We start from the raw sequence: 61,672 nt of genomic DNA on the forward strand, positions 1-61,672 counted from the left end.
AACCTGAGGTTAGCCACTCATAGCCATCTTGGTAATGGTTAAGACAAACTTCCAACTTCTTTTTAATAAGCCTACTTTTGTATCTCTTCTCTTTTATGAACTTCTCCACAATTCTTTTCATGTTTGTTATGTTCGATATCGCGTTATTCGTAGCTACCACGATCAAGTCAATCTTATTTCTCACTTTCTTGGTCTCTGGATTCTCTTTAAGAGATCTGATGCAAATCTTAAGGAATTCTTCTGAATCCATCGGGCTTGGAATATCTGACAAACGCTTGCAATTTTTTTGAATCAGAAAATCTGCCTCTTTGTTGGCTGTGAAACCACTGAAGAGAAGTACGAATACAACGAGGTAAGTCAATAACATTGTGTATTTGTTTGAACAACTATATCTGGTATTTGTGATCAATTTATAAGCAAACAAAAAGTTGACAACATGAGTATTTTAGAAATGGACATTCTTTTTATAGATGGCTCAGGTCATGCGTTGCCACTCCGCTTGCTTCGTTAGCCATTTTTCCTGGGTCAATTTCAGTTTGTGCGCCTATTTATTTCTTCATTTGAATATGCTAATATCTTTGAGTACACATATGTTGCTTTTCCAGTGTCAAATACATTTTGTAATAACTTTTAGGATACCTCTAAAACTGATTTGTAATTGGTCTTATGAGAAAAAAAAAGGTGAGATGTAAAATATTTTCATGTAAAAAAAATTAACAAATATATGGATTCTGATTATGGAATATTACTACAATTTTCCTTTTATTATTTTAATTAATAAATAAATTACAAAAAGTACAAAGAAATACACACATTTTAAACGATAAAACAGTAACTTCTGCATTGAATCTTATCACGTTTTAATTAGCAGTGTCTTTAGACATCCTCTTAGACATTAATTTTTTTTATAAAGTAATTGTTGTAAATTTAACAGTTACTAGATTTTGACCCGCGCTTTTTAAGAGCGGGATTTTTACGTTGTAAAAAACCAAAGAAATGTCTATGTCACTTAGTCACAAATGTTAATATAGATAAATTTTTCATCATGAGTTAACATAGAAAAATCTTTCATATTTACGCTCGTTTCACTTTTGACCGATTTTTAAAAAATTTCAAACCCGTTTAGATCCTTTTTAATAGGATTAAGCATTTAGTTATGTATAAAAATATGTTTTTACTGAAAACTTACGTAGAGAAATGCTAGTACACAAAGATTGTTTATTTATCAAACATAATATTAAAAAATAAAAATAGGTATATAGATTATAATAATTTAAACATTGTTAATAATAATTTTGAATGCAAATAAATATATTATTAAAATATTAAGGTTTAAAATAATTTATATAATAGAAAAGTATAAAAACGATATGACTAAATTGGTTAGAAATAGATTTCTCATTATTATCATAAATGAAATTCTAAATAGATATTTTTGGAATGACATATTTTGTTGATTACATGATAAAAAATATAATATAATATTTATGTTTCAATAAGAAAGATGGATTTTAAAAAAAATCCAGAAAGTTTATAATAATTCTTTTAATAAATAATATTTATATAGATAAATCTGTTATGTTTAAACCCGTATCTTTTTTAACTGATACCTTTTGAACCACAGAATATTTTATGCTGTGAGAATTCAGGAAATAATGTCTAGGGCTGGGTTAAAATCTGAACCCGGAGAACCGAACTGAATCCGATTCGAGAAAATAGTACTGAACGTGAACCCAAATTTTCTAGATATCCGAACGGGTTTAAAATTTTGGTATCTAAAAAACCAAAACCGAACTAAAAAAATTTGAATATCTCAATATATCCGAATTAGATTTATATACTTGAATATATTAGCCATTTTATATTTAATATCCAAAAAATATCCAAATTGTATTGGATATTTTGAAGTTGTTCAAAATATTTGAAAAATATATAGAAAAAGTCAAATATAAATATCTAAAGTAGCTAAACTGTACTTAAAAGACCAAAATATTTAAAATATATTCATTGATTCTCTAACAAATATTCAATTCAAACCAATTTTTACGTTAGGTTTAGTTATCCTGGCAAACATTACTCAAAATTGTATGTTATATATAATTTTAATTTTTAAATTTGGAGAAATTTAAAGTCTATATAATTTTAAAAATTTTAAATAATTTAAACAGTTATCCGAGATCGTGAAGATCCGAATCGAATCCGAACAAAAATTTATAAAATCTGAATGGGGCTGAAATCTTTTACCCCAAAAATCCGAAATCCGAAGAGACCCGAATCGAACCCGAATGGGCATCCGAACACCCACCCCTAAAATGTATATATCACTTTGTCACACATTTTAAAATCATGTTTAAACCCGTCTCTTTTTGAACTTTTAAATTTCAAACTCATTTAGATCCATATTTTCTAATAAGATTATCATTTAGTTCTATATAAAAAATATTTTTTACTGAATGCTTACATAAAAAAAATGTTAGTACACAAGGATTAATAATTTTGTTTATTTTTCAAACATAATATTATAAAATAAAAATAAGTATACATATCATAATAATTTTAATATTGTTAATAATAATTTCGAATTAAAATAAAATACATTGTTTAATATTTTTATAATAGGCAAAACATATATTATTGAAAAACATATTCAAATGCTATGACTAAATTTGTCAGAAATAGATGTCAAATTATTATCATAAATGAAATTCTTAAGAAAAATATTTGTAATGACATATTTCTTAGATTACATGATAAAACAATTTTTTTGTAGAATATTTATGTTTCAATACGAAAGATGAATTGTTTAAAAAATATAGAATGCTTATAATTAATTTTTCAAAAAAAAGATATTTAAAAATACATAAATCTGTCATGTATTTAAACCCGTTTCTTTTTTAACTGATCCTTTTTAAATCTCAAACCCGTATAATTTCATTTATTCTTCTAATAAGATTAATCATTTAGTTCAAGTATAATTTTTTTTGCTGACGAATTAATTATTTAGTTATGAAGATCTTCCTGATTTTATTTTAAGAAAGAAAGTTGTTAGCATTCCGAAACTGATGCATTTAATTGATTGCTATGAAAATATGATTATTATAAATATCTTATCTACCGTTTAATTAGGAAAATGTTAATTGTTGTTAATGAATATTCCCGCACCTATTTCGCTCGTATATTTCATATTTATTGTTTATATATTTGTTTCTTTACGTGTGATATATTGGATGATGTTATTCATACCAACATCGGTTTAGTTTTCTATAGAACATTTGAATTGGTATCCTATAGGAATTGAAATGCTGTAAATTGTTTGTGAATACTTTTTCAAAAAAGTAAATTGTTTGTTTATAAACTTGATATCAAGTTAAAGATGTGTATTTATTATGTTGGTTTCGGCATTTAAATATACAGAATCATGTACTTTATAATTTATACTTCGATGGATTGAACCAGCACACCATTTTATTATATTGTTAAGTATGTAGATGGTTTACGTTAGTTGGGTAAGTTGATCATTATAGGGTTTTCTGTTGTATAAATAAAAGGAAAGTAAGAAAATTCAGAATTTAATTAAAATCATAGGTTTTAAATATTTCAATGGTAGAGATCTGTAAATATAGGTGAAACAGAAAGGCATCTCAAAAAACAATATTCTGTTTTAATAGTATTGATGATTGCATTGATTTTATAATATTTTTATGTAATAATATATGATTATTTATCTATCTAAAAAAGAGTTTTTTTTTTATCTAGTGCTGCCACGTCATCTGCTAGCTAGATAAGTTGATTGATTTCACACCGACACGTGTCCAGCCTTCCCGAAACGCACAGCTTCATTTATTCTAAATCTGACGGGCTTTAATCGTTTGCTCAGAGCATCTGCATTGAAGGTTCAATGCAGAAGTTCACACATTTCCCCAAAAAAAAAAAATTAAAATATTCTATTTTTGGTGAACTCAGCTCTTGCAGGTTCAGTGGGATGAACCTGGTTCATCACTGTATCGCGGGCCCCACGCCACGTGGTGGCCCGTGATTAGTCCGCTTAATTTTTTTTTTTTTTTTTTTAAAAAAAAATCAAACAGAAAAGTTTTAAAAAAATAATAATAAAAAATTGAAGTTATGAACCTCCCTCAAGGTTCATTGATGCTGATGCCCTCACTGCGCCCCAAACAAACAAAGTTCGTCCCTAACCCTAATTCTAATGACTCAGATTCTTCTCTCCTCTTCTTCAACGTGCACCTTCATTTTTTCGTAAACCGACCATGGAATTTGTTGAAGGTAATGGGAGACGAGATTTTACGGCTGATCTAAGTGGTGTTAATCTGTTCGTGTCCTTTAGAATGAATTTCTTTATGCCAGATAAGAGAAATTCGAACCGTTACGGGATGCAATCAATCGTCGTCATTAGTGATCATCTTAACTGCTTAATCCCACTTTTACCACGATTCCTCATCCAATGTATCTGCCCTCCCTTTCAGTCGGTGAATCTCCATGTATAAAAAGGTACGCCTTAATCCCGTAAACATCATCCTTTGATTCTTTTCATTCCTCACGACAGTAAAAACTTTTTTTAAGCAGAGTGGCTAACTTATCTCTCCTCCTTGATGACTTCAACGGGTCTCTGTAGCACCACCACCATCTGCGGCGAGCTTACGTAGGTCGAAATGCTTCTTCTTAACGCTCAGATACCTCTGGTGATGTTGAGAAACAAACGCCTCCCTTTTCCTTAAAGATCTACATATGACGTTAGGAATAGAGTTCATGGTGTTCTGGAGTTTCTGGTTTCATAACTAGAACATGGAGTTTTGGGAAGGTGATGGGAGACGACTATTTACTGTTTGTTCTCGCTTTCTTCTCGCTGGCAAATAGAAACCAGAATTATGGGTTTTTAGTGTTTAATCTATCCTTGCAGTCCCGGATTGCAAACTTTCTACGGGTCATAGGATTATAAACTGAACCTGATCAACATGAGCAAAGCTAAATACATGAGATCTTTGAGTGAGAGTCAATACCTATGGCAAGACAACTGATTTTGCTTATAATTATATCATCATATAATTGAAACTCTAAAAGCTTACGTTGGAGACAAATTACAATTATAAAAATGAGATTCCTGTTGTTTTATCTATCCTTGCAGGCCCAGATTGTAGACTTTCAAAAGAGAGTTGTTGAAGTAGATGTTACAGAAGTTTTCTGACATATGGAGTTGTGTTGGAAGCATGCTGGTAGCTCACGATTTGTCTGTCACTTTTAAGGGCAATTCTTTTGTCCTAGCTAAAACGTTGCCAATCTAAATATTTAACTTTTGTGTTTCATGGTCAAGGCTAGCAGATTAACTTAGGTTTCTGGAATAAATAAAACACTGCAGAAAAATAAATACAGATTCGAATGGGAATGTTCTGCTTATACGGGTTTGACGATCTTTGGAATCTATCATGGTTTTGATCACGACATTGATAGCTGTCTATGGTTTTAAACTAGAGTAGCTTCCTTCAATTTAAATTAATCTCAGAAAAATGTAGTGTTACGAAATAAATGGTGAAGATATATAATGGGCATATGTCTATTTTTATTGTTCAGATTAAAAGAGAAGTGTCGAATATTATTGTGAGAGTGGTAGTTCGTAAACTTTTGCTGTCACGAAAGATAAGAATATAGAGCTCTCACATGTAAGACGCCAACATAAACTATAACGTGAGTTTCTTCTTTTCTTTTATTGTTCTTTCCACATCTCTAAATATTCTATGTTTTCTATGTTCTTACTAATGCAACTCTTGGATAAGAACCATACAACAGGAAAGACTAGATGTTTTATGTTTTCCTCTGTTCTTATCAGAAAATGTATTTTTCTTTCTATTTTGGTTAATTTAGAATGGAAGGTTAGTTTGTTTAGATCACTGAGGAAGCTATAGAGCTTGAAAAGCAACTCAGACAGACCACTTAGGAGAAGAATGAAGCTGTGCGAGGCCAAGACTTTGGGAAGGTGTTGTCTTCGAGTTTGTCTTACTGTCTATAAACCCAAGAAAAGTGTTGTCGGATAAATCTAGCTGTCTTTTCCAATATTGAGCAGAGCCTCCACGCCGGTTATCGGCCAACACGAAGCTGTCAAAGCCATTAACCAGCAGTGCACTGCGAAGAGTTTTAAGGGCCTAAGACAAATTTTAAAAATAAACTTATTTATAACTATAATGAAAACAATTTTGCAATATGATATATCGCTTTCACCAAATGCACAAATCTAACGCTCTAAAAGAATAAGTTTATGCTATATTAGTCTAGTATGTGGAAAAAGTTTTTAAAAAATAAGTCTAAACCATTAAACCTGGAGACCTAAGGCGAATGTCTTTTTCAATACACTACAGACACGTTTCTGTTAACCAGGAGATTCAACGTGCATGTGTTGGGCTCAAGAATCCGAACCGCCCAATCACAAGTTTCATTTTCAATGTTAAACGATTTTTGTAAAGTGTTCTATGTACATTATATTTTATGTAATTCTTTCATGCTGCTTGATCGTAGATTTAAAACATCACACTGGATTGTGTTTCACTGCAAACAGATTTGTAAACTATGCATTTAAAAAATGTACTTATCATTTCTCATACTTTTTCTTCTTTTTGGTGACAGTTAAAAGTAGTTCGCCGTAATGGAATTACATCATTCGGATTGGGTTTTATGAAAAAGGATTAGGATGTCTAAGTAAATAACTAAATAAAAGTAATATCTTCAAAAGTTAAAATGACAATATTAATACAGCACAAGACGTTGGTAAATGTTTGTTCTCTTTCTTTTTCTAAAACTGTTTTAATCATTTAAGAAAGAAGGTTTGGAGTAGTTCAAAAAAAAAAAAAGAAGGTTTGATTTACAAACTATTTCCTGAAAACTATAAGCCTCTGGCCAAGATAAAGTAAAAACATAATAGAAGCAATAACATACAAACAGCTTATAAACATATCTGGTTTTCTTTATCGAAGCCAAAGGTCCAGTATCTTCCTAAAATTCTTCATGTGGATAGTGACGAGATGATGTTGTGGACGTCTCGATCTATTTTTTTAAGCAAAGCTTCATGGGTGATGTAGTGCTGGTTGTGGAGTACATTATTATACAGTTTCCAAAGATGAAAAATAGGTCCTTGAGCTCTTATATTCCTGAGAATAGGTGGTAAGTGTTCCACACTACTTAAACCTTATCGTGAGTACTCACAAACTTATCTTTCAGAGTCAAAACTATAACAAAGCAATAATAACCCACCAATTATGGTTTTAAAATTAAAGAAAACAAACAACGTTACATAGACTCACCATGCATGTCTTCAAGTTTTTTGTGAAAAGATACAGCTTGAGAGTCGAATACACTCAAAAAGAGAGTCCAGTTTTTATTATATAAGATGGTCGTTACAAAAGTTGCCTTTGAACAAATATCAATTTTAATATATTGGTGTACTTATATAAGAAACTAGTATCGTTAAAATATACAGTTTGTTTTCATAAAGACAACAAAAATATTAATTTCATATAAATATTAACATGGTAACTCTATAATAGATAACAAACCCATTTCAATAAAAAAACAAAAAAAAACATTATACATTAATATCTATCAAAAAGGTGACGATATTTAACCCAAAACCTCAGCTATCTAAGTACACTAATACATCAAAATACAACACAAAAAGTACATTCCTTCCATTCAAATCACCATGAAAACAGAACTACTTTACAAGCTATCCTTCACCTTCACAAAGGTATCTAACCATCAATATAAAGAGGTTTAATACAAATCAAAGAGATATATCAAAAAAAAAAGAAAAAAAAGAGATAATCCATTAATATCAACTGCTCTAAAACTGCTTTTGGTTATATAACCGAACACAGACTTTATTAAATCATTTTTCGATGACAGAAAACATAAAAATTGATGATGATGATGATGATGATGATGATGATGATGATGATGATGATAATGATGATGATGATGGTGTGGAGAGAGGAAAGCTCTATCTACCAAATGACTTCTCACGGATTTCTAGAGCCTTTATTGCTAATTCCTCATAACAGTCAGGTTGAGAAGGAGTGACTGCAATGGGAAGGTTATGGACTGATCTTCTGAAGCAACTTACTTCTCCATGATGTCAAAACATGTTCTCAGAAATCACACGGCCTCCACATAGTTTTTGCACTTTAATAAGATGTTGCAAGGTGTATAAGATGTGTAGCTATGCTTGATGGTTTTTAAGATGTTGGTGAGAAAAAATCAACAAAAACACTACTATCATATTCATAAACAACCCTATACTTAAGACCCCAATAACAACACAAAATACAAATTTCCATAACACATATATCGTAGCACGGACCGACTCTAGTATAAAATATTATTGTGTGTTTTAATATTCTAAAGTCAAATTAAAGTTTTATATAAATATTATAGAAATTGCCACATATGCCACATTCATAGTACCACTTTTCATGTTTACACTAACCATTTTTACCCTCACTTTTAATGATGGGTAAAAAATATTTATACTCCTAAAGTTAATTAATTTAGACTTAGGGTTCAGAGCTGAGGGGTGGATAGGTTTTTGAAATGTGAAATTACGGATTCTAATAAATATATAAATAAATACTTAAAAAAAATAAAAAAAAAATAGTTTCAAACATAATTTTTGATTTTCACAAAAAAAATTATGAAAAAAAATAAAAAAAAATCGGAAAAGATTGAATTTAAAAAAGTATAATTCGAAAACATAAAATATATATTTTATTATTTATTTAAGTAATTATTTATCATATATATATATAACAAGGGTACAAGAGTCTTTTGCCACTTAATGAAAAAAATATTTTTGAACATGTCCCTAAAATGGTGGTAAAAATGAATAATGGTATCATGAAAGTGATTAAGATGAAATTTTCCCATTTTTTTATTGCTGAATTTTTTGTACCTAAAAGTTTATAATTAACTTAACTGATTTTTAAATTTTAATAGGTTGGACGATTAATAGGTGGAAACAAAACTTTGAAAATAGAAAGACAATGATCTAGTTGTTGTTTTGAGAATTTGGATACTTTTGTTGATGCATGTTGACATACATTTTAAGTGAATATCAAATCACTTTTTCTGCAACTATATGTATATTATCTGATCTTGAGCTATTTATAACATCAATATAAATATTTTAAATAAAATGAAGGAAGTAAACTAGGAATATAGGGTTAATTATACATATGTTCGTTTATTTTCAGATATTATATGTTTGGATTCAGATATCCAATCTCTTCTAATTCAATACCATCTGGATATTTTACTACTTCGCTTCGGATTTTGGTTTGAGTTTATTTGGCTCAGATTTAGGTGGCGTCGGATTTCTTTTGACAGGTAGGGAAGGGATGAGAATAAGTTAAAACCAAGCTTGGTATCTATACTATACTAAAAGGAGGATATAAGCTCCTTTTAGAGTGTCCACGTAGGCACAAAAAATCGTCCAATCAGAGAGCTCGAAGTTGCAACGTCATATCATTTATTTTTTCGTAAAAAATAAAAAAACAATGCAAAGGAGAGGATCGAACCCGGGTTAGTATGACATAAATATAGGGCAAATACCACTAAGCCATTGAAACTTTCTTGAACACATATACAAGAATCACTAAATATGTAATCACACTCTTATGTACATTTACAATAATATGGATTCAATTTTCAAGACTCCGATAATTTGTTTTGTAAAAAAAAATAACTAAGTGACTAAGATAATATATTCTTTGAAAGTGTGAGAATTGACAAATATGAAAAGACATTGATTTTTGTTTTCGTGAAAAAGTTAAGAATTTTGTAAAAGTAAGTTTAACATATAAATTTTCGTGACAAATATGAAAAAAACATAGATTTTTGTACAATTTTGACAAAACAACTCAAAACATAATTCTCTAATGTCTTAATAAAATATTATTTAAGGGTGCAATAATTAAATATATCAATTCAATAAATTTTGTAATTTATAGACAAAACAATAACACAACAAATTTTGAAATATTTATTTAACCTATCGATTTCTTTTCATGAGAATCCAACTAAAGAAGATAGAAAAAAACAATTAGATTTATTTAATTATGATTTTATTAAATTTTGATTAATTTCAAATTGTAAGAATGTATCTTTTTGAAGTTACAAAAAAATAATGTTCTTTCTTTATTACACTAGCATTATATATAGATTCCATATACACAAATAAATATAATATAACAACATAAGCTTGCTTTCCCCGATTCATATAAAAACTTTTAAGTTATCCACCAAAACAAATTAATTAAATCAATCAAATTGTTAGAATATAACAAATTAATATATAATTTTATTTTAAATTAAATTATTTAAAAAGTGTATTTTCATTAAAAACAAAATAATAAATAAGTAAAACTGATTTAATGGTAATTTTTATGACATATATATATTATGTGAAAGAAATATAAGCTTAATATGGAAAAAAATCTTAAATACAAAAAACTCTAAAATTAACAAAAAAACAAATAAAAATTAAACTATTATATCAATTGAAAGCTTCTTAGACAATATTAATAAAATATTTAAGTGATAATTAGACAAATTTGATTTTTTTTTCAGCCAAAAGTTTATTATTAATTAGCATCAGTTATTTCAAGATGTTTAAGAAATGATGGACTTAAATGATATATGAACTATGAATAGTAGTACTTTGTAAAGCTGACTTAGATAACACATCTGCACATTATTTCCAGTCTTTTTTTATGCCTAAATTCAATTTCTTCTGAGCAGTTATTCCACAAAGAGATCGTATGAAATATTGTTTTGATATTCAGATTTGTTTCTTGACTGTTAAGAAGATTGATAACTGTAAAATGTCTCCTTCGAATATTATATGTCTATAACTAAATCTCCGACATGAGACAACTTTGTTTAAAAAATAAATAATTTCATTTTTTTATACTATATAATAAATATATATTATTTACTGATAATAAAAATATAGTTATTCATCTATCACAAATATCTATGCAAATATGTGAATCAAGTACAACAATCAAATAACATAATGGTTTCCACAAAGAAAATTTATAAAATATATTTATGTTATGTAGTCTTATTTTATATTTTTTAAATAATGTAATACAATATTATACATTATTTTTTAGAATTAAAAAATACATATAATATCTTATCCGCGCGTAGCGCGGTTAAAAAATCTAGTATATACAACTTTTCAATTCAACGCTTAACTGTCGTAAGTCTATAGTAAATGTATTCCAAAATATACCGTAAAATAATTGCTTGGAAAGATATGAATATTTGATTGGAAATAGAAATTAAAGTGACTAGGCAAAAGAATGGACCACATTTACATATAAAAATATATATACTAGATGATAATCTGCGCGCATCGGGTAAGTTTTTTTATGCTAATGTTTGTTAATTAAATGGTTTCAATATTTTACATCAACACAATCTTTGTTCATTGTAAAATTGTAAAATGACGAATACAAATGTTGGTTTTTAAATGTATCATTGTTATTAAAGAGTTAATGTATTATAATTAATTTTATATATTTTTTAAGACTGCATATGTACAAAAAAAATAAAATTTTACGGCTGACACAAATCACAAAAACAAGATAGGCAACACCGATTGTAAAATGATGAAAGAGATTAGGTTTTCTGCTCTCGATTTGTTTACTATTGACTCTGCATAAGTAGTTTCATTTTCTACTTCTATAAAATTGTGCTTTCGTTCTTTCTGTTTCACTGATATGAGTTTTGTTTATTTTTTAACTTTTTCTGTAAATTCTGTGAATTACATAAGTGTCAATTTAAAAAGATGGATATCTGTAAAAATAAGTTACACTCCATATTCATATCTAAAAATCAAATTTTTGAAGAAAATCACCGGCAGACTCTATATGTTCAAATCTTATATATTAAGATGTTATAAAATATACTAAATCTCGACCCGCGCGGTTCAGTTTTGTATACGTAGATATTTATTTTGGATCTTTAGTAGTGTACATTTTTAAAAAGTTAATCTTATATTTAAATGTTTATATAACTATTTCAGATACAATAATTTTATAATTTTATAGTTTATATGTTGTAGTTAATCAATTATTGAAAACCGTCATATATTTTTTTTTGCTTCTTATTATATATTTACCTTATTGTATCTGCATTTGGTTATCAAACAAATTAATATATGCATGAAACAACATATTTAAAATTATTTTGTATTTAATTTATGCTAAATTTTGACCACCTTTCAAAGCTAAATTTCCTTTTAGCAATATTTTTTACATTTATTCATTTTAGATACTATACTATTGTATATATAAAAATCTTAACTCTATACATTTATTATATAGTTTGCTAATGTTAAGTCATTTTGTTAGCGTATTATATTTTTAACATGAATATTCACATGTCTTACCAACTTACTATATTTTGTACATATATATTCATAATTATGAAAATAAATTATATATAAATTATTAGTTTAATATGATTTTACCATATTTAGCTCAATACAATAATTTTATTTTGATACGATTGATTATGATTATATAATAGATAAAAATATGATATAATTTTTATTTTTTATTTTATAAACAATAACTAAATATATTAATGCATAATTATATTTCAAAACTAATTATGTAATTAGTGATAATATTTACATATAATTTTTGAAAATTAAGATCTTGTTAAAATCTTTTTAAACAGATTTTTTTTAAAATATATATTTAAAATGAAAAGATATCAAAAGATATTATGATTAAAGTAGTTTAAAGATTCTGTGTTATTAGTTTTAATAAAATACATTTAATAAAAATTTAAAAGATTGTCCAAATTAAAAAAAAATCACACATGAAAGAAACAGATATTTTATTACTTAAACGATAAAAGTAGATATTGCATTGATTAGTTATAACTGATTAGCACTTAATCTTGATTTAATGTGAATATTAAATAATATGTATATATTATTGTTGCAACTGAATGATAGTTTTTTATCTTGCGTTTGAAAATTTGTAACTACTAAGAGGTTGATTGGTTTCCCCGCTACCACACGCAAACGCAGCTTTTGCGGTTGGTAGCGGTTGACAGCGTTTCGAAACAATCATACAAACCGCTACAAATCGCTTCAAACCGCTCCGAACCTCTTAAAATCAAAAGCTGGTTCCAGCTAGCGTTTGCGGTTGCGGGCGGTTGCGGGAAGATAATTTTTTTTTCTTTTTCTTTAAAAACCATATAAATACAAAAATAAAAATATTCAATAATTTTTTTAAAATGGAATTATAAAAATACTAAAATATATCTATTATATTTTAATTAATATTATAAAATTTTAAAATAAAAATATTTTCTATAATTTTAAAAATTTAAAACTATAACTTTGAAAATATAATTTACATATTTATTATAATATTATGATTTTTGATATTTTTATAATTATATAAAATGTAAATATTATTAATTTATTATTTAACCGCTGCTGTATTTGGTAGTTAACCAGTCATAAGTATCCCGCAAACGCACCAATTTCTAACCGCAGAACCAGTCGTACAAATCTCTTAAAACCGCTAGAAACCGCAACCACCCGCATCCGCAAACGCCCGTAGCCGCAACCGCAACCGCTGCGTTTGAACCAGTCAGACCCTAAAATATAGTCATAGATAGATGGGTTTTAAATGATTGAGGTACAAATTCTTAATGACGTTAACAATGCACCAACTTCATCTTCTCCAAATGCTCAATGTGTTCAGTAAGTTATTAACAAATGTTCAAAGCTTACAATCAAATAATCTATAGTAAATGATAGGACAACTTAAATCAACGTAATTGTATCAAGCGAGCATAATTTAAATATTGTCTTCAAAACACAATAAGTCATAGAATCTTGGAAGACGTTTGTAACGGTCAAAATTGACATGAATTTGATATTCATTTAAAATCAGAAACTAGAAAGATGATATTAGTTTACTATAGAGTAACACTTCCGAGACGTGAATGAATTATAGACGTTTATGTCTTTGACCGAAGAATAAAAGTATTCATTTAAAGTCATGAGTTGGCTCGAAGATATGAGTTCATTTGGTTATAGAGTAGATATTGAGTAGATATCCGGATGTGTTTCTAATATTGTTTCTATTTAATATTAAGATTATTAATAATTGAAAAAATAATGCGATCAATTCTAGTAGATGGTACATTTAAAAATATCACACGTTAAAAGAGTCATGACTTCTATTTTAATAGAATAGATGTGCAGAATCGAAATATAAATATTTGTCTAGTATATATTCAGCAGTTTGGTCAAAAAATCATCTAATTGTAGAACAACAAAACAAGTTATTTATTTTATTAACCTACGATCTTGAGGTTTAGTTACTTAAGAGTATATCGACCAAAAAAAAAATATATATATATATAATACTTTACTATTCTAGTATATGTAAATTATGAATAAAGTAAAAATTGTTTGATTTATTAAATGATAAACCAGAAAACTTGTAATAAATAGTTCAAATCTCTCATTCTTACAATTATAAAAGCTAGATAAGGTATTAAGGAGAAACAAATATTAGACGAATGATCAAATCTTTCATTATTCGAACAAACTCAAAAGGAGGAGATTGTAATTTTTTCATGATATTTCATTAAAAGTTTTTTTAGGATAAAAATCAAGACTAAAATATTTAATTTTCATGAAATAATATATATATATATATATATATATATGGCTTCCAATATAAGAGATTTGAAATAGTGTATTTATGAGATTTTCAGGATCAAATAACATATTAGAAACCACATATTTAAGAAATAATTTGTATTCATAAGAATATATACCGACTCATTTACTTTATATATATTTAAACTTTAGTGATATTGACATAAATATAAATCGATATTTTCATATAAATATTTATTACTTTATATATAAATATTTATTATTGAAATTTGTATATAACATATAACAAAAAATCTATTTTCTTATTATATGATTAATGTGATTGTTTAATTTTTTTAATAATATAGAATTAAAAAAGAAGAGAGAGAATACAAACATTGTTATCCAATATGTATTATTCAAAATAATTAATTGTCATATAAATGTTAATTAATTAGGTAATTCCGTTAGTTTACTAAAAAGTATAATATATATTGATATGAACCAACTTATTTTAAATAAAAAAATCATATTATATTAATTTTTACTACCTTAAAAAAATGATATTTAATGATAAAACGAATTTAAACCAATGATGTTCAAAGATATTTTAATGTTAACTTTTAAAATTATAAAGATTTTCTTTTAAATAAAAAAAAATTATATTATCTAACAATTATTAATCTTTACTACCTTAAACCAATGAAAACAAATTTTAAACTATATAGTTTATTTTAAAAATTAAACAAAAACTAAATGTTTAATTATTTACTCGATAATATAAATTTATGAAGCGAATAGTTTACTTTTTAAAAAACTTTCTAAATTTGTGAAACGTTACAATATCTTTAAATATGACAATAAAAAAATAATTTACTAATCTTTATATATATAGTTACAATTTTAATAATAAAATAATAATCCGAAAATATATATATATAGATGAAGATACAAATACATGTGAAAGTTTGAAACAATCTATGCAATGAAAAAATAAACAGTAAACTTATTGGTGATGATTGGTTTGACTGTGGCTGTAAATTTTTAGCTGTAAAAGTTTAGCTGTAGATAAATTGATTGTAGCTGTAAAGTTGTTATTGTTGATTTATTTTTGCAGAGACTTTTCTGTAATTAAATTTGTTATAGCTGTAAGCTATACGCTGCAAATATTTAAAAATAAAATATGTGAAATATGTGATGTATATATAAAATATTTATTATTTTCACTTAAAATAATTTATATTAATATTTTTTAAAATTATCAAAGTTTATTGTTATTTAAAATGTGATATGAAAATAATATTTATATTATTTAAAATATTTCAATAATTTAAAAGCACCAAAAATTATAGTAAAATATTTATAGATGTGTTTTTATTATGATATTATGATTATCTTATTTATTTGATATTATAGATATTTTTTTTAATTCTACAGTTTCTACAACCTATAAATGAAAGATGTAGGTTTTTTTAACTAAAATACATAAGAAAAATGTTTGCTTTATTTTTTTACTGTGGCTTTAAAAATAAAGCTAAAGTATGATTGGTAAAAATTAATAGAAATTTGATGTAGGCTTTAACTTTGAAAAGTAAAGCTAAAGCATGATTGGTAAAGTTTAATGATTTAGAAAAAAATAGAGCCCAACCAATCATCCCCAATTATGTTTTAAAAACTGATAGACACATATATATTATAATATATACCAATTTATAATTGAAAACAAAATATTTATATAAAAATAAATAAAAACAAAAACCTGCGCGGTGTGCGGATCGAAATCTAGTATGTTTTAAATGTGAGATCACGATTTTGAAAAGGTTATGCAAGATTGATATTGTGTGATACACATACCAAATATTGCGTGATTTCTTACCAAATTTGGGTGTTTCTTTTGATATTTTAATGTTCTAAAGAAAAATTATTTAATCTAACCTTTTATTTTTTCACTTTTCTAATCTGTTTGGTTTGATTTTATATTTAGGTTTTCATTTTCGACATAACACATATACACTATGGTACAAATATACAGGAACATGTAAGTTTTTTGAGTACTTACAATCAATACTATTAAAACAGAAGACCTTTTTTTGAGGCCCCCTTGAAGTTTTCAAGTATTTACAAATTTCTACCACTGGAATATTTTTATGCTATGATTTTAATTAAATTTACTTTTTCAAAATATTAATTTTACGATAAACAAAATATGTAGAAATACTCGAACCATGAATCACGCTTTTTTTTACCTACCATATCTTCAAATTATACACGAGAAATTTATCTGAACAATTCTTAAATAATATTCGAACAGAAATACGTGAAATATCTTAAAAATATTCGAATATCCTTAATAGCTCTGCCGCGGTTAAGATGGCGAAACCATCTCAAACCTAACAGCAATGAAGATTTGAGGTGTTACTGTGTTTCTTTATGGTTTTCCAGTCATATTAGTCTGAATTAAATGGATGAAAGAATCGCATGCTACAGCAATGAAGATCGAAGAAGTTTTGTGAATCTCAATCAGTGGAGAATATGCAATTCTTAGCTCGGAGATTTCCATATACCAGCATAAAAGGCAAGGCTTGAGATGAGGTAAAGGTTTTGGTGGAATTTTTTATTGTATAGATGAGATTGTATGCCATTTCAAAAGAACAACATGGTTTATATACGGTTGAATTGGGGTTTACTCTGTTCTGATTTTTTTAGAAGAGCAGACATGTAATGGATTTGAGGGATAGAATTGTTATTCATAATAGGTTAGGGTGTAATAGGTAGTCTCTGCTCCTGTTTTTTTTTTCACTTTTATGTTTATTATAATTCAGTGAAACATGTTTCTGGGTTCAAAACGAACTGATAAATTTGATTATTCTCAAATTACAAATGGTACGGGTGATAAAGGTTTACTCCAGATGTCTTTTGAGTTGAGGGCTCTCTTTGAGTAGCACGGAAGTCTCCAATGGTCCTCAATAGAGTTATACAAAAGGCTAGGTTTTTTTTTGGTGGTGGAATGTTGAACGTAGATCATTGAGTTATACAAGGAAGTATCAGTTTTAAATCATCTAACATTTGACAAATTTGCCATTATGATATATCTCCTTTTGGGTTGTAGGATCTGTTCTATTATTTCTAGTATCACTTTCACTCTTCCGTTCTTGTACAGGAGAGCAAGGGTAATTTTCAATCATATTTAACTATGGATAGGGGTGTCAAAATGGGTCATGACCCATGGGTTGATCCAACCCAAGTTGATACATTAACCCAAAATGAACTGTTTATTTTTGATCCAATGGGTTAATGGATTAACAGGTTAATGGATTAACAGGTTAATGGATTAACAGGTTAATGGATTAACAGGTTAATGGGTTAACAGGTTAATGGGTTAACAGGTTAATGGGTTAACAGGTTAATGGGTTAATAGGTTAATGGGTTAATAAGTTAATGAGTTAGCAAGTTAATGGGTTTATTGGATTGGGTCAACTTTGACTCATTTTGTTTTCAATTAAGAAAACCATGAGTAAACCATCCAATTCTAAGGTTTGATAGAATTGAAAAATCATGAGTTTCTCAAAAGTTCAATCATTTATTCGGTGGTAAAATGCGTTTTCTGCTAAAACCACAAAAATAATTTTTTTTCCGCTAAAACCGCGAAAATACGTTTTTTCCGCCAAAACCGCGAAAATAAATTTTTTCCACCAAAACCGTAAAACGCGTTTTTCCGCCAAAACCGCAAAGCCGTATTTTCTGCCAAAACCGCAAAAAACGCATTTTTCCGGCAAAACTGCAAAACCGCAATTTTCCGCCAAAACTATAAAAATCAGTTTTCCGCAAAAAGGTGTTTTCCCACCAAAACCACAAAAATGCGTTTTCCCGCCAAAACCGCAAAAACGCATTTTTCCGCCAAAACGCAATTTCCCGCAAAAACGCAATTTCCCGCAAAAACGCGTTTTCCCGCAAAACCGCGTTTTCCCGCCAAAACCGCAAAAATGCATTTTCCGCCAAAATCGCAATTTTCCGCCAAAACTGTAAAAATATGTTTTCCCGCAAAAACGCAGTTTCCCACCAAAACCACAAAAACGCGTTTTCCCGCCAAAACCGTAAAAACGCATTTTTCCGCAAAAACGCAATTTCCCGCAAAAACGCAATTTCCCGCAAAAATGCGTTTTTCCGCCAAAACCCAAAAACATGTTTTCCCGCCAAAACCGCAAAAACACATTTTCCTCTAAAATCACAAAACGCGCTTTCCCGCCAAAACTGCAAAAGCTCGTTTTCCCACAAAAACGTGGTTTTCTACCTAAATCGAAAAAACTTGTTTTCCACAAAAACCACAAAACGCATTTTCCCGCCGAAACTGCATAAAACTCATTTTTCCGCAAAAATGCGTTTTTCCACCCAAACCACTAAAAACGTTATTTCGATCAACTTGGTCTTAACTTAAAAATAATTCATTATAAATATGTTGGGTTGATGAGTCAACCATTAACCCATCTAACATATTTAATTTAGATCAATGGGTTGGGTTGATCCATGATCCATTAACAGTAAACCCATTTGGGTTATGGGTTGGGTTGACCCATTTGATCCATTTTGACACTCCTAACTATGGATAAAAAAAGTTTATGGTTGTAAGGGTGGTTCTAAAGGCTTCTTTATGCCCACAAGAGTTTCAAACTTCAATGGAGATTATGGAACAAGGGGTTCAATTGATGGAAGTTTACGGTGATGGTTTTCTTGCCTCTGTTAGAGGGATCTACTGGTTTTATATTCGAGTGGCTATAATTCAAAGAATGGTACTCGATCTAATCAGTATTTTTGGATACTTTTGGAGATTCAAGGTACAAATACTCATGGGAGGAAATAAACAGTCGTCTCCATCTGGGTTTTTTGTTGCTTTTTTTATTGTGTTAGAATTTCAGAAGATTTTAATAATCTCAAGGTCTACTTTTAGTCAAATTCGAACCTCAGGTTTTCATACAAATAAAATTATGGAGCTAAAATGGTGTATGTGGGTGGGTGAGCAGTATGGGTTACAGAATGTATGGATATGAGCAAAAATACGGATGACCGGATGTGATACTGGCGAGTCTAATTCACAAATGATTTCAAACTTTCAAATGACCCATATATATATATATATATATGCGGAAGAAAAGGTGCAAAGGTCAGAGATTTAATAAGAACTAGGTTGATGAACATTATATATACACACACATATATATATATATATATGTATATATATATTATTTTTATGTATTATATGTTTTTATATATTATGAAATAATAAATATATATTAAATAATTAAAAAGTCAATAACTATTACGTATATAATTAAATTTGTGCAAACACATAAATAAAATTTATAAAATCCAAACAATCATTTTTTTCTATTTTATATGGTATATCATTAAACTTAAATGATACTAACATATATATATATATATAATGTATATTTAATATTTATATCTATTAAATGATGTTTTCTACTCATATGGTTTTTGATCATTTATATATTTTAGTAACAAAAACTTTAAAACACTGACAACAAATTTTCATTTGTGGGATTAATAGTTTTAGTAATTTATATTTTTTAAAAAAAAAATTCAATGCAAGGTTTAAAATTTAAATATTAAGTTGTCAATATTTGTTCAAAGTTTTTATCAAAAATAATTTTGTTCAAATTTTTTTTTTGAAATTAAAATATTTATGTATTTTTATATGGTATATATAGCTTATATTATTTTGTATCATTTGTATCTTCTCTTACAAAAAAAATTAAACCATGGATTACAAAAGTTTAAACGTGAGATTTTTAATAATTTTAGTAATTTATAGTCGTTTTTAAATTAAAATATAACATATATAGTCAAAAATAAAATATTATTATATGGTTAATATGGCTGTTTAATTTATTTTAATAATTGTTTGATCAAAAAAATTATTTTAATAATTTAAAATTAAAAAAATATGATAGATGATCTATATTTTATCAAATCTTTATTATTCAAAATCATTAATTATCATATATATTTTAGCCATATTAGGAAATTCTGTAATTTTTATTTAAAGAACTAATGAAGAACATTAGTAATGAATTTATGGTTAGTTTAAAAAAAAAATTATTATATATTATGATGAATCAACTTATTTCTCTAATGATTATATGTTTATAATTGTTTAATAATGTACGAACATGGTAAATCGTTCCCATTAGAGTGAACCAGTTTGGTTAAATGTTAGTTGATGGTTAATGGGAAAAGAATATCCCCTATATATTAAAAGAGAAGCATTACAACATATTTTTGTAGCCACATATCATCACCACAATCATTCTTAGAATCTTTAGAAAAATATGTTGGTCCATATAAATATATAATAAGTTTTTTATTAAACTAACAATAAATTAATCATAAATGTTCTTCATTGTTTCCTTAAATAAAAATCACAGAATTACCTAGTGTGGCTAAAGTATATATGATAATTAATGATTTTGAATAATAAAGATTTGATAAAAATTAGTCTATTTTCTATCATTTTTTAAAATGTTTAGCTTATTAAAATAAATTAAACAACCACATTAACTATATAATAAAATTTTATATTTTTTCCTATATGTTGTATTTTGAATTTAAAAAAACGAATATAAATGATTAAAGTTGTTAAAAATCTCACATTGAAATTTTTGTGATCCATAGTTTAAAATTTACGTTATAACAAGATACAAATGATTACGAAATTACATAAAATTTATGTTATAACAAGATACAAATGATTACAAAATTACATAAGTAGAAAGAAATGTTTGTCTGGATTAATAAAATTTATTTAAGTATTTGTACCAATTTAATTATATATGTAATAGTTACTAAATTTTTAATTATTCAATATATATTTATTATTTCATAATATGTAAAAAATATATATTACTTAAAAATAATTTATATATAATATTCATTCCGCGTAAAGCGCGGATCTTAACCTAGTTATTTTAGTATAAGAGATAAAATGTTTGTCGGTTAGTAATGAGAATTAAATGATATGATTTTAAATTAATGACTTTCTAGTGATAGTGATGGTCCATTTTTTAAATATCACACATGAATGATAAGTCATGACTTTTCTTTTAATACTAGATTTTGATCCGCGTTTTGAAAGCGCGGGTTTTTTTTTGGATTATATAAAAAAATTGTGAATTAATATTTTGAAAATGTTGTAAATTATTATGTTACAAAATCATATGATATCAAAAAGATAATTTATTTAAATTATATAATTTATGAATTAATTTATTTAAGATTTTGTATGTATTCTTTTTTGTTCAAATATATGTACACTCTTATATAACTCTCTCTTAGGTATGAACATTTTACCAAACCTGTAAGTTGTTAAAATGCTTCGATGAAAATACTAATTTGTTATATTTTTGTGATGAAAACACTGACTCATTTAAATAATAGATATCTAATATATGGTTCATTAAAGTCTTGTTATATGAAGTATAGTGTTGGTTTATAATAATTTCATACCATCATTCGATACAAACATATTATATAAACATTACTAATAGAAACAATGGTTCATACAAAACCTACTTACATATTTAAAAGGCTATAGGTCGACAGTTTAGATTATAATATTTAAAGTCAATAAACAGTAATATGTTTTATTTAAATGTAGGAGATTTTTATTTGGTTACTATAAAATAGGTTGGTTATAAGATTTAGTTATATATAATAGGTTAGACTAAAAAATAAAAGAGTCCAACAACCTTATTTAAGTAGATTTTTTTAAAATACTTTTCTTTTAATAGTATAGATAATAGATTGTGTTATAAAATTATGATAGTATAAAATATTTTAATTGGAACTCAAATAGAAACAAATAAATTATTTAACTGGTTTAAAGATAAATTTAATAACATTATAAAAAATATTAGTTATAAGCCGTCGTCGTGTTTCTTTTTTTTTTTTTCTAACTTCATTATTTTATTAATTAAACCTTGATTGTACATAATCTTCATGTAGAAGATTTGTTAAGAATACAGGAACATAATTATGAAAACAATATGAAGACATATCATGTAACGGAGTTCTAGCCAAAGAATCTGCTACTTTGTTAGCTTCCCTTTTGACCCACTGAAATGAGATGTTCTGAATCTTCTCTGCCCACCACCGTATTTCTCTTTTCCAGTTGAAAGAATCAAAGTGAAGTACCAGATCATTTAAAATATCAATAGCTTTCCTGCAATCCGATTCTATGATAATCTTGTTGCAGCCTTTTGTCCAACAGAACTGTACAGGCATTAGAATAGCCTGAAGCTCACTCTCCAATGGAGAACATACCATATTGCCCTGTACTTGAACAGCTCCTTTGTAGATTCCGTGTTCATCTCTAATAATCCATCCTGCTGAACTTGGTTCTCTTGTATCGATAAATGATGCATCCACATTGCATTTTAACCACTGGTTTGGTGGAGCTTTCCATCTTTGTGAACTTCTGATTGTAGGAGAAATTCTATGTCCATCCGAAGCATTATTATCTTGTGTTTCAATATTTCTCCATTCCCTTGCATCACTCCTAGCAACAGACAGAATATTCTTCCAATGGAAATCTCGCTGTTGAAATACTAACACGTTTCTGCTTTTCCAAAGCCTCCAGAGAATCCAAATAGGCAGATCTTGATAATGACTCAGAGATGTTGCCGTTGAGACTTGTAAGCAAGCTTCTAATTTTTCTTCATATGTAGACTTTTCTTTTTTTTTCCTTTTTTTCTTTCGTTTTCCTTTTATAGTTAATAATCCAATTTCTAATTATTTTTTGCTTTTAAAAAAAACTAGATATGTGTTGGCAATTTATTAGTGGCTGGTGAACCAAAAAAAAACTCTTTAGGTTCACCAACCAATAGAATTCATTATTTCAAATTCGATATCTTTTGGAAAAGTAAACAAAATATTGTCAAATTATATTATATTTTTAAAAGGTAAAAAAATAATAAAAAATAGTAGTTACAGAAAAGAGAATTTAAAAAAGTATATTTTTAACGTTGTCAGCAAAACGCTAAACCCTAAATCTTAATACTTAAATCTTAAACCCTTGGGTAAACCCTAACCCCTTGGATAAATCATAAACTCTAAATCAAAAATATTAAACACTAAAACCCTAAATCCTAAACCTTAAATCCTTGAGTGTTTTAGTGTTTAGAGTTTTCGATTTAGAGTTTAGAATTTATCCAAGGATTTAAGTAGCCCTGCGACTTTTGTCCGAACCGAACGGGCCGAACCGGGGTGAACCGAAATTTTTGGTTTTTGTTTGGGTTTCGGTTTTTCGGTTCGGATTAGTTCGGTACAATTTTGAAAAGTAATTCGGTTTTCGATTCAGTTCGGTTTTCAAAAAAAAAAAATTAAAATTAGAAACCGAAAAAATTCGAAAATAACCGAAAATATCTGAAAATAACCGAAAAACCTAACTGAATTTAACCAAAAAAACCGAAAATATCTGAAATTAACCGAAATAACCGAATTTAACCGAAAATAGTCGATTTGTTTTTGGAAAATTAGACCGAAATTAACCGAAAACCAAAAACGGTTATTTTTGGAAATAATTTTGAAAACCGAAATTAACCGATAACCGAACCGAACCGGAATTTAATTCGGTTAATTTCGGAATAGGTTTTAAAATTTTTGGTTAACCGAAAACTGACGGTTCGGTTCGGTTCGGTTTTAGAAAATCGAAGTCGTAGGGCTAGATTTAGGGTTTACCCAAGGGATTAGAATTTAAGGATTATGATTTAGAGTCTAGTGTTTTGCTGGTAATTTTTGTTTTTTGTAACTACTACTATTTTTTTTGACCTTTTTATTTTAAAAACATAATATAACCTCACAATAGTTTGTTTCTTTTTACAAAAGATATCGAATTTGAAATAACACAATCCTATTGGTTGGTGAACCCAAGAATATGTCATCTATAATCGACTACCAACAAAAGATTGATTGGTTGCCTGGAATCTTTCTGTTGATTGCCTTTGTGTACTCTGCAATCAGGAACTTGAATTTCGTGATCATCTATTCTTCAACTGCTCTTTCAATTGGGATCTCTGGTGTCTTTTTGCTCACATACTACATCTATCCTTAGCTCGAGATTGGATCGCCTCTCTCGCCGACATGCAATCCTTTCAGCTCCCTTTATTCTCTCTGGAATGGTAGGATCCATGCTAATTGCTTTAATCTACTGACTCCATCGTCCCAAGTCCCAACTATGGACATAACCATTGGAAACTGGATTGCTCCAAAAAGAGAAGTGAATCGTTCTGCCTCCTCCACCATGCTCTAACTCTGGCTAGCTTCATCTTCTTCATAACCCTTTCACTTGTTCTCTGTTATCGCCTATCATCTCTTCGGTATCGACCGCCGATTGACTTTTCTGCTCTTGTAATGTGTGTTTCTGATTGGGGTCAAGCACACAAACTTACTTAGGGTCTCAAACACTAGTCTTAGCTAAGTTTGTATTATTTGCTTTCTCTTACTTTTAAATTTGAAAGAATAGTTTCAAAAAAAGAAAAACAATACAGATCTTTTACTTGCACACTTCAAATATAACAATTTGCATTTTCATGAAAAATATAAACACCCAATCTTGAATTGTTACACAATTATGCTTATAATACATAGTTTAAAATATAAATATATAAATGAAAGGTTTCTTCCCCTCAATTCGTCCTTTCTCCCCCGCAAAAAAAAAGCAGAAATATAATTTTTTGTGATTTTTTTCTTATACGTTGAGATTGTTGAAGTGGTCGCACCTACGCCTCACTTCTCCTTCTCCATCTCCCTTAACGCCAACCGTGCCCATTTTCTCCATCGCACGAGCGAAATCTTCAAAGAATGCTTTCTCGTCAGTTGCGTAAAGGTCAACGAACGGTTTCGTGCTATTGTTTTTAATAAGGAGGTGGTCAGAAGCTAATAGCCCAAGTCCTCTTTTAAGGTTCTTAAAGTACATGTTGTCGAATTTTCCCGGAGTCATCACGTCATTAAACGCCGCGATTGTGTCGTCGACGGTGTGGTTTTTGCATAGTTCTTTAAGAGCGGTTGCAAATCGCGGGTTGATTTCTGGATCGGCTTTTGATCCGTAGAGGCGGTCACTAAATTCTTTGCAGTGAGAAAATCCGATTGTGTGAGCTCCACTTAATGCTACCATCTCACGTAGACTAAACCCATTTTTCTTGAACATCCCGTGGATGTCATGGACCGTCTGGTTAGGCATCGGGACGTTTCCTCGTACTTTATGGGCTTTGGATTCGAGTCCGTCTTTACGACCAAGCTTTACGTCGAAGTAAGGTCCTCCTACCATCGTGACAAGGTCACGCGTAGCCTGCGCTAAAATATCAGCGCATGATACCACACCGGGACAAGACAACTCTAGAGCTGTCTTGATGCGATTAACAATGTCAAAAGCATCTCCTGGGAGGGAGTCGTTGAGATCATCGTCACGTTCCGCTTTGTTAAACGAGTTGGTCGCTATCAAAACAGACGCATCACAGCCTTCGAGGAAACAATCGTGAAAGAAGAGACGAAGTGTCCCGGCCGCAGTTGTCGGTTGTTGACCTTGCTTGGCTATAACGGCATCACGCACGATTTTGTTGAAATCGGGGCATGTCTTTTGGTAATAATCCGTTCTCAAGATAGCTACACCAGAAGATACGGCTGGTGCGACAAGGAAGAGAAAAAAGAGGAGAATGAAGGGTGTAAGACTACAAGAGAGACGCATATTTGACGTTGGCAACGAGAATAGGGAATCAAATTTGAGAGATTGGTCTACGAGGTAGACTTCTCTACGGTAGATCTTCGTCGAAGGCAATTAGAAACGTAGAGGAAGAAAAGGCTTTGCGAGCTATTTCATGGCTTAGTAAGTTACCAAGAAGAGGCTACGTAAATGGGTGGTTTTTATTTCCTTATACGTTGTTTTTAGTTTTTCTATTTTTGTAATTTGTCTATTTTTTGTATGGTTTAAAGTTGCATTGAATATGGTTCTTGATTTGTTTTGGTATACATAACTGGCGTAAAAAAAGGAATACATGAACGTTTTGGTTATTTGTTACTTACAAAATCTTGCAAGTTATTATAGTTAGTATAACATGATTGTCTCCAATCGTTACTTTATTAGGTACCTACAAATCTTGCAAGTTATTATGGTTACCAAAACGTTCATGTACAAGGAATACATGAACTTGTTATAGTAAATTGGTTATGTTGGATGAGTGTTGTATTAGCTTGGTGACATGTATTATTAAGGTTGAGTTACGATATGTTTTATAATTCGATGTAAATTTTAGTAGAAAATATGTAATAGAAACTATACGTTTATGTGAAAAAATTGTAGTAAGAATAAGAGTTATCATTTTACTCTCTATTAAAACTGACAACTGATCACCTTTTGATTTATAAGTTTTAGTATGTTCTTATAAAATACTTGAATATATAAACATAATAATAATATATTTATTAAGAACTATCAATCTATTAATTTTTAAAATACATCTTAGTTGAATCAACAATACAATTGTTACATTTTTAATTTTACTACAATGTTGTAGTAGTACAATTGTATATAATAATTTTTCAGAAGTTTCAATTATTTTCTTATAAAAAAATATCATCATTAGATTACAAAATATAATTATTTTCCAAAAAAAATCTTGTTATATAGACTCAATTTATATCAAAACCTAGAGTTAAAATCTTCTATACGTGTAAAAAAAATGGCAATATAGGTTTAATCTATTAGATATGCTAATGTCCTTTTAGCAGCTAGACATATTAATAAAAACTAGTTCCATGTCCGCGCTATGCGCGGATAATGTGGTTATACGATTTCCTTTTAAGTTTATATAAATATATAATATCATTAATGTTGTTCAGGGTTTCCCTCGCTGGTTAATTGATCTCTTCGAAGCTGACAAACAGAGGTCTTGATCGGCTGTTATTATGGATGTGTTTAGGTGGTTTGGATGTTAGGTGGAGCTATGTGCTCAGAGCCTTGTTGGAGAAGTCTCTTTGTATTTGTTTTGGTCTTTCGGTTTGGTTGGATATCTATTCTTTCTGCTACTTTGAATTATTAATAAAGTTCTTTCAGAGTTAAAAAAAAACCTACGAAATTTGAGGTTGGAAAGTAAGTAGAGATCATGCAGTCCCTTTATTATTGTTTTGTTAATGATCTCCTTCCACCAAAAACTATATTTGCAACACATCTTTTATGTAAGTCAAATATCTGCACAAAATTTTGGAGGCAAAGATTTTTGAATATATCAAGAGAGTGTGGGAAATAAATCATACATATTGATCTAAAGCTTTTGTGCTTTTATTTAGAGAAACAAAAAAAATCATAAGAAAATCTGCCAGCAGTATAACTTTTAAAATAGCATGTAGTATAAAACTAACATGAAGAAATCTAAAAAGCCTTAAGTTAAAAATAATGCACCTGAAGGTATGTCCTCTTGTTGAGCGTAGAAGATCGTACCTTGGAATACCTTGTAGACATAAATGGAAAATTGTGAGATGATGGTTCGAGTTAGGCCTGAGATGCCATCTTCTTGTTGGTTGATTTCAACACTGATGTGATGCCTTGGACTTGCCCCTGATCTGTTAACAAAGATGAGGGGTTAACTAAATTTGCAACAGAGTGGCTGTATACTGGTTCGTGATGTTCAGTGTTATTTTTATTAGTGAATAAGGGGTTGCCTGTTTTATAGATGCATGATAACCTTATTTACTTTGTTTTGCTTATGGACTATATAGCTGTGATTTACTTTGTTTGTGGAACCACTGCTTGTACGATTTAGTGCATGCGCAGGTGATGCTTCAGTAGTTGCAGGGTAGATGGTGGAGCTGTTGTAGAATTTCTCTGGCCCTGGCCCTGCATAGCTTATGGCTATTGTCTAGGTTTATGTGTTATTTAATGAGAATTCGGCCAAAAAAAACCTCAACTTTACACGAATTGCCAAAACAAACATGAACTTTGGGGCTGGCCAAAAAAACACCAAACTTTCATTGACTTTATAATTAATTAACAATGTTTTCGCTGACTTGCCAATTTAGCACGCCGTCAACAAATTTAACAGAAATATTTGACGTCGTTTATTGTTGACGTTAAGTAAAACGACGTCGTTTTCAAATGAGATGAAACGACGTCGTTTTACACGATTTGAAATTAAAAATATGTAAACCCCTGGATTCGAACCCAGGTTGGTTGGTCAAATGGGAAGTTATTTTACCACTGGGCTACTGGCACTTTCAATGTACTTACTAACATGTTTACTTTTATTTGGTACATATTAAATATAAAAAATTCTCTAAAAACTTAATAAGATCTTTAAAATTCAAAAAAATTAAAAAATAAAGAAGATTTTTATAAAATTAATTTAGAAATTAAAATTAAAAATAAGATTTTATTTTTCTTTCTAAAAAATTAAAACGAACTTTAAATTCCAAAAAATTGAAAAAATTAAAGAAATTTTTTATAACATAAATTTTGAAATTAAAATTGAAAATAAAATTTTATTTTTCTTTAAAAAAAATAAAAAATTATTTTCCTTTAAAAAAAATAAAAAAATCTTCCAAAAATTTCATAAAATTAATTTTGAATTAAAATTAAATATTTGTTTTTCTTTAAAAAATCAAAATCATTCCAAAATTTTCATTTTTTTAAAAAAAATCCAAATTTTTAAAAATTATAATAAAATGCAAAAAATTAAAGTTAGAATTATCAACTTTTTATGTGTGTATAATTAATTTCAACTTTTAGCAAATGTATTAAAAAAATTGAAAATTTTGGAAGATTTTTTATTTTTTTGAAAAGAAAAAATAAAATTTTATTTTCTATTTTAATTTCAAAATTAATTTTATAAAAAATTTCTTTATTTTTTCAATTTTTTGGAATTTTAAAGATCTTTTTAAGTTTTTAGAAAATTTTGGAAGAGTTTTTATTTTTTAAAAAGAAAAATAAAATCTTATTTTTAATTTTAATTTCTAAATTAATTTTATAAAAATCTTCTTTATTTTTTAATTTTTTGGAATTTTAAAGATCTTATTAAGTTTTTAGAGAATTTTTTATATTTAATATGTACCAAATAAAAATAAACATGTTAGTAAGTACATTGAAAGTGCCAGTAGCCCAGTGGTAAAATAACTTCCCATTTAACCAACCAACCTGGGTTCGAATCCAGGGGATTACATATTTTTAATTTTAAATCGTGTAAAACGACGTCGTTTCATCTCATTTGAAAACGACGTCGTTTCACTTAACGTCAACAATAAACGACGTCAAATATTTCTGTTAAATTTGTTGACGGCGTGCTAAATTGGCAAGTCAGCGAAAACATTGTTAATTAATTCTAAAGTCAATGAAAGTTTGGTGTTTTTTTGGCCAACCCCAAAGTTCATGTTTGTTTTGGCAATTCGTGTAAAGTTGAGGTTTTTTTTGGCCGAATTCCCGTTATTTAATGCTCTTGTCTTTGGAGGGCTATGACAGAGAAATGTGCTCCCATAATTGAAGTGATTCTAAATATAGTCTAATCAAAAGGTAACAATTATGGTAATTAAGGATCTATTTTGATTGGTCAAAAATTTTAAATGTTGAAAAAATTGTTTACTTTATTTGTAACAAAAACCATAAAATGTCTAACACAATAAATCATATGAAGATAGCTTGGAATTTTTGATTGTCATTTCTTGGATACCATTATATTGCTTGATTTACTATTTCATGGTTTGGATATTTTTTTATTGTTTTTTAGCTCATAGTAATGTATGATGTATATTTGGTGAGTGTATATATGTTGGATTGTTCCAATATTTGAGTTTTCATGTTAAAAATAGTATATTTGTCATATGACTTTTTCAGTAATTGTTTTAATTTAAATATATTATAATATATAATGTATGTTTTGTTTATTTTTTTGTATGAGTGCAATTTTTTGTTGTTTACTTTTCCGGAGAAATTTATTTTTGAATCATAGGCATATTAATACATATTTTTTATTCATCGGATTTCTTATTTGCATTTGTTTTGGTAATCTAGCTTCTTTTGTTTTCATAGACCTTTTTGTAAATTATATAAATAATAGGGTATGTATATAATTTTTTCTTTCAAAAGTTGTTTCGATCCCTAGGAGCAAAAGTCCTCATACATGGTTTCGTGTATAACCTTAGTTTCATTAGATTTACTGATTACGTGCATCATTAGAAACCAAAGCTTATCCACAGACAGCTTTGCCTATTGATTATGTAAAGGAGATTACATTGAACCTAAAATAATGACTGAACACCACATAACATTTGCACCAAAAAAAACACATAACATATATGTTTATTTGTGTGCGTGGAAGTATTTATAAAAAAGCAACATGCAATTGTTCTTATTCTCCTTTTTGATTGTTTTTTTCTAAAACATGGATTGATTGTAACTCATGTTCAAAAACTGGCTGTGTTCTCGGGTGAGTAGCCGTTTTTGCACGGGAAAGTTTTGTGTGGGATGGATTTTAAAACTCATGTCTTGTTCATTTGTCTATTAATCTCAGATTTCAATATAATAAAGTGAAGTCTGGAGAACTTATCGTTATGTGATTCTGTGTGTTGCATTGTATGATAACAAAATTCGATTTTCTCACATTATAGTATTGATGACTGATGTTGCTTAATCATAGGTAAGCATTATGCATCTAACAAAGTCGGTGGTTTTCTATGTGAATTCAGTATCGCTTGCACTTGAAAAAAAAAATAGAATTATTGTTATATGATGTTATCGACCTGAAGTCAATGTGTAAGAACATATACTCTGCTTCTGAAGTTCTGGATATAAGGAGATTGGATACTCTAAAACAATTAGTATATAGCTCACGGGAGGATTCTGAGATGAAATCAGAAAGTAAGCTTGCTTGAAATCACTTTGTTAAGAACTCTGATCCTAAATTTTACTGTCTCTATAAGGACAACCTAGAATCTGAACTGCTTAGTATATCAAATGATATCTCTAAATGTTTTTCGTATCTCCAGCAAAGAAAACAAAAACAGAGTTCGGTCCCGGAATCACAACCTCCAGGCACGACAAATAATTCAGGAGGTGAAAATAATTTTATAGTTCCTTCCCTTATGAGACTTCAATTGTCCAATCAAAACCTTCTTAAACTTTTAGGCTCTCCTCCTTTACCCAACCACCCGCTTTTCATTGATCTTCATCTTCTCCTTTAGTCTTCTAGCTTTATTTTACTTCTTACCATCACTCTTGTCATTGAACCACTTCTTCTACCACAACCACAACTGACTCCGCTGCAACAGATGAAATTAAATATATAGAAACAATCACTCTACAAAGGTGAATCTGATACAAACAGATATTTGTGAAAATCAAACCTACATTGCATTTCAAAAATCGACCTTTGAAGATTATTTACAGGAATAATGTTAATGAGAAGACCAAAGAGATAACCACTTAAAATCTACATCAAATCCTTTGGAATACATATCGATGAGTGAATTACGCACAAAAACATCTCCCAAATCAAAGCCTTTACGTATAGAAAACCCATGAACTGATCTTCCCATATTAACATCCTCAAGAACAACACAGCCTTTGAGAACACTCGTTACAGTTACACTATCAGGCTCTGTTTCCCCCTCACGAACCATCTCTTTAAACAACTTCCACCCACAAACAGGTTATTGACTTTGCACATAACTTCGAATCACAACACTCCATGAAATAACATCTCTTTCAGACATTTCGTCGAACAGTTTGCGTGCGCTTAGCGAATCACATTCTCCGTATAAGCTCAATATCGAATTTTGAACAGATGAAACCCCACAGAACCCACTACAGATCACGTAGCTATGAATCTTCTCTCCGTCAACGTACAATCGCAAACTACGTAACGCGTGGATCACAAGAACCAATGTGGAGACGTTAGGCTCAAACCCCCAAGCTCTCGACTTCCACAAATAAACGATCGAGAAGATAGAAATAAAATCTCAACTCACGAGCAAAGAAGATGCATTCTTTACCTTAAAAAGAAGTCCTGAAGAGCATTAGTTTAGATGACACTTGAGTTCAAGCTCTTGGGTCCCTCAGCCGTGGCCAATGCTCCAGCTACCTCACTAATAACATCCATATTTCTTCCCGCTTCTCTTCTACATCCAAAAGCTCCAAATCAAGTTTATAACAATTAGTTTGAAGAAACGCATTGCAAAATTGGGGATGTCTTGTAAACTTACCTTCTCCCATCGTCCATGGAAAGAGGAGACTCACTGAGACGAAGGAAAAGCTGCTTATTAGAAAACCTTGTCTATCTCTCTCTGCAGGACCATAATGTTCACAAAAACACAGCTTTCTAATAAATCAATCACAAGTTCTTACTTTCATGTTTCATGTTTCATGTTTCATGTTATAAAAGAAACAAAATTCTCGGTGGGTTTAAATGAAAGAGTTATAAACGAAACAAAGACGTAGTGGGCGTAACAAACATTTGTAAGAAATACAAAAACCTTTTATTGCTTACAACTATATTTGGTTGAGACTTGAGAGTGATTCTTGAGAAGCTTAAGCTCCTCCTCCAGCTCCTGGATATGAGTTTCAATACGCCAAAGTAGGAAAGTCATGAAGCAATCAGCTGATTGTAGAGAAAGAACCGACTAAGATCATGTGATGAAAGAGATGGTGTGGCACAATATTAACAAAGAAACTAACCGATATTGACAAACCTTTGAGGCGATGCAATCAGAACCTGGGAAGAATCAACAACAACAGTCATTAGTGTGAACTGTGAACGCCAAAACAAAAGTCGAATTATGTGACTAATCGACGAATTAAGATGATAGGTTTACTACATATTTAGAACGATTCAGCTTGGACAAAAATTTGGTTACCAAAAACGTATAAGAGGAATCAAACATAACGAAAGGAAAATTTGATTACAAAAGGAGTTAACTAATTAACCTGTTTATCCGCGAGAAGTTGTATCGAGATTAATAGCGACTGAACAGGCAAGAGGGATTAGTTTTTCGTGTTCGAAGAGATAGAGGAGAGAGGCGTAGTTCGTCGTGTTCTCCGCCTTGGGAATTTTTTTTTCAATTGAACCCGATAGCTCAGCCCATTGCTAACCGATAAAGCCCATGAGAACAGATCAGAGCCCATATGAAATCATCAGTTGACAGAGCAGATCCTACATGTATTAATGAAATATTTTCATTGGCCAAATATAATTGTCGACGTGGACATCCTATAATCTCTTTATATTTGGCTTTCAGTATAGGATAGATTGGATATAAAAATTAATTATAAAATAATTTGATTTCTCAAATAAGTAACAGAACAAGAGTTATCCAGCTTTAAAAAAAAAACTTGCATGTCTCTTTCTCTAGAAAAAAAAAGTAACCGCCCGAACAAGAGTTAGTGGACACAAATTTATCTTTTAGTATGGAGACAACAATTATCAGTTTAAGAAATAACATTAAATTATTATTTTTATATAATTAATTTTTATATCCACTTTCTCTAAATGCTATACTACGTTTGCCATTAGCTCTGGTAACCATCAAAGGAACATTGAAATAAATAAGAAAATAATGAACATGAATAATTTGTTATATATTTTTCTACAATAAAAAAAATTATTAAAAAGAAATGGAAAAGAAAAACAATTCTTTATGAATGGTAAAAAATTTTAGAAACATTTAGGAATGCATTATTTCTTTTCATTTCTCGGTCACTATTTTAGTTTCTAATATAGTTTTAGCGTAAATTTTGTAAAAATAGGTCAAATCAATGGATCTATATAAGGCTAAACTCGTTTACGGTAACAAGACATGTTAGATAATTATAATTTATAACTCACCATATTTTGATACACATCGTTTTTTAAAAATGTTCCTGGAGTAAAAAAAAACACGAGACTTTTTCTCTCTACTTGACTTGAAGAAACCATAGCCGCCTCCACCTTCCGCTCCGGCTCGGCGCTCCTTGCCGGTGCCGGAGGCTCCGCCCCTCTCCCTTCTATTTTTTTTCCATTTTGCTCTCTTCAACACCTCCACATCCCCATCCGATATGCTCTCTACTCTGTTTTCGTCGGGAAACCAAATACCGAAAATCTGCTTACGAGGATCAATGGCCGGCAGTTACTGACGCTTATGGAGAAGCGGCAAGGTGAAAGGAGTGGTGGATGTTCAGAGAGTCGGCTTTTAGGGCTGATAGCTCGTCAGATCTATTTTCCCCTTCAGATTTACGGCGGTGCTCTCATGGCGGCGGCGCGTGAATTGCTCAGGAGCTTCCTCCTTCTCAAACCCTCCAGATCCAAAAGCGATGAGGCGTTTTCTCGAAGGAGTGGAACTTAGGTCAGTGGTGGTTTGCTCCGACTGTAGTTTGGTAGGTGAACACTCTCTGGATCTTTGTTTGGGAAGGCCTCCGGTGGTCCTGCATAAGGAGGACGCGTGCAGGAGCTCTTGGTCGGCGCGTGTCGGTGAAGATCCACTGAAGACAGCGCGTGCAATTACAATCGACTGAAGTTAGTGTCTGAGTCGTCTATGGCTTGATTCTGTCAAGAGTTTGTCTCGCTCTCTCTAGCTCCTCCAGTCACGGTGTCCTCCATTTCACTCCTTGTCGTAAAACCAGGAGTAGCAAACCGACAGGAGTGGGTTCCTTTTGTATCAACGTGTTTCAAGCTTGGATTCACCCTCGGGTGTTGGAGATAACAAGAGTTTTGTTTCTCAACATATGGAAGGTTTCCACATCTTAGGAAGTTGTCAGCCAGAGGAGTGGAGCTTTGAAAACCATATGGTAGAGTCTCATTATCCCGACGCCGGTGTTGGCTTTAGAGCTAACTGGTGGTTGTGCTCTACACTCTTGTTTATTGGGGACCCGATTGAATTGTTGACACAGCACTCTCCAAACTCCGGTTTTGGATCCGTTGCTCTCCTTTCGGGCTTCAGGTTCAGAGATGGCGAGTAACTTTTGAGGCAGCTTCCCTCGAGACGATGCACCTGGGTGTTGTTGCTGCTTGAGCCGTGCTCTCAAATCAAAAAATTTGGTGCCCAAGAGCTAGGAGTTAAATGATAGTCTCGATTGGATGCTTGTCTTCAGGTTAAAATCCCACCTTTCGAAACCAGTGGTAATGAGCTTCAGATTTTTTTACAAGACTCAAAGTTTGAGTCACCTGTGAATTTGATTGTCCTCTTTGAGCAAATGCACCAGTTTTGGTGTTGTAGTGATTGGTCTTGCACTCCAATCCTATCTTTTGATACCAACTGCTCTGGTCTTTATATAGTGCTCTTTGCTAGGATCTCTCAGAGGAATATGATTGCTCATGATAGCTTTGTAATCTTGTCTATTAGTGGTAGAATTAGTTGATGTAAGGAATGGTTCATTTCGGGTCGTGGGATGAATTCATTTCGCTGTGGTGAAAAATACATTGACGTTTACGATTGGGTACTGTAAGATCCTTCTAAGTGCTTATAGGTGGTACTAGATCTTGTTGATGTATGTGGGATTAAAAAAATTTCAGGGTTAAAATCTTGTATTCACTTAGTTGGTTAATGAAAGTTGAAGTTGAGCCAGAAAAAAAACGAATGTTCGTGGAGTTACAAGAGTAACACAAAGCCAAGATCAGAAGTAAACGACGTGGGACAGGCCCAACATGACATTGCGGAGGCCCATTAAGTTTAGAGCATGGAGCGTGTAGAAAACAAACAAATTTTGCACACGCGCCCCCTTTCTTCTTCGTTTTATCACTAGCGCATAGCCCTAACCCTAACTCTCTCGTACTTAAACCAAAAACCAATCGACCAAGAAATCGAAGAGCGACACGATCGTAACCTAAGAAGCTTGATTCCCATGGATTCGCAACCGAGCGATCTCTTTGATACGGCATCTCAGCCCGATACGGCGGTGGACGCGTACACCTTCCTTGAATTCAATTCCCAAGGCGATTCGGAGTTCGATTTCCCAGAGTTCCGTTCACCGAACGCATGGCCTACACCGTCTGATTCCATCTCCGCCGTGGAGCCTTCCGATCGCGGCGGCGGAGGGGTACCTGCCGCGGATCACCATTCCGAGGCCTCCTCGCCTTCTTCCCTGTCTGCCAAGGCCGGGCGCGGTGGTGGTGGTGGTGTTAGTAGCAGCAGTCAGGCGGATGCGTTGGCTGCGGGGATTGGAAATTTGAACTTCGAGGAGACTGGCGATGATGATGGTTTCGATTACGGAAAGAATGATTTCACGGAGCACGCGTGTAAGTATTGTGGTATCTCGAACCCGGCTTGCGTTGTTAGGTGTAATGTGGCCTCCTGTAGAAAGTGGTTCTGCAATTCAAGGGGAAACACCTCCGGCTCCCACATCGTCAATCATCTTGTTAGTAAACGTTTTTGTAATCTGAAAGTGTTTTAGTTATCTCGTTTTGTTTGTTTGCTGCACCTTTGAAGATTTCTAAATGGATTGCCTTCTGGTTTTTATTTTCAAGGTTCGAGCCAAACACAAGGAGGTTTGTCTCCATAGAGACAGTCCGTTGGGTGAAACAATTCTCGAATGCTACAACTGTGGATGTCGGAATGTCTTTCTTCTCGGTTTCATCTCAGCAACTACAGACAGTGTTGTCGTCCTTCTCTGTAGAGATCCTTGTTTGAATGTGAATGCTCTCAAGGATATGAACTGGGACCTAAGCCAGTGGTGTCCCTTGATTGACGATAGGTGTTTCCTCCCCTGGCTTGTTAAGGTTTGTTTCTGTCATTTTCTTTTTTATTTTATTTTAGTTAGAAGTTGTGATGAAATTTATTGTTATTTTTTTATTGCAGGTTCCGTATGAGCAAGAGCAGCTGAGGGCACGACAAATTAGTGCACAGCAAATAAACAAAATTGAGGAATTATGGAAGACAAATCCGGATGCTACCCTTGAAGACCTTGAAAAACCTGGCGTAGACGATGAACCTCAGCCTGTTCAACCTAAGTATGAAGATGCTTATCAGGTATACGTTTTCTCAGCTTGTTATGAAATAAATTAAGATATGCTGAAGAGAAACACTTAATCAATTCTTCATGCCAGTTTATTGGACGAGGTCATTGTTAGTAGTATGATTGTATATTTAATCCTTTTGGTGGTTTTCCTTCTGCAGTATCAAAACGTGTTTGCTCCTCTTATTAAACTCGAAGCAGATTATGACAAGGTGTGTATTTAGTTTCGGGTGGTTTATTTTCCATGTCCCTTCTATACTTGTAGTGTGTTGGTGCTTATCATTTTGACTGTAATGTAGATGATGAAAGAGTCTCAGAGCAAGGAAAACCTCACAGTTCGGTGGGATATTGGTCTGAACAAGAAGCGTGTTGCCTACTTCGTCTTCCCGAAGGTGGTTGAGACCTAGTAGTCGTGTGATTATGACTGGATTAAAACATTGTCTGATTTTTAACATTTGCGGCAGGAGGAAAATGAATTGCGATTGGTGCCGGGTGATGAACTACGTCTACGCTACTCAGGAGATGCTGCTCATCCAGCTTGGCAATCAGTTGGACATGTGGTATGACTCTTTCCTTGTGCTAATATCATTACAACAATCTATTCTGTTATCAGGATCGATCATGTAAGTGAGAGCGTTTCGATCCTTACCGATATATCTTTAAATTTCTGTAGGTCAAACTAACTGCCCAAGAGGAGGTTGCTCTTGAACTCCGAGCTAATCAGGTTAGTTTAAATCAATTGTAAGCCTTGCATTTGACATCCGCTTGTAGAAATATGTTCAACGGTTCAACCTTACTTGTGTGTAGGGAGTTCCGATCGACGTGAACCATGGATTCTGTGTTGATTTTGTTTGGAAAAGTACAAGCTTTGATCGGATGCAGGGAGCCATGAAAAATTTTGCTGTAGATGAAACGAGTGTGAGTGGGTATGTCACTCAACTGAAAGCTTAGTTCCTTCTTGGCCTGTGCCCCTTTGGTACTGCACGTTGATTAACCACTGAATTACAACGTTTCTATTTTTTGAAGTTATATTTACCATCAGCTATTGGGACATGAAGTTGAGGCCCAGTTGGTCCGGAACCCACTTCCTCGACGTTTTGGGGTACCAGGTCTTCCAGAACTGAATGCATCTCAGGTAATTAATGGTTTTCAGCTTATTATGTTCACAAAGAATGTTTGTCGTAACTGCCTTCTAGGAACCTTCAGCATCGTTTTGATCTCATGTGCCTTGTTAACATAATGAGAAATTATATTATGAATATGTATAACAGATTTCTGACAGCTTATATCATCCTTGTTCAGATTAATGCGGTGAAGAGTGTCCTTCAGAAGCCCATCAGTTTGATCCAAGGTCCACCTGGCACAGGCAAAACTGTGACTTCTGCTGCAATTGTGTATCACATGGCAAAACAGGGTCAGGGACAGGTAAAGCTGATTATTGATCTTTCAGGATACTTTTTCTGAGTTGACTACCAGAGATTTAAAATAATTGTCTGACAGGTTCTCGTTTGTGCCCCAAGTAATGTTGCAGTCGACCAGCTAGCAGAAAAAATTAGTGCTACTGGTTTAAAGGTAAACATTTGGACCTCCCTTACCCACCGTCTTCTGTTTAATTTTAATTTTCATAAAAGGCTGGACACTCTTGTTTATTATTCATTTTGGGAAGTTACCACCATCCAATTCTGTTGAAGGTTCCTTTTTAAATTATATTCTTGTCAAATTATATTGCTTCCTTTTTAACCTTTTCCTACTCTGATGTAGGTTGTTCGACTTTGTGCAAAGTCAAGGGAAGCTGTAAGTTCTCCTGTTGAGCATTTGACACTTCACTACCAGGTTAGTTCACATGGTGGCATATTTTTAACTCCTTAATTCTGTCTGCCCCTTTATCTCTCTATTTGAAGATTATTCATATAAATTGTTGCTTGCAGGTACGACATCTTGACACTTCTGAGAAGAGCGAGCTGCATAAGCTACAGCAATTGAAAGATGAACAAGGTCCTGCATTTTTAACGTGTTATCTTTAATTGACATTTTATAATCTTCGTTTACCTTTCTATTACCAGTTATCTGTAAGTAATTGATTTGTTGTAGTTTTGAAGTGAACATAACTTGTACATATCTTTGCTTTTTCGTTTTTTAATGTCACTAGGTGAGCTGTCAAGCAGTGATGAAAAGAAATACAAAAATTTGAAAAGAGCAACAGAACGCGAGATAACCCAGAGTGCTGATGTCATTTGCTCTACTTGTGTTGGTGCTGCGGATCTTCGGCTGTCAAATTTTAGATTTAGACAGGTTAAGATTAATTACTTAATTTTTACCATCTCTAGTTCTGTGGAAGCTAATATACCCTCCCTCTCTGATAGGTCCTTATTGATGAGTCTACTCAATCTACAGAACCTGAGTGTCTTATTCCTTTGGTCCTCGGGGTAAAACAGGTATTAAGGCTCTCAAGGAGCGGACTTGTTGCTGTTTATTATTGTCCATTGCTTACGGAATTTTTTTGCTTTAGGTTGTTCTTGTTGGTGATCATTGTCAGCTTGGCCCCGTCATTATGTGCAAGAAAGCAGCTCGTGCTGGCTTGGCACAGTCTCTCTTTGAACGCCTTGTGCTTCTTGGCATTAAACCAATTAGATTGCAGGTACTACTTTAGTCGCTTTGCTCTAACCTAGCAGATTTACCTCTTGAAATGGAATTTTTGTTTATATAATATATATATTTTGTAAGAAGAAAGTTGTGAGACTATAGAAGATAATGTCGGCTATTTCCCTCTCACAATTTCTATACGTCTCGCTGTCAACTAAATGTTGTCATATTCTTGATTTCAGGTTCAATATCGTATGCATCCAGCGTTGTCCGAGTTTCCATCCAATAGCTTCTATGAAGGAACACTACAGAATGGAGTCACCGTTAATGAAAGGCTAACAACAGGGATTGATTTCCCCTGGCCCGTGCCTAATCGGCCCATGTTTTTCTATGTCCAGGTATCAATTTTTAATTTGGATTAGTTTAAAACGTTCTAAAAACATGGGCCCCGCCGTCTACTACCCATTCAAAAGTAACCGTCTTCCATTTATCTTGTCTTTCAATTTACAGCTGGGGCAAGAGGAGATCAGTGCTAGTGGAACATCATACCTAAATAGAACCGAGGCTGCTAATGTGGAGAAACTTGTGACCGCTTTCTTAAAGAGTGGAGTTGTCCCCAGTCAGGTGAGTGTACTAGGATTGTTTACCATGTCTAGTAAATTATTTTGCCATATGTTGACGTTATCAAATTATGCTCGTTGTTACCAGATTGGAGTGATAACTCCATACGAGGGACAGAGGGCATATATTGTTAATTACATGGCTAGAAATGGTTCTCTCCGACAACAACTTTACAAGGAAATTGAGGTACAATTGTTAAACTCGGTTTTAAAAAGGTTTATTTGATCCTGTCACTTATTTAACAAGCTCTCGAATTTACACTTTTACAGGTTGCCAGTGTTGATTCTTTTCAAGGAAGAGAAAAAGATTACATCATATTGTCCTGTGTCAGAAGTAACGAGCATCAGGTTTGTGGGTGCTCTGTGGATCATTGCTTCTTATAAACATTGTAGGATTTGACTCGTAACTCCTGTTTTTATGGTTTTCAGGGCATTGGATTCCTTAATGATCCACGGAGGCTCAATGTTGCACTCACACGTGCTCGTTATGGAATTGTTATTCTTGGAAACCCGAAGGTCCTTAGTAAACAGCCTCTGTGGAATGGCTTGCTGACACATTACAAGGTACACCTATTTTTTAAAGAAGAAGTGAGGTCTTTTACCGGATCTCTGTCTTCACCTTCTGTTGCCACTCAGGAATCAGTTGTTACAGTCATTCTTTGTGAACCTTGGCATGTTAACCTTGTAGTCCAATTTGATCATTTTGTTTGTTTTCCTTATATGGGCAGGAACATGAGTGCTTAGTTGAGGGACCTCTTAATAATTTAAAGCAGAGCATGATACAATTTCAAAAACCAAGAAAGGTACCAGATAGACATCGATGCCCATCAACATAGATTACAAGGATAGAAATATGAACGTTAATCATCTTTCCTACTTGTTTTTTAGATGTATAATGATCGCAGACCATTTTATGGTGGTGGGGCTGGCATGATTGGAAATGATAATCCCAATGCTGACAGAAGAGGCAGCCGTGGAAGGGGTAAGTAAATGTCCAGTACCTTTTTGTAATTTCGGTGATTATATGTGTGCTTTTTTTCATTCAATTGATTCAGCCGGTGGTTGTCATATGCCTTCTGGCCCCACCTAGTGTGGGTCCCCATTTTAAAATCTTTTCTTCTATTGATTCAGCTGGTGGTTCTTATATGCCTTCTGGCCCACCTAGTGGTTCGAGATTACACCCAGCTGGCTACCCAATACCCAGGGTGCCATTTTCACCGTTTCCTGGTGGTCCTCCTTCTCAGCCATATGCTATTCCAACTCGTGGACCTGTTGGTACTGGTCGTGGAAGTTCAGTTGGGGGCCACCTTCCCCACCAACAAGCCACCCAGCATAATGTTGGAACTATTGGCCCTAATGTGAACTTCCCCCTTGATAGTCCAAATAGCCAGCCTTCACCTGGTGGTCCGCTATCCCAACCTGGATATGTAAGTATCGCCCTCATCTCTTTTAATTTTTTTCTTTCATCTAGTAGTTTCTGAAGCATTAGAGCTCGATTGTTTTTGGTTGACTTTAAATCATCATACGATGTTGCCTTTTCAGGGAAGCCAAGCATTCAGGGATGGTTTTATGGGCGGCATTTCTCAGGTTGTCTTCTCGTTTTATGTTACTTAGTGATCAGGGGCAGTCTTTTCTACTTTTGTCTGTTATTTAATATCTTCTATGTCAATACCACCAGGATTTCTTAGGTGATGATTTCAAGAGCCAGGGATCTCATGTTCCTTACAACATGGGCGACTATTCTACACAGGTAGTTTCTCTTCTGCCTGCTTTAGTTATTAGACATGTAAATATTTTGGATAAATGATAGTAGGACTACGATAAGATGTTTTTGGAAATGTGAAACCAAAATTCCGAGGTTGGGCCAGATATATATAATCATGTGTTGCAAAGTTGATAATTCTTGAATTTCACAGAGGAATTACTGACTGTTCATGTTTTTTTTATATGTTCTTCGTTTCTGAGCCATATTTGTATATAATTTCTTTGTATGCCTCACAGGGAGGATATGCGGTTGATTATGCCACACAAGGAGCCCATGGAGCTTTTCCTGGAAACTTTATGAACCAAAATTCTCAAGGGGGTTATTCTCGTTTCAGTGGGAGTAATGATTTCATGTCCCAGGTGTGTTTCACCTAGCCTTTCCTTTTAACACAGTTTTTTTTCCTTAATTCCTAGACCTTCGTCTGAGTCCTCTATTGTTGACACAGGAGTATATGGCGCATGGAGCACAAGGTCTTTTCACCCAAGCTGGCTTTATCGACTCATCTCAGGATGATGGACAACAGAATCCTTTTGGTGTGAACAATCCTAATCTTCAGTCTCAGGTTTGTCCTTAATCCTAATCCTTGGTAGTTCGTTTGCATTAACGTTTACAATTAACAAAAAGGAGGATTCTTAAGATAGCGAAGGTTGTGTGTTAATACACACTAAACATTAACCCAAACTCATACAAACAATTGAGGCCTTTCGAGTTTGTGTTCACCATATTAATCTTTGGTACACATGTTTCTTTTCAAAAGATGCTAACGACTCTTCGTCTCACAGGGTCTCCCGAATTCACTCTACTCGCAGCCTTTCTCACACTACACCCAGCCACTAAACCTTTCAGGCCCACAGCAATCTCAACCTCCTAACCAAAGCTCACAAAACCCAAAACTTCCTCACAACGGCTAAAGATGACACATGCAGAAGCTGAATGCAAACGGGTTTGTAAACCTTTTTTTTTGCAAATTCAGCAGCTTGGTATCATGCTATCACGGCTCCAAACAAACATCTGGTGGCTTCTCGGGGTGCTTGCAAGTTACGTGCCTTTCTGGCTCGCTTAGCAACAGGTAATGATGATGCAGAGAGACATGTACCTAAGTAACCCGAGGAGATTCTTGGTCCATACATCCTCTGGGCTTATATAAATGTTTGGTTTTGCCGTGTAATATTATAATATCATCCTCTTATTGTAGTCTATATCTGAAGCTACCCTTAGTTAAGAATCGGTGGTGGTGTCTGGTGATATTGATATGAGTACTGCAAACTCTCTTGCCTTTATTTTTTCTGGATATTTTCGCTTAATGCGTGTCTGAATTATTGTTTCTGCTTCCGTGGTATTTATTATATTATCATCTATGAGATATGTGCAAGTTTTGGTTCCAGATAAGTGTCCTATGGGGATTGTCCAATCGGTTTTGGGTATAGGATATATTAACACCGACTTTTTTAGGTGATACGGTTTCAGGAAGTACTGCTTGTGGAACCATCCATACAAGCAGCGGATTTTACCCCCGGGTGTGATCCCACAAAGTTTGGTTTTACAATTTTTTTTTTCTCAAAGTGTAGTTGGAAGGAATATCAAAATAAAATGTACGTTTTCACAGAAAAAACGGCATGTTATATTCATATTGTGCGTATTTTTGGCTATGGTGAAGGTTATATGTCCAGAAAGAAAAAAAAGCTTATTTGGGTTGGTTTTGGACACGAAAGGGATTGGGCAGCATTGGTAAATAGTGGTTAACGTTCGTCTATCTGGTCCGGTGTTACTAGGCGCTTTATAGAAGACTATCGACTAGGCGGATTATTCGGGATCTAGGCGAAACTTAGGCGTTAGCAAATTATTGATTTATTTTATTTATATTATACATTTATATGACATTTTAGTTTTTATGTTTAATTATAAAATTATTATGAAGAATTATAAAAATTAGATATACAAAAAATAAAAAATTAGATAAATTTGTAGATTTGTAATAATATTATTGCTTAATTTCACATATGTAGATAAATTTAAATCGATTTAAACCAATTTGAATCGTATAAATCAGATTTTAAGAAAATCGTTTCGGATAGGAGGCGGGGCCTAGGCGCCGTCTAGACCGATTTTTAGAACCTTGCTCTCATGTATGGCAAATGCCCTCCCTCTTTAAATCAAATAACGGATTGGAAGCGGTCCTGGGTTAGAAGCATCCGTTTCTGGCCGTTGATAATTAACAAAATTTTCGGCCTATTTATAAAGTATGTCAGTAGGTTAGATGGTCAAACTAGCTAGCAAATCCTTTCAAAGTAACAAAATTTTAGGCTTTCTAGTCTCTGTTTTTGCAGAGCTTTTCAGGGTCGGACCTGACTGGAAGTCAAGAAACATAAATAGATAGAAACGTGAGATGCCCAGGACTTTATGCCTGCTCTCTCTCTTTCTCGAGTCACTTTTATAACCTGGTTCGGGTTAGGTTAGGGACATTTTATCTGGAACTCAAAAACTGTGAACAAAAAAAAACTGAGGCAGGATCAATGCTTTTAAAAATCTACACATTTCTTATTTTCCAAAACCCAAACAAACAAACCAATCGAAAACCGAACAAACGAATATTTTAATTTTACTGAAAGTATTATTTGAATTTAATTTTAAAATAATTATAGAGAAAAAGACTAGGATAGCACCAAACCAAGTTTTTGTTCCCAAAGTAGCACTCAAGGCTCAAAGTCACAAAAATAGGTTTCATTAAAGAGGTAAATATACACTTATACCCTTTGGGTTAATTAATCCAAACTTTAGGGTTTAGAGTTAAGGGGTGGGGTTTTGGAATTAGGGTTTAAAATTTTATAAAAAATAAATACTAAAATAAAAAATAAAAAATTTAAAAACAGTTTTAAAAAGTATTTTTAAATTATAAAAAGAAAATTTGAAAAAAAAATAAAAAAAATTTCAAAAAAAAATTATAAAAATTTCGAATCTGAAAACATATAATTTGAAACCAAGAGTCTAAATTATAAAATTTATTTTTTAGTTTTATTTTATTTATTTTTATTTATTTTATTTATTTATTTAATTTTAAACCAAGAGTATTAGGGATATTTTATCCTTTAATGAATGTCATTTTTGTGACTTTTTCTTTCTAATGCTATTTTTGAGACATAAACTTTAAAAGGTGCTATTATTGACAATTGCCCGTAATTATATGTAAATATAGTTTATAATTAAAATAAGTACATTTATAATTAAACTGAATTATCCGAACATATTTTTTTCAGCTACTAGCCAATTCTCGATATTTTTAGCAAAATCGAACTGACTTTTGTAGAAACCCTTTCTAAACCTGAAAGCACCGAAAACCATAAACTCGAACTGGAACCAAACTGTAATGCCCTCTGCGTGTTTGAAACATTAAACTAAAACTGAACCTAAAGCCGAATCCTGCTCACCTGATCAAAGATGGTTGCTAAATCAAACACTGAAAATCTGAAACTTTGTAACCCCATTTGATACTTGTGTTACAGGCTTCACGGTACACAGATATATCCTACTAATTAAATAGTGGGCCTTTCCAGTTTTTGTGGGCCGAAACTGAAAATAAAATGCTACACTTGCCACCAGCGAACCTGAGCATCAGAGTCACAGAGAACAACAACACTTCAGAGTTATAAGAAAGAGTTCCCTATCGTCTCTCTCTCTCTCTCTCTTCCTCTCATCACCACCAAATCGCCGCCATGTTCAGACAAGCTTCTCGCCTCGTCTCCCGATCTATCACCGCCAAATCGGCGACAAACCGTGCGTTTTCAACGGAAGTGCCGTCGACGATCGATTCGAGTTTCGTGGAGGCATGGAAGAAAGTCGCACCGAACATGGACCCGCCGCAGACTCCTTCTTCCTTCATGAAGCCTCGTCCATCGACTGCTTCCTCGATTCCGACGAAGCTCACCGTCAATTTCGTCCTCCCTTACGCATCTGAGCTTTCCGGGAAAGAGGTCTGCTTTCATTTTCCTCGTTCGATGTTCGCATTTAGGTTTCTAGGGTTTGATCTATGACTCTCTGTGTGTAAGGTTACATATTTGATTGTTGTTTGATTTCATGATAAGGTATTGAGAATGTGGTTAATTAGGTCTGAAGACTTTTGATTTTTGGTTAGATCTGAAAGCAAATAACCATTTTGTTTCTCCTGCAAAATGTTGCTTGCTGAAAAGCACTGCCTCTAAAATTCTTTGTTGATCAATCCATTAAAATTGGATATTTGCATTGAGAAGAGTTTTGTTTTTTTTTTTTTTTGTTATCTCTGTTCATAACCAAATGATCCTGTTGTGTGTGTGTTTTTAACGGTTTCTAATACAATGTGATTGGCAAATAATGTTTGTTTCATATATCTTCTATTGATATATGATGTGGTACACATATAGACTGAATGTTACCTTTGATTTTAATGAGTTCAATCTCCAAGGCAAGTAGTAATCTGTTAATTGTTATGTTGTAATAATAGTATTCAGATTCTCATATGTAGGTAGTGCATTCACTGTGATATCTCTTCTGTAGGATATACATTCAGTACTTAAAAGTTCTTATCGTCCCAGACTTACTTTCTGATGCATCCATTATCGTAAACCTATTTCTTGTATATATTTAATTACAACTCAAAGCTTATTGGCTTTTTCTCTTTTATCTACTTCAAGGTCGACATGGTCATCATTCCCGCAACAACAGGACAAATGGGTGTTTTGCCTGGACACGTTCCAACAATCGCTGAGCTCAAACCCGGTATCATGTCCGTTCACGAAGGAACTGACATAAAGAAATACTTTGTGAGCAGTGGCTTCGCATTTCTTCACGCAAATTCCGTCGCTGACATTATCGCGGTTGAGGCCGTGCCGCTCGAGAACATTGACGCGAGCCAAGTCCAAAAGGGTTTAGCTGAGTTTACACAGAAACTTGCTTCTGCCACAACAGATCTTGAGAAAGCAGAAGCACAGATTGGTGTCGAAGTTCACAGTGCTATGAACGCAGCTCTCTCGGGCTGATGATGAGTGAAAGTGTCTCTTTTTTACTACTACAAATGATGGAATAAATTAGAAAATGATTTTATTTTTCCTTGTCGTAATTGTGTTGGACTTTTTGGAATAAATGATTTTGTTGAAGGCACAAACCAACAGAAAGTTATTATTCTTCTCGACTTTTGTTTGTTTTGAGATTGAGAAACTAACTTCCCGAATTGATTTATGGTTTTCATTTCCTAAAATTCCTTTTTTTCTCACTTTGCGTTATTTTTGCAATGTCACTTCAGAACGATTAAAACTTGTTCGTTTTTCTTGTTGATTGAAATATTTCTGACATTATTTAAATATCAGAAAATGGGTTAAAAGAAATGCGCCGTGGAATCAGAACAATGTAACTTTGCAAGTACCTAACTAAAAGAGGAACTGAAAAGCCTCCTCTCTCGAAGTGACAATATTAATGTTTCACAGTGACCTAGAAATAATATGATTTGTTATTTAATAATATCGAACAACTCATATCATACTGTAAGAGTACTGAATTTGTAAGAGAAATAATTAAATTAGATTGTCATTACATACACAAACTTACAATATAGATGAGATGTGAGTGAGAGTGAAACAATGAAAGGAGATACCCTTGAAGACGAGAGCTTTGAGAGGGATACCCTTGAAAGTGAGAGTGAAACAATGAAAGGAGATACCCTTGTCATTACATTACATACAGCAGACAGTCTGATGTACCAAATGAGACAAAGACCGTAGGTGAGTCTTACAGCATCTAAATTTTCACTTCATAATTTACTTTAAAATTGAGTGAGAAATAGAATGATAAAAAAATAAAAAATGATTACTCCATAAATAGAATGATTTTTTATTTTTTGTTCATACTACATTTTCTACTTCTTTTTTTGAGTAAATTATTGAGTGAGGATGGAGATACCCTTGAAGACGAGAGCTTTGAGAGGGTTACGCCATGGACAGACTCCTTCAAATGCATTCTCCAGAACATCTCCAATTCTCTTTGCCAATATCACATGTTCATTCAATACCAATGTACATCAAAGTCTAGTTTCTAGGTATTTCATAGAAAAACACATGTTTTTTCTTGTTTTGGTGGTTGACCACAAACTAATCTGCAGAACCACCAAGCTTAGACTCTAGAAAACGAAGGCCAACCCAGAGCCGGGCTTAATATTGACCAACCTGAGCTGAATTAGACCAGTGCAAAGATACTAACTCTGTAATATGAGGCACTTCATCAACTCTCTTGAATCACAGCATTGACATTACTTTTACTAAAATCACAATCAAAATTAGTGCAAAGGTAAAACGAACCTGCTATGCCAATGAACTTCCTTCTGAACTTTAACATCAGGCTTTTGAGCATATGTTGTGCCAAAAAAAACTGATTAAAAGGACAATGTCACAGCTATTGTACAAACGTATTTTGATTCATTTATGCGATTTAACATTAATTCTAAATAAAAAAAATTATTATGCGATTTTCTTGAACTTTATTATAGCATTGAACTACTTCACATAATCGGTCATGAATACTCTACTTGGAAAGATCCAGTTAACATTTTCGGCCTGCACGATGTAGGAATTGTCTTCAGCCCTCGACCCAACTTAGACCGTGTATGCAACAACAAAAATCTTACATTCTAAATAAAATCATCCACAAGAATAGAAAACTTTCATATATATATGCGTATCTCTATATAATAATATTAGAAATTCAATACGTTTAAAAATCTTACAACTACACTTATACTGAAACAAAAGTAGTAGATGTATAATTTAATTGAATTATCTTTCAGCATTTTGTCTGTTATTTCGCATAAAAAAAGGCGATTAAGTTATTGTATTTTGATGTTTTAAGTAACAAAAAATCATATATCGGTGGTTGATAATTTCTTCGAAATGATTAGAACATGTTACATGCGTCTCTTCTCCACCATCACGATACGAATTCATGATTTTGAATTTCTAATACACCAATTCTGGCTATAGATATATAGGTTGGATTACTTTGATCTTTCTTGTTCGATTCACCCATAACGTTTTCGTTAAATCTTGTTGGATTAAAATTAGTTTGGCCATACCCTAAAACATGGTTGGTCCTTGGTCCCCCTCATAAAGAGTTACAAGAATTTAAAGAGAAGTAAAAGATGGATTGATGGTTGCGGAAATCTAATAATAACAACAACAGATGGTATCCTTATTTAATGGTTTTCCTTCATTGCCTTGTCAAACCCAATCTTCAAACTTCTCCTTTCATTCCTCCACCAATGCCCCTATTCTATTTTGTTGAAGATTTGGTATAAATCTTGCAAGATATTTTCTTATATGGAATATAAGAAAGTATATATGTATCCTAGTGGTTTATTGGGTCTTGGATTACTGAGCTAGAGATAGATGATCAATTTTCATTGGATATATTATTTAACTATGTTTATTTATGATTTTAAACCAACATTGTAATACAAAAATAATGTGGTATAAGATTTATATTATATTGTCATGATAAATAAGTAAAAAAAAATGCAATGCATATATTTTTTTTTGTTTATCAAACTCTAAAGTAATTACTCATCATACTTGTACTGCTTAAAAAAACTTGTACATCAACATATATTTTAGACTCGTAAAATGGACCGTAGATTAGATCGAATCTTATCTATATTTTAGAACTTAGTTCTGTCGTAGTTTTGGTACCATACACGTTGCTAAGAAAAGTACGAATTTGGGTGTTGGATTTGATTTTGGATTAGTACCTAACGAATATGAAAAGTTGGTTCATACATATGCATATATATATAAAATTTGGTACTGCCTTGTTTTTCATCAAATGAAAGATGTGCCTTGTTTTTCTCACTTCTGACCGTTCCTACCGGAATCATTAGTCTTCGAAATTCAAAAAAGTGGGTCCAAAAGATAACATTATAAAACCAATGGGCATCACAAGTAAAGAAACTAGATACGCACGTATTTAAAGATGATCAAAATTTTCGGATCAACTTGATGATGATGATGAATAGAATCTGTTTACATGCAATTAGATCGTACTGAATGAATATAACAGTATAAGAATCCATAGCAACCCATATAGATATATATGATACACAGAAGTACTGTTGATTAATTAGTTTGCTTTTTTTTGAAAGCTACAATTTGGGTAACCTTCAAACCCCTTTGATAAAATAAAGGGAAATTTGCCCCTATAACCATAAAAATATAGAGATAGAAGGAAAGGAACAAACAAGACAAAGTGTGTACAAATCTCTAAATTTTGTTTTAGTACAACAAAATAGTAATTTCTATATTAACAGCAATATGTGTACATACTTTTGGCTAGCTAAGTGACCAAACTAAAGATGGTTTTGTTGGTGATCTTACTTTCATTTACATGTTATCCATCACTCATATGTTACCCTTATGCATTAAATTGGGGGAACTGGACTTTTAATTTTGTCTTCGAGTATTGCAATATATTTCGTATTTTGTTAGGTTCTTACGTGAGGCACCCATGGCACAAGCCACACCTTTTGGAAAAATATGGAACAAACAGCCATATTTCTGAAATATACTGACTAATTTTTAACAAGAACTAGATTCTGAGTTTCTGACCATATGTTTTATTTTGTTTAATTTATTATTGAAAAATAAAATTATTGTGAATGTTAAATTGTTAGATTATATGTTTGGTTGTTTGGACTTGTGTTACTACTTTAGTGGTTAAAAAATATTTTTTAAACTTATACTTTGTGTAGTTGTTAAGATCCAATTTTTAAAGTGGCTTATCTATTATTTTAATTAAGTTAATATAGAAATGATGGCTAGATATTTGAAAATTTTTGATCAGTTTTATTGTATAAAAATTATGTGGTTTATATTTCTTTCAATAAGTAAAATATCTAAATTTTCTTATGCTGAAATTTTCATAATCGTTTAATTCTTCATTATCAATATAATTTGTAACCTTTTTAGAACTATATATATATATATATATATTGAATATATTTCTAAGATTCGTTAGCTTTCAAAATTATAAGAAAATTTCTTAAGCAAATTTTATGTTTATCCTTAATATTAATGTAACTGATAGTTGCATTTATTTATAGTTAAGATCTGTTTAACCAAGCAATTAGACTATTGTGTTATGATTTTATTAGATTTCATTCATAATATTAATTATGTATTTTTTTTTATTATGTGATACCTGATATATATTATTATAGATAGTTATTTTGATTATACTTTATATAATGGATGGATTTAAATGAACTTAACGATTTAAAGTAATGGAATGGATAAAAATTTCTTATGAAAACGTACGTAATTCATATGAAAAATTGGTATACGAAGTAATAATTCATATTCCATTACGCAAATATCGTTTGTATACATATTGTATATACATACGAAGTAATATGATTCTTTCTAAGGAGGACTTTCACAACTTCCACAAATTCAAACATGGAGACAATGGGGAGAAGAAGAAACAAATGAAAAGTGTGTATACATATTGTGTAAATATTTGTATATTTTAATATATAGTAAACAATCATACGATACAATTGATTAATGAACTGTCGAAGATTAAAATATAATTTACTCATGCTTGGACATATAAAGGTGAAGATTTAATTATGGATAGTCAACGATTTTTATTAGAGGGGAAGTTATTTTGTATTGTTAATCTAATAATAATGAATGTTATATTTTCTAATCAAATGTAAATAGGTTCAAACTCTAGAAAGGGTCCAATTTTAAATCACAACTTTCAAAGGTAGATAAAAAAATAAGACTCTATTTTATAGATTAGATACAAATCTTCTTTTGTCTACTTTTCATTTTTCAGTTTCAACAAACAAATATATGGACTCATGAAACCGTAGTCACAAAATAAAAACTAACGAGTAACTTGACCTAGTAGCTAAAACTTTTGGATCACCTAGCAAAAGTGCAAGTGGTCGAAGGTTCGATTCTTAATAGGAGAGCTATGAACTCCTAAAGAAAGTTAACATAGTTTGGACCTTTTCTATAGAGATGTACATCTTCGGATCCAGAACTTCATAATTATTAATAAAAAGTAATAAATTGATAAGCTCTAAGTGCTCAACGACCCAAAGTCAATTTTATGGCGTGGTTTTTTTTTTTTGTTGTCATCCGTTGTTATATTGATTTTAAACTAGATTAGCCAAAAGACATGTTACAACGGCTGTCGTAATGAAACGACACTATGATCTAGAACCAACGGTTTAAAAATACAACTCTGGAAACATAAACTGGCGATTGCACAATTACAATTCCAGAGATAAAATCATACTCGGACACACTTAAACTAACAAGAAAGGACTACAAAGACAGCCAATAACATAATAAGAGACCAACAACTACAACACCCTAGATAAGACTCAAACCCAACCACAAGGAATCGATAGTTTATGGACAACTGTTGCTGTGGATTGTGCCTTATGGTGGTTCTTTAGTAGACAGCAAAATAAACAAACCATAATTAGATTACTTAAATTCATATGGAAACTTGAATTAGACCAAATCATGTATTGGCTCCAGAGATGCCATTCCCTTACATCAATGTTTTTGCCCACCTGTCTAGCTCTTGCCACCACATTGTCTACTCCTACACCTTTTGTCAATATAAAAAGATTATTTATACATAATACTATATATATAAATACTATATATATGTGTATGGTCCATTCTCATATTATTATCTTAGTTACGGAGTTTATTAATTAGACTCTAATATTATTACATCTACCATTCGTTGTCACTACTATTTTTACAAATATAACAAAAACTAATCGTCATCTTCAAAAAAAAAAAAATTGTCATCTTCGTTCCCAAATAATAAAATGCAAAATGTAAAGATATAACTATAAGTGTGTTTCCAAAAATGTAAGTGTTAATTTAAATATAAACTAATGTTTACCACATTTTAAATTTATAATGTGCTCAGAGCACCTCAAATTTAAGTAATAAAATAACTGTTCGATGTCAAAAAAATAAAAAAAAAATAAAAAAAATTTTATAATTGCAACTCAACTTAAAAGGTATAAACGGAACCTAATTTTGAAAGAGACCAAATTAATGTACAAAAAACATCATAAGTAATTCAAATATGATTGGTATGTTACATTTATAAATCCAATAACAAAATTTTAGTAAGGTGACTCAAACAGGCATGTAAAATACAAATAAGGATCGAGACAACTAAAATAAAAACGAAGAACGGAAACGATAGAGATGCGTGATGGGTTAAATAATGAAAATGTTTGGTCTTTCAGTTGATGACCAATGCTAGAATTCAAAGCAACTTACTTTCAAAGATAAGTATATATATTAACAATAATTTAACTTATTTTCGTGAAGTTGATCTTTTTGCTTATCAACCTATTAGGCTAAATTTTCATTTTCAATAAGAAGATTAATAAAATTACAAGCAAGTTTAGCTAACCTACTAGTCATTTCTGTCAATAAGTTCTATCGGTAAACAGTGACAAGCTAAAATTTCACGAACACATTCGGATGGAAAATAACTATGCTAATATTTGATGGCTGCTTATCACTCCTTGGTTTCTTTTTATCATCATCATTTTTAAAAACCAGTTTTTATTTCAATTTAATTCTAACGTATCCTTTTGTGAAGATTCTGATTTGCCTACCAAAATATTTAAAACACACAAAAGTATTCTTTATGAGATCATGTAATAACTGTTATCCACAAAGGAATAATCATAAAATGATCACATACATTATATATATATATAATCATGCATTAAACTAAAATTTAAAATATCCCATTAACTGGATTTTTATAGAGGAAAATTAAGTATTCAAGCCGTCAAGAGAGAAAAGAAGAAGAAAACTCCAGATCATCCTGATCTTCTTCTGTGGTTGACGGTATTCTTCATCGTCACTATGTGAGGGAGGATCTCCTCTTTCTTTTTAGTTTAATCTAGGTTTTGTATGGTTTATGGTGGTTTAGGTGAGAGTCGTTGTTGTCAAATCGAGGATTGCCTTAAATTTAGGTTGGGGTGCTTCTGTCTCTCTTCGGTTGCTTGTAGTTATGGTTAATTCTTTTTCGCTTTGTTCTAATTTTTGGATTCGTCGGTGTGAAGTATATCTGCTGTGGAGGTATCTACTAGACCTCTCCTTTATCCACCATAGATTGGGCCAACGTTTCGAAACGAAGTAGTGAGTTTGATTTGCAGGTTTTCTCTTGTGAGGAGGTGACCAGTTTTAGCTATGTAGATCGCTATTCTGCCTAACGAGTGTCTGCGTGTAAGACCTGTAAATCTTTGCCGGTGTTTTTTCCTTTAGCATTTCAAGTTCTTGTGTCCTTGAGCCTAGGTGTTTGGTTTTGACTTGGTTCTTCTTTGGCTCCGGTTTGCAACAGTTTCTAGTGTTGATGTAAGTTTATCCTCGCACATGCTTGTCCCGATGGTGCGCCTGTTTTGGCTTGGTGGTATACTTTTCAGGGTTGAGTTTTTCTAAGTTATTGGTTCTTTGGTTATCTTTGGTCTCATGTTTCTCATGAATGTCTGCCAGTTATGATCAGTCCATCAGTTACAGCTTTAATACATATGGCTCTCTAATATTTTTTTCTCGTATTATTCTACTTTATTTTTACTGTCTCCTTTTTTTGGGTAATTGCTTCCGAAAATATTACCATTTTCTGCCAGCATTTGTAATTCACGATGCGTTCTATTATAAAAGATTTGATAAAATTTTGAGTGGAAAAAAAATCATGCATTAAACTACACAAAATGTTTCATAAACAGCATAAACTCATGGAAATGAGTTGTAATTAATGCAAATTTTATGAGTATACAAAAATGAGAACTTTGCTTTTATTTATTTTTTCTATTTATATACTATATATAAAATATGTGATACACATAAAATAAAACGAGATTACATGTATGATTTTATATTACAGTGTCACGGTTAATTAATGACCATATGACATGCGCATATGTATATGTTCATATATCCTTCGTTTTGAAGAAGACGATAGCGACGTTTTTGGTTGAGAATGTGACATTGTATAGTGTGAAGCAGTGCCGTCCCGTGTATTTGTTGGATTGAGCTTGAAGACAAAAGAAGCTTAGAGATAAACATGAGACCTAATCCTATTGTGATATGGACTTAGAATATATTTAGGAGTTATCTAAATGTATTGTTTAATAGGATTAGGACATAATAAACTCTATATAAGGAGATGTCAAGTTGTGGCATAACTTATAGAGTTTAGGGATTGAGAACTTGAGTTTTGAGATATTTTCTCAGGTTATAATAAGAGAGTCATTCTTGTTTGCGTCCTTGAATTCTATATTTGGTATCAGAGCCTTACGGAAATCAATACTTGATAGTCATAAAGCTTATTGAGAATGGGGGATCTTTCAGTTGTGACAACACCGAATTTGAAGGATGGAAAACATTCTTCCATTAAGTGTCCGATGTTGAACTCGACGAACTACACTGTATGGGCCATACGAATGAAGAACATGTTGAGGGTCCAGAAGGTGTGGAGTGTAGTCGAGACAGGAACGGATGAAGAGGATAAGAACGATATGGCAATCGCTCTGTTGTTTCAGGCGATTTCAGAGGCTTTAGTGCTACAAGTTGGGGAGTTGGATACAGCTAAGAAGGTGTGGGACGCTATCAGGATGCGTCATATTGGTGCAGAAAGAGTGAAAGAGGCTAGACTGCAGACTTTGATGGCAGAATTTGACAGATTGAAGATGAAGGACAGTGAGAAGATAGATGACTTCGTCGGCAAGGTATCGGAAATTTCTTCAAAATCTCATGCCTTAGGAGAAGAGATTGAAGAATCAAAAATTGTTAAAAAGTTTCTGAAGAGTCTTCCTCGCAAGAAATTTATACACATAGTAGCCTCTCTCGAACAAGTTCTTGATCTCAAGAACACAAGCTTCGAAGACATTGCGGGACGTCTGAAAGCTTATGAAGAGCGTGTCCAAGAAGAAGAAGAAAGTCAAGAAGATCAGAGCAAACTGATGTACTCTAATACAGAGCAACAAACCAATCGTGATTATCATGAGGAGTATAAAGGAAGCAGAGGAAGAGGAGGACGGTTCAATAGGGGCAGAGGCCGTGGTCGTGGGGGAAGAGACACATCGAGGATAATGTGTTTCAGATGCGATAAGATGGGCCATTACGCTTCTTCCTGTCCAGATCGTCTTCTCAAACTGCAAGAGGCACAAGAACATGATAAAGATTCAACACAAGATGCAGACGAGCTTATGTTGAATGAAGTGGTATACCTAAACGAAGAAAAGGTGATGCCGACCAAGTACGAGTCTAATGGAGAGGACAACATGTGGTATCTTGATAATGGAGCTAGTAACCACATGACAGGAGATCGTAGGTACTTCAAGAGGATCGATAAAGAGATAACAGGGAAGGTTAAGTTTGGAGATGACTCACGCATCGACATTAAGGGGAAAGGCTCGATTGATTTTGTTGACCAAAACGGAGAAACAAGGACAATGTGTAACGTCTACTACATACCAGACCTAAAGAGCAACATCATCAGCCTTGAACAGGCCACTGAAGCAGACTGCGACATAAGGTTGAAAGGAGAATGCTTGACAATGCATGATCAAACCGGGAAACTACTTGTCAAGGCAACAAGGTCAAGGAACCGATTGTATAAAGTTCGGATGGGGATAAAAGAAACAGTATGTCTACTGTCCACAACGACAAGCGAGCCGAGCAGATGGCATGCACGATTGGGTCACGTGAACCTAGATACAATCAAGGTAATGGTTCAAAAGGATCTTGTGATCGGAGTACCTCACATTAATTTTGAGAAAGGGATATGTGGCTCCTGTTTGCTTGGCAAGCAAACAAGACAAGTGTTTCCACAAGCAACTGCATATAGAGCAGACAAAGCTCTTGAGCTCGTCCACGGTGACCTGTGTGGACCAATATCTCCGAGTACAGCATCTGGAATCAGGTATGTCTTTGTACTCATCGACGACCATACTCGTTACATGTGGACAATATTCTTGAAGGAGAAGAGTGATGTGTTTGATAAATTCAAAGTCTTTCGAGTAATGGTGGAACAAGACACAGGACACAAGATACACACGTTCAGAACTGATAGAGGAGGAGAATTTGTCTCAACTGAGTTCAACGCATACTGTGAACAAACAGGAATAAGAAGGCATCTCACAGCCCCATACACACCGCAACAAAACGGGGTGGTAGAGAGACGCAATAGAATGATGATGGAGATGACCAGAAGTATATTGAAACATATGCGAGTTCCTAACTACCTATGGGGAGAGGCAGTGAGACATACAACATATCTTCTGAACAGAGTTGCAACCAGAGTACTCAAGGAAAGGACGCCATACGAAGCACTGCGAGGAAGAAAACCGAACCTCAGTCACATTCGAGTTTTTGGCTGTATAGGCTATGCAAAGACAGTAAAACCTCACCTGAAGAAGCTCGAAGACAGGTCTCGAATGCTAGTCCATCTAGGGACAAAACCAGGGTCAAAGGCCTATCGAATGCTTGACCCTCAAGATCAAAAGATTGTGGTGAGTAGGGACGTCGTCTTTGATGAAACAAAAGGGTGGAATTGGAGTCAAAACCAAACAAATCAACACGAAGCTGGAAGTTTCAGAATAGCTGTTGGAAATTATGGAAACCGTGGGATACACGGCACTGGTGAAAGCGAAGCTAAGGTTGATGAAGAGACTGTCGGGAATGAAGAAGCAGAGCACCATGACATCATAAAGACCACCATGATCTCTGATGGAACCGAGGATGATGAGGAAGAGACAGAGACTGAGACCACAATGAGACGATCACAGCGTCAGATCACCAAACCAAGGTACCTTGATGACTATGTGCTATATCTTGCAGAGGAAGAAGGAGAAATACTGCTCATGGTTCTAAACGATGAACCAAGGAATTTTGGTGAAGCGAAAGGATCAAAGGATTGGACTCTGGCTTGTGAGGACGAGATGTGTTCAATCATTGAGAATGGCACTTGGACACTCGCAGATCTGCCTCATGGAGCAAAGGCAATTGGCTTGAAGTGGATCTTTAAGCTCAAGCGAAACTCAGATGGAAGCGTTAAGAAACATAAAGCTCGACTGGTCGCTAAAGGGTATGTACAACAACATGGAATAGATTTTGACGAAGTCTTTGCACCTGTGGGACGTATAGAAACAATCCGGCTTCTCTGTAACCTAGCAGCTTCAAATGGATGGATCATTCACCATCTCGACGTTAAGACGGCATTCTTGCACGGAGAGTTAAAGGAGACTGTCTATGTAAGTCAACCAGAGGGTTTCGAGGTTAAAGGTTCTGAGAGCAAGGTTTATAGATTAAACAAAGCTTTATATGGGTTAAGACAAGCCCCACGTGCGTGGAACAACAAGCTTAATGCGATCCTAAATGAGCTTAAGTTCTGCAAGTGTTCGAAAGAGCCTTCAGTCTACAGGAAGAAAGTAAAAGACAAGCTTCTCATTGTTGCGGTTTATGTTGATGACCTGTTTGTGACAGGATCGAACATTGAGCTCATCTTTGAGTTCAAGAGGGAGATGGCAACGAAATTTGAAATGAGTGATCTTGGAGAGCTGACTTATTATCTCGGAATAGAGGTCACTCAGCATAAAGAAGGAATTACCTTGAGTCAGAAAGGCTATGCGATGAAGATTCTTGAGGATGCAGGCATGAAAGATTGCAATCCAGTTCAGACACCAATGGACTCAGGTTCTAAGCTGTCGAAGTCTGAAACGGAGAAGTCTATTGATGCAACAGATTACAGAAAGAAAGTTGGCTGCCTGCGTTACTTACTTCACACCCGCCCCGACCTATCCTATTGTGTTGGTGTGTTGCCTAGATATATGCAGGACCCTAAGGAATCACACGGAGTGGCGATGAAGCAATGCTTGCGTTACTTGCAGGGTACGACTTCCTACGGCCTAATCTTCAGAAGCACTTCCTCGAAGGAACCAACAAAGCTCGTAGGCTTCAGCGACAGCAGTCACAATGTGGATCCAGATGATGGTAAGAGCACTATAGGTCACGTCTTCTACCTTGGTGAAAGCCCAATCACGTGGTGCTCTCAAAAACAAGAAACTGTGGCCTTATCGTCTTGCGAGGCAGAGTTCATGGCTGGAACAGAGGCTGCAAGACAGGCAATATGGCTCAAGGACTTGCTTGAGGAGATACACGGAGCTGAGAATGAGAGGGTCGTCGTACGAATAGATAACCAGTCGGCCATTGCTCTTACGAGGAACCCTGTTTTCCATGGCCGCAGTAAACACATACACACTAGGTATCATTTCATCAGAGAGTGTGTTGAGAAAGGATTGATAGAGGTTGAACATGTACCTGGAACTGAGCAGCGAGCGGATATATTAACCAAACCTTTGGGGCGCATCAAGTTCAGGGAAATGAGAGACCTCATTGGAGTGTACGATTTGTCAAAGATGGAGTTTAAGCTTAAGGGGGAGATTGTTGGATTAAGCTTGAAGACAAAAGAAGCTTAGAGATAAACATGAGACCTAATCCTATTGTGATATGGACTTAGAATATATTTAGGAGGTATCTAAATGTATTGTTTAATAGGATTAGGACATAATAAACTCTATATAAGGAGATGTCAAGTTGTGGCATAACTTATAGAGTTTAGGAATTGAGAACTTGAGTTTTGAGATATTTTCTCAGGTTATAATAAGAGAGTCATTCTTGTTTGCGTCCTTGAATTCTATAGTATTTATGTGGCTTAAAGTATTTGGAAAAATGTGGCCCTTATATAATATAGGTAAGAATTATTTTCATAAGCTTTGCTAATGGTGAACACATGAAATTTATTTGACATCAAAGTTAAATGCTAAATTGATTAAACATTTTGTTTTCAAGGTCAAAACAAAATGAAAACTTTTTAATAAAACAGAAAAAAAACAGGAAAACGAATATCAAAATGGGAGTTTGACTGGACATGAGAGATATATATCTTGTCATTTGACCATTTAAGCTACATCAATATGAACGTATGTGACCAAATTGTTTTCTAAAGATTTGTGGCCTAAAGTTAATACTTTATGTGCCTTAAAGAAGGAACGGGCCTGGTGTGAAGCATTATTATTGTTACTTATGAGGAAACGTGAAGGTAGACAAAAGGGATATTTTTAAAAACCCTACTAAAAGAAAAACAATGATATCCAGTTGTGTAATTTGCTTCTAATCAAATCTACAACTTTGAATATTGGTCTCTTCTTCTTTCCACTTTTTATTTCTTAATTTATTTTGCAGAAAAATAATTTCCGTCTTTTTATTCTCAATTCATTCCCCCATTTTTCATCGTGGCCAACACAAAAATCCAACTACAGGCTAAATTTACACCTACATAGATATGCATGTATAAAGTTAGACCTATATATCTATGCATGTATAAAATTAGACCTACATAGATATCATGTATATATGTATGATAATTAACTAAAATATCCCTTAAAGTGCACATATGTTTTACATTCACCAAATTAATTTAACCCTAGATATACACTCAATGCATGTTCTTTAAGATATCTTGTCACAGTCTCCAACCAATGATACATATATCTTTTGTTTTTTAACATATTCTTTATCTTCTTAACTAGTTTAGCATCTGCTAGGTATCTGAGTTTCGCTTAATCGTCCAGCTAATCTCGGATGTGAGACAGCTTTCGTAAGGAATATCTCAAACCCATCACATGTAAAGCACTCACACCAAAATCTAAGTAACTCACGGTGTTGTTTTGTATACTTCGTGAAACATATATAAATAATTATGATATACGTGTATATGAATATTAAAGAGAATTTGAAGGAAAATAGAATATGAAATTTTCCGGTGAGAAATAAGACCATCTCTGATATATATTTTTTATTTTTCATCTAAAATAGAAAAAAAAATATTATAGAAGTGGAGTTTACTCTACTGTATTTTCTAAAATATAACATTTTCAAAATATTTTTTTTTTGTTAATT

At 32.4% G+C, this 61,672-nt stretch overlaps 3 protein-coding genes and 2 long non-coding RNA genes across 8 annotated transcripts in view; 3 read left to right on the forward strand and 2 right to left on the reverse strand.

Annotated features, from left to right (window-relative positions):
• LOC103853763 overlaps positions 1 to 9,643 on the forward strand; it is an 11,785-nt gene extending 2,142 nt beyond the window's left edge. Inside the window, exons 1-3 of one of the 2 annotated variants that reach the window (XR_004455545.1) lie at positions 1 to 352; positions 5,141 to 5,986; positions 8,202 to 8,212. The exon at positions 1 to 352 is cut by the window's left edge and continues 2,142 nt beyond it. This is a non-coding gene — a long non-coding RNA (uncharacterized LOC103853763). Of the gene's footprint in view, positions 353 to 5,140 lie in introns of both variants that reach the window. The other variant, XR_004455546.1, reaches the window with a different exon arrangement.
• Positions 9,644 to 24,241: 14,598 nt separating this feature from the next.
• On the reverse strand, positions 24,242 to 26,618 carry LOC103853765 (peroxidase 65). Its single transcript, XM_009130673.3, has one exon. It carries the CDS (start codon positions 26,454 to 26,456, stop codon positions 25,461 to 25,463), a length of 996 nt encoding a protein of 331 aa, XP_009128921.2. The 5' UTR covers positions 26,457 to 26,618; the 3' UTR covers positions 24,242 to 25,460.
• A 3,812-nt stretch (positions 26,619 to 30,430) lies between these two features.
• Positions 30,431 to 36,232, reverse strand: LOC108870871. 3 transcript variants are annotated; one of them, XR_004455548.1, is made up of 3 exons: positions 33,675 to 36,232; positions 33,440 to 33,462; positions 30,431 to 33,348 (listed from the first exon to the last, which is right to left on the reverse strand). It is a non-coding gene; the product is annotated as an uncharacterized LOC108870871 (long non-coding RNA). The 3 variants fall into 3 exon arrangements; XR_004455549.1 differs by having other exon boundaries at positions 30,431 to 33,034; positions 33,238 to 33,348; positions 33,440 to 36,232; XR_004455547.1 differs by having other exon boundaries at positions 30,431 to 33,462.
• Positions 36,233 to 36,443: 211 nt separating this feature from the next.
• Positions 36,444 to 44,006, forward strand: LOC103853766 (regulator of nonsense transcripts 1 homolog). Its single transcript, XM_009130674.3, has 29 exons — positions 36,444 to 37,076; positions 37,186 to 37,437; positions 37,517 to 37,687; positions 37,835 to 37,885; positions 37,973 to 38,065; positions 38,138 to 38,233; positions 38,347 to 38,397; positions 38,481 to 38,599; positions 38,700 to 38,808; positions 38,976 to 39,098; positions 39,174 to 39,245; positions 39,435 to 39,506; positions 39,602 to 39,668; positions 39,823 to 39,965; positions 40,037 to 40,108; positions 40,183 to 40,311; positions 40,499 to 40,654; positions 40,767 to 40,880; positions 40,965 to 41,063; positions 41,147 to 41,224; positions 41,306 to 41,440; positions 41,605 to 41,679; positions 41,765 to 41,858; positions 42,008 to 42,303; positions 42,419 to 42,463; positions 42,555 to 42,626; positions 42,878 to 43,000; positions 43,087 to 43,203; positions 43,424 to 44,006. Exons 1-29 carry the CDS (start codon positions 36,564 to 36,566, stop codon positions 43,550 to 43,552), a joined length of 3,666 nt encoding a protein of 1,221 aa, XP_009128922.1. The 5' UTR covers positions 36,444 to 36,563; the 3' UTR covers positions 43,553 to 44,006.
• A 2,229-nt stretch (positions 44,007 to 46,235) lies between these two features.
• LOC103853767 (ATP synthase subunit delta', mitochondrial) lies at positions 46,236 to 47,860 on the forward strand. The gene is made up of 2 exons (XM_009130675.3): positions 46,236 to 46,609; positions 47,306 to 47,860. The coding sequence occupies exons 1-2, from the start codon at positions 46,352 to 46,354 to the stop codon at positions 47,648 to 47,650; spliced, it is 603 nt and encodes a 200-aa protein (XP_009128923.1). The 5' UTR covers positions 46,236 to 46,351; the 3' UTR covers positions 47,651 to 47,860.
• Positions 47,861 to 61,672: the final 13,812 nt, after the last annotated feature.

This window comes from Brassica rapa, chromosome A02 (genome assembly GCF_000309985.2).
Source record: "Brassica rapa cultivar Chiifu-401-42 chromosome A02, CAAS_Brap_v3.01, whole genome shotgun sequence".
NCBI lineage: Eukaryota > Viridiplantae > Streptophyta > Magnoliopsida > Brassicales > Brassicaceae > Brassica > Brassica rapa.

Bases quoted from the DNA above. Each gene is read 5' to 3' on its own strand.
- LOC103853765 (XM_009130673.3), bottom strand. From the start codon at position 26,456: ATGCGTCTCTCTTGTAGTCTTACACCCTTCATTCTCCTCTTTTTTCTC.
- LOC103853766 (XM_009130674.3), top strand. From the start codon at position 36,564: ATGGATTCGCAACCGAGCGATCTCTTTGATACGGCATCTCAGCCCGAT. The intron at 39,246-39,434 runs GTAAACATTTGG...ACTCTGATGTAG, and splicing joins TTAGTGCTACTGGTTTAAAG to GTTGTTCGACTTTGTGCAAA. The intron at 42,304-42,418 runs GTAAGTATCGCC...TTGCCTTTTCAG, and splicing joins CGCTATCCCAACCTGGATAT to GGAAGCCAAGCATTCAGGGA.
- LOC103853767 (XM_009130675.3), top strand. From the start codon at position 46,352: ATGTTCAGACAAGCTTCTCGCCTCGTCTCCCGATCTATCACCGCCAAA. The intron at 46,610-47,305 runs GTCTGCTTTCAT...ATCTACTTCAAG, and splicing joins CTGAGCTTTCCGGGAAAGAG to GTCGACATGGTCATCATTCC.